Source organism: Pelodiscus sinensis, chromosome 3 (assembly GCF_052426305.1).
Source record: "Pelodiscus sinensis isolate ZL-2025 chromosome 3, ASM5242630v1, whole genome shotgun sequence".
Classification (NCBI taxonomy): Eukaryota; Metazoa; Chordata; order Testudines; family Trionychidae; genus Pelodiscus; species Pelodiscus sinensis.
Window position 1 is genome coordinate 10,044,635 of NC_143054.1, and position 70,712 is coordinate 10,115,346.

General features: G+C 47.1%; 2 protein-coding genes and 2 long non-coding RNA genes across 6 annotated transcripts; 2 read left to right on the top strand and 2 right to left on the bottom strand.

Annotated features, from left to right (window-relative positions):
* Window positions 1-5,841: 5,841 nt before the first annotated feature.
* LOC102445757 (uncharacterized) lies at window positions 5,842-14,493 on the bottom strand. Its single transcript, XR_012902465.2, has 4 exons — window positions 14,342-14,493; window positions 10,412-10,499; window positions 7,754-7,881; window positions 5,842-6,004 (listed from the first exon to the last, which is right to left on the bottom strand). It is a non-coding gene; the product is annotated as an uncharacterized LOC102445757 (long non-coding RNA).
* Window positions 14,494-15,078: 585 nt separating this feature from the next.
* Window positions 15,079-34,526, top strand: LOC102455033 (uncharacterized). Of its 2 annotated transcripts, XR_016349039.1 has the most exons (5): window positions 15,079-15,156; window positions 25,012-25,189; window positions 26,792-26,879; window positions 29,024-29,153; window positions 34,396-34,526. It is a non-coding gene; the product is annotated as an uncharacterized LOC102455033 (long non-coding RNA). The 2 variants fall into 2 exon arrangements; XR_332961.4 differs by lacking the exon at window positions 25,012-25,189 and having other exon boundaries at window positions 15,081-15,156.
* A 5,518-nt stretch (window positions 34,527-40,044) lies between these two features.
* Window positions 40,045-50,508, top strand: LOC149524618 (beta-defensin 1-like). Its single transcript, XM_089777003.1, has 4 exons — window positions 40,045-40,186; window positions 43,161-43,248; window positions 46,902-47,031; window positions 50,289-50,508. Exons 2-4 carry the CDS (start codon window positions 43,191-43,193, stop codon window positions 50,302-50,304), a joined length of 204 nt encoding a protein of 67 aa, XP_089633129.1. The 5' UTR covers window positions 40,045-40,186; window positions 43,161-43,190; the 3' UTR covers window positions 50,305-50,508.
* Window positions 50,509-59,995: 9,487 nt separating this feature from the next.
* Window positions 59,996-68,237, bottom strand: LOC102455367 (lingual antimicrobial peptide-like). Of its 2 annotated transcripts, none has more exons than XM_006137011.4 (5): window positions 68,086-68,237; window positions 65,682-65,769; window positions 61,488-61,611; window positions 60,461-60,509; window positions 59,996-60,194 (listed from the first exon to the last, which is right to left on the bottom strand). In XM_006137011.4, exons 2-5 carry the CDS (start codon window positions 65,737-65,739, stop codon window positions 60,183-60,185), a joined length of 243 nt encoding a protein of 80 aa, XP_006137073.1. In that variant the 5' UTR covers window positions 65,740-65,769; window positions 68,086-68,237; the 3' UTR covers window positions 59,996-60,182. The 2 variants fall into 2 exon arrangements, with proteins under 2 accessions (XP_006137073.1, XP_006137074.1); XM_006137012.5 differs by having other exon boundaries at window positions 65,682-65,819; window positions 68,086-68,176.
* Window positions 68,238-70,712: the final 2,475 nt, after the last annotated feature.

Consider the following 70,712-nt stretch of genomic DNA (forward strand, 5'->3'; position numbering starts at 1 on the left):
TCACTACCCTCTTAGTGAAATAGTTTTTCCTAATATCCAACCTGGACCTCTCCCACCACAACTTGAGACCATTGCTCCTTGTTCTGCCATCTGTCACTACTGAGAACAGCCTCTCTCCATCCTCTTTGGAACCTCCCTTCAGGAAGTTGAAGGCTGCTATCAAATCCCCCCTCACTCTTCGCTTCTGCAGACTAAACAGACCCAAGTCCCTCAGCCTCTCCTCATAAGTCATATGCTCCAGCCCCCTAATCATTTTGGTTGCCCTCTGCTGGACCCTCTCCAATGCGTCCACATCCTTTTTGTAGTGGGGGGCCCAGAACTGGACGCAATACTCCAGATGTGGCCTCACCAAAGCCGAATAAAGGGGAATAATGACATCTCTGGATCTGCTGGCACCATGAGGGTCGTGGAGTAGTGGCAGCAGCACCCGGATGCCAGCGTGTCCCGCTGTATCTGGCGTCTGGACACAAATAGTGACTGGTGGGACCGCATCATCCTGGAGCGCTGGGGAGACCAACAGTGGATCCAGGGTCATCCGCCTCACCGACCTGGACGCCGTCATCCTGGGGTTTGGTGCCCTGGGCTTCCCCAACTGCGGGGGGCGATGGACGGGACACACATCCCCATCTGTGCCCTGGAACACCAGGCCTCCCTGTATTTGAACAGGAAGGGCTACTTCTCAGTGATCCTGCAGGCTGTGTCTGACCACCGGGGCCAGTTCAAGGACATTAATGTGGGCTGGTCCGGCATGGCACATGACGCACGGGTGTTCTGCAACTCCTCCGTGTGCCAGAGGCTGCACACCGGGACCTTCTTCCCCGACCGCCACATCAGGGTCGGGGACGTAGACAAGCCCGTGTGCCTGGTGGGGGATGCAGCGTACCCCCTACAGCCCTGGCTGATGAAGCCATACACGGGGCACCTCAACCCCTCCCAGAAGGCTTTCAATGCCAGACTCATCAGGGTCTGCATTGTGGTGGAGGCGGCCTTCGGACGCCTGAAAGCCCGCTTCAGATAACTCCTCACCCGCCTCAACCTCACTGAGCACAATATCCCTCCTGTGGTGGCAGCATGTTGTGTGCTGCACAATTTATGTGAGAGGTGGGGGAGACTTTTTTGCCAGCCTGGATGGCTGAGGTAGAACACTTGGCTGGCCAGTACGTGCAGCCCCACACCGACGCCGTCCGGGAGTCCCAGTGGGGGGCTGTCCGGATCCAGGAAGCCCTGCGGGAGAGCTTCCAGGTGGAGGAGGACTGAACTCTCTCTGGAACGCCCCACTGGGGCCTTCTTCCACCCTCACCTTCTTCCTCTTTCCCCTCACTAACCACCCTTCCTAATGTAAAATAAAAACACCTGTTTTGCTACCAAAAATCTCTTTTATTTCATAGAACTGAGGTGGGTGGAGGGAGGAATGAGGCTGGGAGATGAGAGGGGGAAACCTGGGAGGAAGGAGCTGGAAGGGGGAGGCAAGGGGAGGAAGGGAAGGGAAAGCTCAGGGTTCAGGGTCTTGCTGGCTCTCCCATCTCACAGCACTGTGGTCGTGGGGGTATCGGGGAGGAGTGGGTGTGGAGGGTAGGGCAGAAGGGACAGGATATTTAAATCCCGCACTTCATTTGCAATCTCGGTCGCCCTCATTAGCCTCCCTTAGGGGCTAGTGTAGACGTACCCTTTGAGATCTGGGTGACCCCCTATCCCACAGTGAAGATACCAAAGTCTCCTAAAGAACTGGCAGTGTCTTCTTTAGTCGGAAGTTCCTTCAGTCCTTGGAAAAATCATAGAAGGAATCTTCAAGAACTCCATTTTGAAGCACTTGGAAAAGAGGAAAAAGGTGAAGAATTGTCAAAATGGATTGACGAAGAGAAAGCCATGCCTTGCCATCCTGATTACCTTCCATGATGAGGTAACTGGTTCTCTGGATATGGAGAAGGCAATGCACATGATATAACTTGAATTTAACAAAATTTTAATATTTCCCCCCTGGTATTCTTCCCAGCAAGTTTAAGTCTGGATTGGACAAATGGACGGTAAGGTAGACAGAAAGCTGGAATGATCATCTTTCTCAACAGATAGTGGTCAATGGCTCGCTGTCTGGTTGGCGGTCGCTATCAAGGAGAGTGCCCCAAGGATCAGTTCTAGAGCCATTTTGTTCAACATCTTTATTAATGACCTGCGTGAGGGGATGGATTGCACCCTCAGCACATTTCAACTACGGCTTCTGGTTGTTGTGAGGAAGGAATTCCGTCCTCCCCCAGATCAGTCCTTGCTCCTCCTCTACTCCACCACCTGCACTGAGCTGTTGTTCTTCTCCTCAGGGTTTGGATGCATACAAGTAGGAATTTGCCCTACATACATATAAGATAATGATACAATTTGTTTGAAACAAATACACCTTCTTTCCTTGCCTCTCCTCGGATAGACCTGCTTCCTGCAATCCCTCTCAGAAACTGGGCAGTTTCCCCAAGCTTCATGAAGTCACTGGGAGTCTCAGCGTTGGTTTGAACTGGCTTTGCTCCAGGAAGTCGATGTTTATGGGGTACAACTGCTCCCAGGTAGGACCCAGTTAATTGTACTTCCCTGAAGTGGCTCAGGGATGTTGCTGGTGCTGTACAAAGACTGACTGGTAATTAACAGATTGCAGCACAGTCTGATAAATATCACTTGCATCAAATCAAACATCTGCACTTCAGCACGTCCCAGTCTCCAAAACCTTAAGAATTCAATGGCAAAAAAACAATTTTAGGAGTGGGGAACCCTGCGTGTGGCTCTTTAAGTTTAGCTGCTTACAGGAGGAATAACAGGTAGTTCGAATTATGGCTTTACTTCGAAATACTGGGTTCCTGCTGTGTGTAGCAATTAGTCTGGACATGTACATTTCAAAAATGGAGAGCAGCCGGGAAGATGCAAATCAAGCATGGGATATTTAAATCCCGGGCTTGATTTGCAACTTTGAATGCCTACATTAGCCTCCCTAGTTCGAACAAGGGGGCTTGTGTAAACATATCCTAACAGAGTTTAAAGAGAAGCTATACAAGTTCATAGAGGTTAGGTCCATAAAAGGCTATTAGCCAGGGGATAGAAATGGTGTCCCTGGCCTCTCTTTGTCAGAAGCTGGAGAAGGACGGTAGGAGACTAATCGCTTGATCGTTGTCTTCGGTCCACCCCCTCTGGGGCACCTGGTGCTGGCCACTGTCGGCAGACAGGCTACTGGGATAGATGGACCTTTGGTCAGACCCAGTACGGCCATTCTTATCTTATGTTCTTATGTACTCACCCCTAAATCCCCTTCCCAGTTTTAGCCTATAGGGCTAACCCACTTGCTTCCCTATACTCTATCGTATAGATTTCTTATTTCCTTAGGGTTTAAATATTTGGTTATTATAACAGGATGCAATAGGTTTATGCTGAAGTAGTTTGGCTGTAACACAAGAGGCCGATGGGCTACATCCTGTATGTTGAGCTAAAGCAAATTTAGCAGATAGTTGGGACCTCCCACATAGATAAAAAGTGGTAAGATGAAGCAACTTTTCATGGCATTCCGAGCTTCCAAGCATACACCCACACTTAACAGGCTCATTATGACTTGGAAGACCCTGAAATACCCAGTTAAGGCCAGACTGAGTAATTGGGGTAAGACAAAAATAACAAATGTGATCTGTAAACCACAAAAGGGACCATGGCAGGAAAGTGATGTATATGAAAAAAACAAAACAAAAAAACATGTCACCATTAGTATGGGGAGGAAATACAAATAAGGCAATAGGAAAAGGTCCCCTACCAAATATGTATCATACCAAACATAACATTGTCAGCATTATATATAAAAATGCCATCCCAACCGAGGTGCGGGAGGACTCGGACATGTATTCCCTGGGTGGTGCAAGAATGATGGCCCTTGGTGACCATAGGGAAGGTAATGGTGATGAGGAAGACGATGGACTACACTTTAGAATGTTCTAGAAGGAACGGTGTATGTGAAAATATAGACCTACATTCCCAGTCTATCTGTCTAAGTTAGGGTGTTTGCGACTGTTCTAAGCATATTAGTATAATATATTTGTAAAAACATGAGAGTTCTCGTAGTGTGAGTGTTGCAACTGTGCACATCAGATTGCCAACCATACAATAATTTAAATACTGGCCCTGATCCAGTGTCAAGATCCTGTCAACTCTCAAGGTAACTGGAATTTTGAGTCACTACTCGACTTCTGTATCACAGGCAGCCAGGGAAGGGGGAAGCAGGAGTCACTTCTGGGGGGAGTTGACGTAAAAGAAGGCATCGAAGGCAATTAGGTTGCTGAGGCGTGACTTGCCTTTGGTGAATCCATGTTGAGAATTCCTGATTATTTTTCTCTCTTCCAAGTGCTTCAAAATGGATTCCTTGGGAATACCCTTTTTTATTTTTCCCATGACTGAGGGGACTTTCTACTAAATAAGATGGGGCCAGTTCTTCAGAAGATTTTGGTGGCTTCATTCCGTGAGAAGTGTCACCCAGACATGTGAGATAATAAGAATGAGGGTTGGGACACCAACCATCTTTGTGCATTGGGTTATCTCCTCATAACGCTGGAGGGGAAGGATAGAAAGCGAAAGGGCCACCATGAGGAACAGAGCACAAAGAATGGAGGAACTACAGGGCTGTTGAATGGGTTACATTATTCAGGAGTTATAAAAGATTTTTGATATTTGAAAGCTGTTTTGGGGGAGAAAACTGAGAATGAACTTGCCTCTCCCCATTTTTTTCTGATTATCATTATAGAGAAATGGGATCTGAGCTCAGCTGACTGTATATAATGCACTGCCACTGTTTTTTAAAAGAAAATAAATTCCCCTTGAAAATGCTTGCAGGGCGAAAGACTTCAATAAGGGGGAATAAGGATGTGGGCCTGCACAGAAGGATGGGGCTATGAGGAGGAGATGGATACATGGGTAGAGGAAGAAGTATGTGTCTGTGTTTGTGTGGGGGGGGGGAGGAGGGTGCTTCGCAGCTACATGGGATAGAAGAGTGCAGGGTGGGTGGAGGGGTTGCAGAGGAAGTTGAGGATTTAGGGTCAATGGTGGGAAGTCAGCATTCAATTCTCTCCTCCTTTTGGCATGCTAAGATCAACAGAAGCTCAGACGCTCTGCAGGACTCCAATCCCTTCTCCCTTCTTGCTGTGTGCCCTTACATCTGTAGAGCCCTTTATATGTGACCTGAGATAAAGAGGGGGGTGGGAGAGAAGAAGGAGGATTGGAGGGCATTTGAAGTTTGATCATGTGACACCCAGAAAGCACACGGTTAAGGTAACTATCACCCCATGGACTCGGCTGTGTGTGGGGCAGGGCTCTGCTTTGGAGCATGGCAGCACTGGGTTAACATGGCTGGGGAAGCCTGGCTGAAGCAGAGGCAGGTGTCCCAGGTGGAGATGGGTTGTGGGAATGAGGGGCTTAGCTCAGTGTCAAACTTGGGCTGATGTCTCGTGCGTGAGGTTCTGCCTGTTATATGTGAGCCCAGCAGGACAGGACAGGAGACCAACTACGGGCTTAACGGGATCGGAGGGAAGGAGACATGGAAAGTCAGAGTCGGTATCTGTCGTGGGGAATGTAGTGGGGAATGATGAGGCAGTTGGTAGAGAAGAGGAGAGATGCGCTGCCCGTCTTCTCTCGCTCGCTTACAATTGCTGTGACAGCCATGTAATAACCACGTCAAAGTCTAGGGACTTAGAACACGGAGGAGATTTCTGTCACTGTCCCTTTTAGCAACTCCACCTTGAAAACATTTCAAAACACGGCCATCATCCCCATTGCTCTGTATGCAAACAAGCTCCGTGTGCTCATGAAAACACTCATACACCTTTGCAATACACCACCACAACCAGTTGCTTTTATTTTAGCAAGACAGAAGTCATACTGCAGAATAGAGAGCCTCTTTCTGCATTTTCTTCAAGATTTTCACTGCAAGGCATTTTCTTCCAGCTTCCCAGAGTTGATGCCTTGAGAATCTTTGTTGTCATCACTCCTGTGGACCCTGAATAATATGACATTACATTAGAAAACTACAGTTCTAATAAAAATGGCCAAATATATGTGAGATCTCATGGTGAACAAGTGAGGTCACAGAGAACTGGGTAAGGCCAAAAGATTGTATCTATCTTTAAAAAGGGACCAAACAGGACTGGGAAAATTATACATCCATCAGACAGACCTCATTTCTTGGAAAGATACTGAAACTAATTCTGAAATCATTCACTTGTAAGCACCTGGAGGATAACAGTCAACATGTCTTTGTCTAGACTAAATCCTGCCGAAACAATCCATTTTCATTCTTTGGCAGGATTACTGTCTAGTGGGCTTGGAGATGCCATAGACATGATCTACCCCAGTAGGAGTTTTAGTAAGAGTTTGCCACAGTTGCACATGACTTTCTCATTTGCAAACTAGGAAAATGTAGTCTAGGTGATATTACTATAAGGTGGAGGCGCAAGTGGTTGAAAGAACACAATCAAACAGCAGTTGTCAATGGTTCACTTTCAGACTGGTAGGATGTGCATATTGGGGCCCCACAGTGGTCAGTCTGGGGTCCAGTTTGATTTCCTGTGTTCCTTTGCTAAGGCTATGTCTAGATTAAGTGGAAGATTCGAAAGAGGATGTGCAAATTCTGCAGGAATTTCCATATCTTCTTCCGATCTCATTTTCGAAAGCGGAGCTTTCCTGCGGAATTTGCATATCCTCTTTCGAATCTTCCGCATAGACTAGCCGAGCCCATTGCTTTCCAGGACAGAGTTCCCCCCTTTTTTTGTTCTTAGGTGACCACTCTTAGTTGTAACTGCATTAAGCTATTTTTCTTTTTGCTTGGGTCCACTTTAGCAAGTGACTGAGATTCTTCTGTTGCCTGCCTTCCCTTCTTCATTATTTCCTACTGCTGCTTTTTTAAAGTTCTTTGCTATCTTTGTCAGTGATGATTTTAGAGTTTCTTCCTGGTCATTAAACAAAAATGTTAAATGGTGTATGGTCAAGAATTAATCACTACAGAACTCCAAGAAATGTTCTGCTATGAGTCCGGGTGTTTCTACACTCTCCCGTTATTAATAATGTGAGCATCTACACAGCAATTTATTATTTTGAAATAATATCAAAATCACGGTCAGCTTATTCAGGCTTTTTTAAACCTCATTCAGAAGGACAAACTGCTCTTCCAAAATAGCCATTTCAAAATTGCTGCAGTGTGGACGCTCCACTTTTATTATTATGTAATAGCTCCTCACCTGGGTCATTCTAAGTAATATCTCTCCCATGCTTCTTGGGGCTCTAAATCTATATAGTGCATCCACATAACGGGAGCCTGCTTCAGACTAGTTTTGAAGCTCCCCTGTAGTGCAGACGCTCTGTTTCAAAATAAGCTATTTCAGAATATATCTCCGGAGTAGCTTATACCCATATAATGATGCTCTGGCACTTATAGGTGCTTTGACAGAATTGACCTATGGACAAACTAATACTCATGTAATTGGCTCTGTGCTGTCCTCTTTCAACCACGGTTCTATGGATTGTGCTGGAGCTGATGTTGATGTAGCCAGGTCTCAGAGGATTTGCTCTTGGCAACTTGGGAAAGGCAGCTCTAAGTAAAAGACGTCAGTAAGTTTGCTCCCAGGCCGGCTGGATCCAGGAAAACACAGAAGCCTAGTCAGTTTATCACACGCCTCCATCATGATTAAACATGATGGAAAAATATCTCTGTTCACATAGTCATGTCTTCCTTGTGGAATCCTGAACTTACCCAACTTTGAGAACAGCATACAAACCGGCCGCAGCGAAACAGGGGAGTCGTATTGAAACGACAACGAAGAAGGCACCTGCCTCTCATCCTACTACATCGTCTTCTACAACCACGAGAACACCCAAATCCTGCACCAAAAACCAAAAAAAGTCTTAAATTTCATAAACACACATGAGGGAAAATGAGCATTGTGTTTGCAGTTTTACGGGTGTTTCCCACTCGCTAAGACACTGCCTAGTCACTCCACTAATCTTTTTGTGCACCATTTTGCTTGATAATTAATAATTCTTACATGGCTGCAATTTTGTGCACATTCAATGGCAACCTTTATCAGTGATGATTTTATGTTCTTTGCCAGGTCATTCCTAAAAATGTTGAATAGGATTGGTCCAAGAGTGGGGATATTTTCACACAGAACAATTCAACCAACTCTGAATAGATTTTCACATGCACATCTCAGGCACCTTCCTGATCCTAAGACTATTTCACAGCTAAATTTTGAGCATCATCTACGAAGCATGTAAACCACCTCTTCACCTTCCTTTTAGTAGCTCCAGCTGTAAATTTGGTTCCCTCTGGCTGCTACAGTGATATGCCAGGCAGCGTCACTAATGGAATTTAGCCAGCTAGGATTCTGCGCTGCATCAGGATGACTATCATTTTTCAAAGAGAAGGAATTCCTGCCTCTCTGTGTGACTCGGAACACATTTTTTTTTCCTGATGAGACATTCACGAATACTTTCTTGCTGAGCAGTGGCCACTCTGAAGAACCTGCAGCTTTGAAAATGCTGCCCCCAGGCACACAACCAAAACTTGTAGAATACTCAGGTTGGAGCATTTTTAACAAGAGTTTGTTGGGCAACTGAAACAGAGACGTGCCAGGGTGGCAAATACTGCCCCAAACAGATGAGATCATTCCAAGGAAGAATGCCAAACACATACCTGTGGTAGATTCTCAAAGAGGTGAGAGTGGGGGCCAAGACACTGGGATTAGGGACTATCATTTTATAGACCTGGGCTCTATTCCCAACCACGTAACTTCTCAGTGGCAAATGAGCCCTGACATTATAATAGAGGCTATGAAAACACCGAATTATTAACACTAGCCAGCAGCAGAAGCAGCATTGTAAATTACAGTCTTCCAGCTGCCGGCTCTGTGCCTGCTCCTAGACCAAAGATATATTGGACGGGGTTGGCATGAATTCATTTGGTCTGTATCTGACCTAGCTGTCCAATTCTGTGATTGCCTGCTTCAGGAATACTCTACATGCCATGCTGATTCTGGGGTGACGTAAGCAGCACGCCTCAGAAAGAGCTGAGGAAAATACTATGGAATATTTTTCCTACTGGTCATAACTCAATCAAATCTCAATCATTTTTACAGGGGGCAGCAAAAACACATCCCTGGAATCAGGGCAATTCCTCTCAAAGTTCATGTATTGTCTTCAGACTGAGTCCACACTACAAAATTAGGTTGATTTAATTTGTCTCGTAGCATCTGATTTAAAAACGGCAATTTTGCATGTCCCCACTAGGTGGCTGCCTTCAATAGTGCACATCCTGATCTCTGCCAAGGATTGAATCCAGACAAGGAGCAATGCGTTGTGGGTAGCTATGTCACAGTCCTAGCAGCAAATTGAAATTTTGGGCTAGGATCCTAGTGCCTCGTGGATGAAAACAGAGTTGGTGGTGCTAGTGGGTGCCTGTGGTCACCCTCCCAAATGTGTGTCTGAGAACCAGAGCAGCTGTTCACTAGCCTTGTCCTGTGATACACTTGTCTAAGCGCCTTTATGTTCACGTGGCATAGCCCTGTGTGATTTGGACATAGATATCAGCATTCGTTTTGCTGGTTTGGAGCTCTGCCTGCAGGGACTCTCTTCCACCTCCCACCCAGCTATCAGATACTCTGGAATGATCCCTGCTGAAATGCATTCGTACCTCTGGGCATGCATGCTCAGCTCTCCACAGCTGCTCCAACAGGGAACAAGCATTCCAAAATTCCTCAAGCGCTTTTCCAACTTGCCTGGCTCAACAGCATTGCAGATCAAAGTCCTCACCAGAGTGTCACACTGGAGCACTCGGGGTCATCACTTGGGGTGTATCTACACTACACCGTAACTCGAATTTGAGCCATGTAAATTGCATATCTTATTTCGATGCTACAGTGCCAAATTTTGAAATAAAGTGCTAGTCCGACACGTCCCTTACTCCTCCTAAAATGAGGAGGTTTACAAAGATGTCAGAATAGGAAGCCTGAAATAACGGGCTTGCAGTGAAGATGCGGGATAGCTATTTAAGGATACTCCGGTATCCTGAAATAGCATTGCAGTGTAGATGTAGCCTTGGAAGCAAATTATAGTGTTTACACTGCCCTTAATTCCAGACGTGAATCTCCATTCTGACTTTATAAAGTATGAGGGTAAATTTTAAAAGCCCTTTAGGTGGAAGGAAAGGGTTCAGCAGTGTAAACAGACTTAGTACAAATGTGACCTTATGCTGACTACATCGACCTAAGCCTGCAGTGTAGACCGGCCCTGAAGAGGCACTAGTGTTCATGTTAAAAAGATTCCGATGTTTATCTAAAAGAAAGGGTGAGACAATGTAAGTGCAGGCTAGAGATCCCTCTGCAGCATCACCCCCTTTTCATCGACATCTTACCTGGGGCAACCTGGAGCCCCAGAAAGAAAAGGGCAAAGAGCAGATAAAGGATCTTCATGGCTGGCGATGAGCAGGGATCTCAGCGTAGCTGCAGAAAAAATACAAAAAGACAGAGAGGAGACATTTATAGGTTGTCACTGAAGAGCGGGGAGTCTCTGGCCCCACAGTCCCATCTGCAGCCAAGTGTGACTCTCCGCCAGCAAGTCGAACAGAAGATGTATTCGTTCTCAAGGGTGCAGCATAGCACAGACTGGTTAGCTCAGGAACCAGGAGCAGCCAGTACAATCCATCTTCGGGAGTGGGGGGCCGAAAGGCAGGGCCCTGGGCCACCTTCCTGCATCCTAAGACAGCAAAGACTCACACACACACTCAGCACCTGTCTCACCCTATAGTCAGTCCTGCCTCCTCCTTTGTTTCGCTTCCTGGGCAAGAGGGGTTATCTGGTTGCAACACACACGTGCGCGCACACACACGCACACACACGCACACACACAGACACACACGCGCGCACTCACACGCGCACACACACACGCGCGCACACACACACACACACCCCACCCAGCCTCAGGTTACATGAGAGCCTGAGTCATTGGTGTGTAATTGCGGAGCTGGGGCAGCCTCAGGCAGCCTCCCCCACAGTGAGAGTCACATCCAAAACTCCCATCCCGCACCGGGCTTCCATGCAGTGCCCAGGGAAACTGGGGCACCCACACACAGAGACTGCATCTATACTGTAACCTTCTTAAGAAAAAGCTTCTGTAAATGAAGCGTGGCATGGACTATTGCCATGCTTCATTTGAATAATTTATTATTTATCTGACCCATTTATCTGACAGTCCTGGGAGACAGCCAAAACATGGGATAACCAGGCATTTGGGCAGACAAATATGCAAGAGAAATTCAAGTTAGAATCAAAAGGGAACTCGGAAGAGGAAGGGGTCATTCTGAACTGCGCTTCAACCCTACATGCTGCAGTGAGGGGAGTTCCCAAGTTGCTGTATGGGCAGAGGCCAAAGGGAGACAGAGAGAAGGCAGAAGGAGGGAAAAGGAGAAGGAAGGGTAAAGAAGCAAAGGGAGACAGGAGACTGTTTGGTGCTGCTTGAGCACTGACAGCTCCAGAGAAGAGAGCTGGCCCTACCCCTCACTATTTATACAGGGGCTTATAGAACCCAGAGTTGTCCATGTCAGGATTCCCTCAAGAAGCAACAAGGAGTTTGTCTGCTTCTTTGGCTATTCCTCTGCTCTTCTTTTCCTTCCCTTTCTCTCTCCTCCACCCTCCTCTGCATTTCCTCATTCCCCATCCCTTCTGCCCTGTTCTTTTTCCGTAACTCCTGCACTGAGTCTCCCTTGTAATCTATCCCTTAAATTGGCTGCCGTACCTAATGACCGGAAGGTACCTAATGTGACAGCAATATTTTAAAAGGGCTCAAGAGGTGATCCTGGCAATTACAGACCTGTAAGTGTAACTTCAGTACCGAGCAAATTAGTCAAAACAATAGTAAAGAATAAAATTGTCAGGAATGTAGAAGAATTTGTTGGACAAAAGTCAACATGGTTTCTGTCAAGGGAAATCATGTCTTACTAATCTATTAGAGTTCTTTGAACATGCAGATAAGGGGGATCCAGAAAATATAGTATACTTGGATTTTCGGAAAGCCTTTGACAAGGTCCCTTACCAAAGGCTCTTGTGTAAATCACATTGTCATGGGATAAGAGGGAAGGTTCTTTTTGGATTGAGAACTGGTTAAAAGACAGGAAACAAAGGGTAGGAATAAATGGTAAATTTTCAAAATGGAGAGGGGTAACTAGTGGTGTCCTCCAAGGGTCAGTCCTGGGACCAATTCTGTTCAGCTTATTCATAAATGATCGGGAGAAAGGAGTAAGCAGCGAGGTGGTAAAGTTTGCGCATGTTACCAAACTGTTTAGGATAGTCAAGACAGAAGCAAACTGTGAAGAACTTCAAAAAGATCTCACCAAACTGAGTGATTGGGCAACAAAATGGCAACTGAAATTTAATGTGGATAAGTGTAAAGTAATGCACGTTGGAAAAAATAACCCCAACTATACGTACGGTATGATGGGGGCTAATTTGGCTACGACAAATCAGGAAAGAGATCTTGGAGTTATCATGGATAGTACTCTGAAAACTTCCACACAGTGTGCAGTGGCAGTCAAAAAGGCAAATTGGATGTTAGGAATTATTAAGATAGGGATAGAAAATAAGACACAGAATATCTTACTGCTCCCATATAAAACTATGCAGGAACACCCTGTACAGAATACCATGTACAGATGTGGTCTCCTCACCTCAAAAAAGATATTTGGCCTTAGAAAGAGTTCAGAAAAGGGCAACTAAAATGATTAGGGCTTTGGAACGGATCCCATATGAAGAAAGGGTAAAGCGACTGGGACTTTTCAGTTTAGAAGAGAGGAGACTGAGGGGGGATATAATAGAGGTATATAAAATCATGAGTGGTGTGGAGAGGGTGAATAAAGAAAAGTTATTTATTAGTTCCCATAATAGAAGAACTAGAGGACTCCAAATGAAGTTAATGGGTAGCAGGTTTAAAACTAATAAAAGAAAGTTCTTCTTCACACAGTGCGTAGTCAACCTGTGGAACTCCTTGCCAGAGGAGGTTGTGAAGGCTCGGACTATAACAGAATTTAAAGAGAAGCTAGATAATTTCATGGAGGTTAGGTCCATAAAAGGCTATTAGCTACGGGATAGAAATGGTGTCCCTAGCCTCTGTTTGTCAGAGGCTGGAGAAGGATGGCAGGAGACAAATCGCTTGATCATTGTCTTCGGTCCACCTTCTCTGGGGCACCTAGTGCTGGCCACTGTCGGCAGACAGGCTACTGGGCTAGATGGACTTTTGGTCTGACCCAGTACGGCGATTCTTATGTTCTTATGGTCTTTCTCTGCTTGAATGCGTTTCCTTTCTGTCTTTGCCTTAACCCCTTCCTCTGTCTCTCTTCCCTGTTTGCTTTTTCTCTACCTCCCCACCTATTCTTCCCCCTACCTTATCCCTACTTCTTCTTCCCTTTTTCCCCTGTCCTCATTGCTAATTCTGGAAATCCTCCCAAATCACAACTCCCACCCCCCTAAAGTTCGCTCATCAGTGGGTGATTCACACAACACATTTGGGTAACTAGGATTCCTTGTATAAAGGGAAGTCAGATAACTGGAATTATCCTGCCCATGCTTTTAACTCAGGTAGCTTTAAAATAGCCATACTTGTATTTGCATAAACGAAATGCATGGAATTTTTCTACTTTTCCATTAAAGCTGGAATGAAGGCCTGTTCTCCAGCACTGCATCACAGTGGGTCCAAGTGGTTTCTCAAGACAGCTAGGCTACGTCAAGACTGGCATGATTTTATGGAAATGCTTTTAACGGAAAAGTTTTCCGTTAAAAGCATTTTCGGAACAGAGCGTCTAGATTGGCAGAATGCTTTTCCGCAAAAGAACTTTTTGTGGAAAAGCGTCCGTGGCCAATCTAGACGCGCTTTTCCTCAAAAACCCCGATCACCATCTTCGTGATCGGAGCTTTTTTGCGGAAAACAAATCTCTGCTATCTGCACTGGCCCTTTTGCACAAAAGTTTTTCGGAAAAAGACTTTTGCCCGAACGGGAGCAGCACAGTATTTCCGCAAAAACACCAACAATCTTACATGAGATCGTCAGTGCTTTTGCGGAAATTGAAGTGGCCAGTGTAGACAGCTGGCAAGTTTTTCTGGAAAAGCGGTTGCTTTTCCGGAAAAAGTGGCCAGTCTAGACACAGCCCTAGAGAGTTCAATCAAATAGTTCAGTCACAGAAACAGTTATGACACCGATAGTCTTATCTTTCTGCATCCCCCAACCATTTCCCGAGACAGACCTGTACAGGAAGAGATAGTAGAGGGATCATAAGGGAAACAACCTTAATAGTTACCTGCTTGGGGATGCTCTCAATCGACAGGTGATGACAGTGCCAGTTACTGTCTCTCGTGCAGATAGATGAGCTTTAGGGAGTGGGTTTTGATGATACAAACTCTCAGTTTTATACAGTTTCTGAAAACTTGGTTTCTTCTTGGCCAACCTGCTTTGGGCCAATCAGAAAGCACCCTGCTTGTGGGGAAATTCTGAACTGTCCTACTACCGTTTGGATGTTGGAATTCTTGCAACTCTGTCTCTCTGGAATATTTAGGGTCTTTGTGCAAAACATCTTGCGCCATCCCAGATTGTGTAAAACATGTTAAGCTACAGTGGTTTGGGTAAAATATCTTGGCACATATAACGAACATCTGCTCATTTGTCTCTGATCAACAACTTACTTCAACGGGCAACTTCCCATAGGCCTTGCTGTCTTTGGCCAATTTAACACAACATTATATCCATCTCTAACTGGCTTTTTCTCTGTCAGCACTTCCAGCTGCCAGCAGAAATGTCCAATATTGTAAAGTCCTCCTTCCATTCGTTACATTTTTGATAAAAACAATGAGGAGTCCTGAGGTACCTTAAAGACTAACAGATTTCTTTGGGTATGTCATGATTATAAGGGTTAGCCAGCAGCCTGGGGATTAAGGGGTTAACTACACCTACCCAGGTGGAGTGACCAATAGGAATGTAGGTGGGACTTTTCAAACTGGGACAAAGGAATTTGGGTTTTTGTCCTTTCTCCCTTTTTGCCTCTCGGGGGTTCTCTGCAGCTACAGAGAGGGACAAGCATGTCTCTCTCTCTCTCCAAGTCACCATTCTTCATTTTCTGTAAGTAGGGTAAAGTTTAGGTAGTTTCGTTAGGTTTTATTGTTTTAAGGATTGGGTATGGGATCTGAGATCTGGCACTGTTTAAAAGATGTTTTGGCTGTTCTTTGTAATTAAGTTCTAGGCCCATGGAATTTCTCCATGAGTAGATTTTGTTACCTTCCTATCTAGTCGTTATGCTTGCAACAGGAATATTGTTGTAATAATAAAAGTTCTTTCTTTTCTTTTTATTAACCTGGCAGTGGTTAATTGTGTGCCCTGATTTTTATTTTAGGGGTGAGATTTCCCAAATAATCTTTTCCCTGGTTTCTTTAGCAACATTTGGGTGGTGGCAGCGGAAATTTTATTCCCAAGATCTAGGTTTTTAAGATTTTGGGGGAAGTTTTATACCAAAGCCTGGTAAATAAGGCTTTGGGGTACACTTGCTGGCCCCCACTTCTGCATTTATCATGCCAGAGTGGGGAAGGAGCCATGACATGGTGGCATAGCAGTGGGATGATTTTGAGAACCCAGGATTTTTAAAAGGGCACAAGTTTTCTTTTGAGTTGCAAGCTTTGCAGTTTTTCCTTTTGTTTCTGGGCTGCCTCAGGGAGGGGCAGACCTTTAGCCAGACACAGACCTACCCAAACAGTTTGGTTTTTTGTTAGCTTTCGGGACAACTGGATAGCTAGGCTAGAATAGGGCAGGGAAGGAGCCCAGTACATGCTCTTGCGATCAGGCAAGGTAACCCTAGAGAACCCAATCCTTCCTAAGCAACACCCTGAGGCAGAGACAGCCTCAAAGCCAGGCATGATGTTAAGTACCGGGAAAGATTCCAACCCCAGAGAGGGGAAACAAGAAAGTAGGAATAAAAGATCCTCCGGAAAAGGGTTTATTTTCCGGAGAATCACGTCTAGATTGCCGCTTTTCTCCGGCTTATCCCCAAGCCGGAAAAAAGCGGCAGCCATGTTAATGCAAATACCGTGGGGGATATTTAAAATCCCCCCGGATTTTGCTATTCCAAAGTGTCTAATCTGCATCCCTTTTCCGGAAAAGGGATGCAGTGTAGACACAGCCTCTATGTTTTCTTTGTGTGATAATCAGGTTGCATGATATGTTTAAAAATACTACTACTACTACTACTACTACTACTACTACTACTAAATAATTTTAAGTTGAATTGGGCCTGGTGCTGGTTTATGTCTTATGACACAGTATCTGAGTTCATCTTTCTGATTTCCATTCAGAATGTCTACATAATTACTAACATATGTGTAGAAGGCATTCATTTATAATAAAAAAGGTGATATACTAAGATGATATGTGGTGAAACAATTAAACAGTAAAAATCTGTAAAGTGAATTGCACTAAAATATTATAAGGCCTATAAGAACATTGGGCATGATCCTCTGTTGGATTTATAGTTGCAAGGATACCTCATGACATATGTAGTCACCCTATCTATCAAATAAGGTGTAGAGATAGTGTTGCCAGGAGTCCAGTTTTGAACTGGACAGTCCAGTATTTGAGCTTTCTGTTTGGGAAATAAATTGAGAAAATATAAATGTCTGGTATTTTCTAAATAAGATGTCATGTAGACTGTGATATAATGTCAAGTGTGTCCGGTATTTTTGTTGAAACCATCTGGCAACCCTATGTAGAGAATAACCATATTTGGGCACAAAGAGTACAGCTTTTTTGTCTTAGTCCTTCAATATAATTAAAGAATACATAAAATGAATACAATAGTTTTTGCTGCAGCAAGATGACCTATGAAACAAGTACAGAACCCATGAAAAAATGTGAAAAGTTTTACGTAAAGAATCTATCTTGACTTTGGACATTTCTGATGATCAGAAAGGAGTATAAAAACATTGCTCTAGCATGGAAGGTTGTAATCAGGAAAGCCAAAGCACAACTGGAGTTGCAGCTAGCAAGGGATGTGAAGGGTAACTAGAAGGGTTTCTAGAGGAATATTAGCAACAAGGACAGGGAATGTGTCCTTACTGAATGGAGGAAGCAACATAGTGACAGATGACACTGAAAAAGCTGAAATACTTGTTGCTCTTTTTGCCTCAGTCTACACAGACAACGTCAGCTCCCAAACAGCTTCACTGGGCAGCACAGTATGGGGATTTGATGAGCAGACTCCATGGTGAAAAAACAGATTAAGGACCATTTAGATAAGATTGACATGCACCAGTCCATGGGGCTGGCTGCAGTGCATCTGAAGGTGCTCAGAGTTAGCCAATGTGATTGCAAAGTCATTGGCCATTATCTCTGGAAACTCATGGCGATCAGGGGGAGGTCCTGGATGACTGGAGAAAGGCAAATGTAGTGCCCATCTTTAAATAAGGGAAGAATGAAAATCTGGGGAATTATAGACCAGTCAGCCTCACCTCAGTCCCTGGCAAAATGATGGAGCAGGCCCTCAAGAAATTCTTTCTGAAGCACTTAGAGGAGAAGATGATGATCAGGGACAATCAACATGGATTCAAAAAAGGCAATAACAAGTGAACCCTGACCAATCTGATTGCCTTCTATAGTGTGATAACTGGCACTAAGGATTTGGGGAGAGCAGTGGACTTGATATACCTTGACATTAGCAAAGCTTTTAATATAGTCTCCCAGACAGCTCTTGCCAGCAAGCTGAAGAAGTATGGCTTGGATGAATGGAATATGTAGTGGAGAGAAAGCTGGCTAGATCATTAGGCTCAACAGGTAGTGATCAACAGCTTAATGTCTAGTTAGCAGCTGGTATCCAGTGGAGTGCCTCAGGGGTTCGTCCTCAGGCATATATAACACTTGGTCTGATCATTTGTCCAATGGCCAGTTTTGTATCAAAATACAAAAGTTTCATATTTGTAACTCTTCTGCCAGGTAGGCCTGGCAGTAACCAGGGCTGGGTTCAATATCTTGGGGTCCATCTCAAACAGAACCGGCTCAAGCCCCCACCCAGTAATCTGGGAAATTCACACACCCCTGGGTGCCTCTGAGATGCTCGCAAGCACTGAGTCTGAGTGTAGGAAAGAAACATTTAATGAAAGAGAGAGAAAAGTCATACGGCATTAACTTGGGGAAAACACCACAAACAGAGATCATAACCCAAACATGAGCTAAGCCCCCCCCAGCCAAGAATCACCTGAAGTCCAAAGAGTCCGACACCCCAAAAGTCTCTGTCCCTGGTCCGTGCCACCCAGAGTCCCAAAGTTCACCCACAGGGTTTCACCTCCCAACCTGGGTAGAAATCGGGGTGGGGAGATAGATAGGGGGCAACTTACAACACTCCGCCACGCTCCACCAGCTGTCTCATCCCACGCCAACGGACACTCCGCTTGTCGCCTGCCGCCGCTCCTCGCCTGCTGCTGCCACTGGTCACCACTCCTCGTCTGCTGCCCCTCTGCGCCATGCCACTGGTCACCGATCCTCACCTACCACTGCTCCACGCCATGCCTCTGGTCGCCGTGCCATGCTACTGGTCGCCACTCCTCGCCTGCCGCCACTCCACGCCACGCCGCTGGTCACTGCTCCACGCCTGCCACTGCTCCACACCACGCCACTGCTCCACGCCATGCTGCTGGTCGCCACTCCTCACCGTGTCTCGCCTGCCACCGCTCCTACCAGCCACGTTACACCACCAGCCAGTGATTCCCACCAGCCACTCTGCTGGTTGCTGCCACTCCACTGACTGCAATGGGTCTGGCTCTCAGCCAAACCAGTGATTTCAGCTCTCAGTAATTTCAACTCTTTAGCCACCAGCTGGACTGGCAAAGGAATTCCACTGGATTAGCAAAATAAAAGACTCCTCAGAGAGTCTGCTTTAGGTCTGTCCTTAAAACAAAGGGGGAAAGGGCCAGGTTGGGCCAGTCTTACAGCTCACACCTGGCAGGTGTGACGCAGGCTGACTCAAGCCCTTTAACCCTCCTCCCCAGGTCAGTTCACTCAACTCTGGAAGGGGGGAGGCTTGTTCCTCCGAGACCTTTTCCCATGATGGTGGTGTCTCTCCTGCAAACACTGGTGGCATGTTTTACAGTTCCCACATTTAGGGGTAGCATGATTAGTGACCCCCACAACAGTCCCAAATTAGTTACAATTCTCCACATTCCATTCCAACACTGACCCTCCATCAGCCCTGGCTGAATGGGATTTACATAGCCACACCTCGGATTCTCTCCTGAGCTGTATTTACATATCAACAGTTAACAGTTAATTACCTTGCAGAGCTGAACAATTGTAGCGGGCACACCCACCCCTCCTTTTAGCTGGCTGATAGCAAGCAGCGGTTCAGCCCCTGCTTACATATTATTGAGAAATTGCTTATGGCCTCCATATTACCATATAATTATAAAATAAATGGACTGGAATATAAGTAATGTATTTACATTTCAGTATTTAGTACATAGACCCATATTAGCAAGTCAGCATTGTCTAACTTCACTACTTCCTTTTATTGGCCTGCTGTAAAACTAGGCAAATATCGAGTTGAGTTGACATAGGAAGACCTTGCATGCTCCCAGGATACACATGTTCCTGGTTGATATCATGTTGGAGCATCAGCACCTGTTGGAGAAGAAGAGGACCACAGTGTCCAGCCAGGCTGCAGTGTTTGTTCCTTGTGTCCCCATTAGGCATGGAAGCACCGAGTTTCCTTGTTCTATCTCTGCGGAGAAAGCAGCAGGAGATGCAACCACCACTGCTGCCACTCTCCATCCACAGCAGACAATTGGGGTGCAGGGACTGGGCGGGGGGGGGGGGGCAGAATTAGATGGACAGGTCACCCCTGCTCCAAGCCTGTCCAAAGAGACATAAGGTAAACCAGGAAATGTAACATTCATTAGGGAGGAAGAGCATCCACAAAGGGGTTTGTTCCAATATCAGTACAGTGGAATAATTATAATAGTATTCTCATGCCATTAGATTGCTCCACGAAGACAAACCCTTACTTGAGTCTGTTCTGGCCTGTAGCTCTGGAAGGAAGCCCGTCTAACATAACCTGCAATGAAACATGAGGTTAGATGAGTCTAAACAAGAATTGTCTGTTTCCTTTAATTTTTTTCGAATGCTTTATTCCATTTCCTAATAAACTCATCTACCATCAGAACCCCCATTGTCACTCTACAGTCCTGGTCCAAAGGCTTCGAAAGGGAAGAGAGGCAGGTGTCTAGACAGACCTGCATGGCAATAAACAGGGGATATAGGTAAGGTGGTGTATCCAGGTGATTTTATAATTCTATCCCATAACAGGTCAGTCCCTGAGGCCTGACAGATGAGGGGGCCATGGAGAGACCAGTGATAGGATGGAGGTGAACAAAGTCCAGTAACTAGGGCATCTACTATTAGAATTTTTTAAATAGCTCTTAAATTTTCCTGGCCCTACTTTAAACCCCGTCACTTCTCGTTCTGACCTCCCTGAATCGTCGGAAGAAGAGGAACCGAGATGGCACAGGTCACTTGCTGGTGGATTCTCTGTAACCTGAAGTCTTTAAATGAAGAGGTGGGGATTTCAGTTACACAGCCAGAGGTAATGGGCCATTTATAGGAGTGGATGGGTGAGATTCCATAGCCTGCAATATACAGGAGGACAGGTTAGATCATCATGATGCTCCCTTCTGGCCTCCTGTGAAGTAATTAGTCCAGCAGCCTCCATTGGCTTTGCCCAGCTTTACCATCACCAGTTTGTATCTAACAATTGGGATTTATCATGGCAAAAATTCATGACAAATGATGACAGTTTGGCCTTCCACCAACATGTCCTTGTAATCATTTGGATGTATAAAAATCAGATAAAAAAACCCTTCATACACAAAAGTATGGATGCCTCCGATATCGACAAAGTGCCCTCTGGGAAATCACAGTCCAAGGATAACTGTTGTGTGCAGTTTCAGTTATCACAGGGGACCACTCTAAAGCCTTCAGTGACAATGGGCTCTTTCCACTGACTATCAAGAATTTGCACCAATCTGTCCATGTTTCCCAAGTGTAAATATTCCTTTTGTTACTTCCTCAGAGAATCAAGCACTTGCAAATTTCATTACTCAAATAAGCTTTGGTGCTGTAGAAATAACATTAATTATGTGTAATTGCAAGAGATGTACTTTCAGTACCCCTTGGATCAAAACAAGATTTCTCCAACTCAAAACCCCCAGTACTCTAAGTATGGGAATTGTGTGTCTCCTCTCTATATTTCACCAGCAACTACACACTGCATCATAATAACTCTAACTAAGGAACCAATCCATGCAACAAACCTCGGTGCCAACTCTGCCTACATATATACACCAGCAACACCATCACAGGACCTAACCAGATCAGCCATACTGTCACTAGTTCATTCTCCTGCACATCTACTAACGTAATATATGCCATCACGTGCCAACAGTGCCCCTCTGCTATATACATCGGTCAACCTGGACAGTCCCTACGTAAAAGAATCAATGGACACAAATCAGATATTTGTAGCCAGACAGAGCCCCCCCTCGTCACATCCATCTTATTTGCCCCTCTGAGGTGCCTGTATACAGGGCAGAGAAGGAGCAATAAAATCAGCATAGTCTATGCTGGCTCATCTGATCCTGAGAAGCTGAAAACATAGATATGAGAAAAGAGCAATTAAGGCAATAAGCTGACCTCGAGGCTCCGAGAACTGCCCTGGCTGGCACCTATGTTGATACGATCACACACAGTCGTCCCTGGGAGAGGAATCTCCCACTGAGAAAAGAATGCCCAGTACTTCCAATTTAGTTCTCTCTCTTACAAGTGTAAATTAAGTTCACAACTCCCTTGTAAGAACTGGTGTCACAAAAGACAGACCAGCACCATTTGGCATCACAGATAAGAAAGAGAAATACGTGACCCCATGGCTACATCTAGACTGGCATGATTTTCCGGAAATGCTTTTAACGGAAAAGTTTTCTGTTAAAAGCATTTTCGGAACAGGGCATCTAGATTGGCACGGACACTTTTCCACAAAAGCACATTTTGCGAAAAATCGTCCGTGCCAATCTAGACGCGCTTTTCCGCAAAAAAGCCCCGATCACCATTTTCGCGATCGGGGCTTTTTTGTGGAAATCAAAGCTGAGCTGTCTACACTGGCCCTTTTGCGCAAAAGTTTTGCACAAAAGGACTTTTGCCCGAATGGGAGCAGCATAGTATTTCCGCAAAAAGAACTGATTTCTTACAGTAGGAAGTCAGTGCTTTTGCGGAAATTCAAGCGGCCAGTGTAGACAGCTGGCAAGTTTTTCCAGAAAAGCGGCTGATTTTCTGGAAAAACTGGCTAGTCTAGACACAGCCCATGGGTATAAAGATGGGTCCAGCAGCACACTCACTTTGAGTGTCAATCTACTATCTACCTGCTGGTCGAGTTAAGTGATTAACGTCCCGAGGTTCCATGGGGATGCCCACCTCGTATTCATCTTTCCTAGGAATTGAGGGACCGGCCCTGGCTTGACCCGCTGCAGTCAAGAGGCACAGAAGGGGGTAAAAATTGTACCTGGATGTGGTCCTTTGTCTTAAGTGTACACATAGACTTAGAGCTCTTTAAAGATTAAGCTGTTACTTGGTACCATTATTTCTATTTTCTATCTTTATTTTCTTTGTAACCATTTTTAAGATCTATATTTGCTAGCAGTTAAGAAATAGAGCAATAGCCATTGTAACCTTATGATTTATAAGCTTCTTTAATAAACCTGTAACTGTTTAAGCTTCAACCTGACTCCTTCAGTTGCTGTAACATAACAAAGCACAATTTAAAAGAACTTCAGCCGGTCAAAAGGGACGGGTATAGGAAGAGCTTGGGCGTTTTGGATCGTGTCACTCCCAGCTGACAGATCCATTGGGGCATCTCTCAGTCTTCCCTAGACTGCCAGCTGCGAAGGGATCTTGTATCCTAGCAGCTGAAATCTGAGATGTAATAAGCTCTTCCTATAAATTCTGGGGCGTCTGTCAGCCTATTGGCTGCCCTCCGCGACGGGACCCTGGTCCTAGCGGTAAAGGCACAGACGTTAAGCCTTTTTTTTGGGGGGGGGCGCCCTTCAGTCTCCTAGGCTGCCCGGTGCAACGGGACCTTGCATCTCAGCAGTTGAACTTGGGTGTAACATACACACACACACACTGCCCTGACCATTGGCTGACAGATATTAGGAATGGCAACATACAAAAACCTGTAGGGGAACACTTCAATCTCCCTGGACACAAAATTGCAGATCTAAAGGTAGCCATCCTGCAGCAAAAAAACTTCAGGACCAGACTTCAAAGAGAAACTGCTGAGCTACAGTTCATCTTCAAGTTTGACACAATCAGCTCAGGATTAAACAAAGACTGTGAATGGCTTGCTAACTACAAAAGCAGCTTCTCCTCTCTTGGAATTCACACCTCCAGATCAGCTACTAGAAGTGGGCCTCATCCTCCCTGATTGGATCCACCTCGTCATCTCCAGCCTGATTCTGACCTGCATATTTATACCTGCCTCTGGAAATTTCCACTACATGCATCTGACGAAGTGGGTCTTTGCCCACGAAAGCTTATGCTCCAACACTTCAGTTAGTCTATAAGGTGCCACAGGTCTCCTCGCTGCTCTCTATATTTGTGTCTCTAATCTCTAGTGATGCTCAGATCCTGAATAAACTTCTTCCATACAGATCCTTTACCATCTTCTTGCTGTTTCTGGAGAACCAGATTGCATCAGGTCAGAAATAAATAAAACTCAGGGGTAGCAGCATGGGATATTGTTACCCTACAGTACAGGTGTCTAATTTTTCCACTGTTAAACTTTTTTTTTTCAATACTTTTGTCTGAAGAGTTCTGAAGCCTCCCTGGCTTACAGCAGAAATGGGATATTTTGTAGGCAGGGATATTCCATTGCTGCCTCCACAGAGATCTCTGTAGATATGGCTAACGTATCAAAAAGCTCTTTTTTTTCCATTTGCTTTCCTCACCAGAGATTGATACAGGCTTATTGTTTTTTAAAAAAATAGACTAAAAAATAGTCTCTCTGCAATATAGATACCCTTCCCTCAGCCTGATACAGGAAGGAATTTATATTTAGCAACATGCTAAGTAACAGAAAACTGAGGGTATAGAAAAAAAGTATTGAGCAACCTCGACTTTATATATTATTCTCTATGCCACCTTTGAGGTCTAACTAATTTTAACAAAGGTAACAAAATAGTTGGTTTCTGTTAAAGAAGGTGAAACATTTGAAGTGAAAAATCTGAGAAGTCAACTGAAATAATGCTATAAGGCACAAACAGCCACAAGGCCCAGTGAATTTAAATATTACTATTAATAATAATTATTATTTATTAGCATTTTAAACATATAATGGAATCCAACTATCTCACATATAAAATATAGAGATTACACCACTGCACTATTCTGCTGGCAGCTCAAAGCACTGATAGAAAAACTGCTTGGGAGTCAAGTTGGCCAAGGGCCACTCTACAGAGGTGTCCATAGGAAGTTCTGATCAGAGCTAAACCAGCAGATGTTCATTATGTATGCCAAGATATTTTACCCAAACCACGGTGACCTAACGTGCTTTACACATCCTGGGATGGCACAAGATGTTTTGCACAAAGACCCTGAATATTCCGGAAAGACAGACTTGGAAGAATTCCAATATCCAAACGGTGGTGGGACAGTGCAGCATTTCCCCACAAGCAGGGTTCTTTCTGATTGGCCCTCAGCAGGTTGGCCACAAAGAAACCAAGCCTTCAGAAACTAAAACGGAGTTTATATAATCAAAACATCGCTCCCTAAAGCTCATATAGCTGCATGAGAGACAGTGACTAGGACTGCCATCACCTGTTGACTAAGAGCACCCCGAAGCTGGTAACTACTACCGTTTCCCTTATAATCCCTCTGCTATCTTTTCCTGTACAGGTCTATCTAGGGAGATAGTTGGGAGATGCAGAAAGAGAAGATTATTGGTGTCAGAACTGCTTCTGTGAATGAATGAACTCTCTAGCTGTCTTGAGAAACCACTTGGAGCCACTGTCTGTGATACAGAGCTAGAGAACAGGCCTTCATTCCAGTTTGAATGGATAAGTAGAAAAATTCTGTGCGTTTTAATTGTGCAAATATATGCTTGGCTATTTTAAAGCGACCTGAATTAAAAAACTCTGCAGGATCATTCCAATTCTCTGACTTCCTCTTATCCAAAAATCCTACCAAATGAGCAATGTTTTCCCCCTGCAGTGCTGTGTTAATCACTCACGGATGAGCTAACCTTAGGGTGTGGGAGCTGTGATTTGGGAGGATTTATAGAGTTAGAGATGAGGAGAAGGAAAAAAGGGAAGAAGAATTCGGGGGAAGGCAGGGGAGGAGATAACTGGTGGGGAGGGAGAGAACAGGCAAAAGAGAGAAGAATGGACCAGATGCAGGGGTTAAGGTGTAGACTGAAAGGAGACATGTTCAAGGAGAGGAAGGATAAAGGGGGACACAGGATGGGAGTTAAAGGACAGAGAACATGATAGGAGGGAAGGGAATGAAGTGAGGCAGAGGAGGTTGGAGGAGAGAAAAGGAGAGAAAGGAGAAGGAGAGAAGGCATCGCCATAGATAGTAGCCTCCTTATTGCTTCTTGAGGACAACCGGGCATGGACATCTCTCAGCTCACTCCCTTGGTGCTGTCAGTGCTGAGAAATTCTTAAGCTTCACTAAGGAGCCTCCTGTCTTTCAGGGCTCCTCTTCCTCTCCTTCCCTCTGTCCTTCTTTCCTCTCTTCTCTTCTTCACACTCTTCTCTGCCTCCCTTTGGGCTCTGTCCATGCAGCCTCTTGAGGAACACCATCAGAGATGATGCACATCCCAAATTGACCTCTTCCTCCTCCTCCTTATTCCCTCTGGATTCTAGCACTCCTTTTGCTGACCCATTTGTTTGAGCGTTGCCCAGTTCTTCAAAATTCCGTATCTCTCCCAGGTTGGTCAGATAAATGGAAATGTACTGTAATAAAATAGAGGACATCTACTTCATTTCACTAATAAAATGGAATCTTAGCTGTCTGAATCTTAGAGGCGCTGAGTGCTGAAGTTGAGAAATATTTGTAAAGGGAAAGGAGGTAGCTGAGAGATATTTAGAGTGTTTCAGAGTTCTGCCTCAAAATCATACAGAATTTGTGTTTTGAGCGAAATTGACACAAATAGAGTAGGCAGCTATGATGGGCTGTACAGAACTAGGATAAAGCTTGCTTGTGTAACAACTGTGAAAAGGCCTGGAATGAATTGATGTGCATTGCTATTTCTTGGTAAAGTATAAAATAATAGCAGGAATGTATTGTTATAAACATGAATACCCAACAAACCTCCTTTTGCTTTCTCTAATTTTTCAATTGCTTTCCATTCTATTTTGGCTAATAAAATAGGGAATGTGCAATAACTCTGCATTCTGTATATTAGCACATTTCCAATTACCATAGGAAATCTAATTTTAAAAAATTGAAAATTAAAATTAATTACAAAAATTAATTTTGCCTCATAATTGTAGTTCTATGAACTCCTCCTGTTTTACTTTCAAGCTGTATTGCTAACAATCATTGTTCTTGAGAGATTGCAGAAAAAATAAATACAATTTGGATTATAATAACATTTCTAAAGCTCACTCTTTTCCCATGAGCAATAAATATAAGGAGTCTGTATCTTCAATGTCTTTGTGTCTCTTCTCTCCAGTAACACTGAGTTTCTGGACAACCTTCAGCCATGAAGATCCTTTATCTGCTCTTTGCAGTCTTCTTTCTGGTGCTCCAGGGTGCGCCAGGTAAGACGTAAATGAAAACAAGGGATGATACAGGGATGATACAGAAGGAAATCTAGGAGCGCTTATGAAGGTTGTCTAACCCTTTCTATTAGAAACATGTTTCTGATGTTTTCTTATGAGCTCTAGCACCTTTTCAGTAATTATACATGAAATATGAGAGGCATTGCCGTGAGGTCAGAGTGGTATCTTTTCTGCCCTCCGTAAAAATCATTTAGATTTGACTGTAGTGTGTATTATTAGTAAGGAGAAAAATATTTTCATAGTGTTCTCCTCAGATGGTTTGGAGACTTGCTGGTTTTACTACTCCACAATTTTCCTGCGCTACATGTATTTTTCCTGAAACAGACGATCATAGAATTTGAACAAAATGAACTCATGCTGACCATGTTTAATATACCTTTGGTCTAGGAGAAGGTGCAGAGGGCTGACAGCTGGAAGACTGTAACATACAAAATAACTTCTGCTGCGGGCTAGTGTTAGTAATTCTGCACCTTTCACAACCTGTATTCTAAAGTCAGGCCTCATGCCCCAGTGAGAGATTACAGAGCAGGGAACTGAGCCCAGGTCTATAAAATGGCAGCACCTCCTCTCAATGTCTTAGCCCCACTCTCTCTCAGAACCTACCACCACTATGGCTGTGTCTACATTGGCAAAATCTTGCTACCTGTCTACATTGGCCACAAGTATTTGCACAAGAACACTGACGTTCTAATGTACAAAATCAGTACTTCTTGTGCAAATACTCTGACGCTCCCACTCAGGGATAAGCCCTCCTGCGCAAGTATTCTTGCGCAAAAGGCCAGTGTAGACAGGCAACGTTAATTTCTTGCGCAAGAAAGCCTGATGGCTAAAATGGCCATCGGAGCTTTCTTGAACAAGAGAGCATCCACACTGGCACAGATGCTTTTGTGCAAAAGCACATGCCAGTGTAGACGCTCTCTTGTGCAAATACTTTTAACGGAAAAACTTTTCCGTTAAAAGTATTTGAGCAAAATCATGCCAGTGTAGATGCAGCCTATGTGTTTATCTTTGTTCCTAGAAGCAATAACATCTGACTGAAACAGTGTTTGCAGCCATGACAATGCATCTCTTTCAGTTCCCTAACACCTTCCAATTAAAAATGTTCTACGCTAATTATTCTACAAGCTTTGGCTGTGGATCTGCATTTTCAAAACATCTGGCCCTGAAGGTATAGCCAAAGTGTGGCAATTAGTCATCCAGGAACGAGTCTTCAGAAAAAAAAAATATCATGGAGAGACTTTAAAACCCAAAGGGGCTTTTTCAAACCCTTTTCTTTCGAAAAATTGGCATCATCCAACCCAGGCTGAGTCTAGATTGCAGGGTTTTTTCGAAAAAAAGTAGCCTTTTTTCAAAAAAAACTTCACCTGCGTCTAGACTACAGCCACGTTCTTTCAAAATTAAATTGAAAGAACACGGCTTTTCTTTCGACGGCGGTACTCCTCATTTCACGAGGAAGAACGCCTTTTTTCGAAAGTGCTCTTTTTAAAAAGGCGTTCTTGAATGCAAACAGGGCTTTTTTGAAAGAGAGCATCCAGACTGCCTGGGTGCTCTCTTTCGAAAAAGCGGCTCACTTTTTCGAAAGAAGAGATTGCAGTCTAGATGCTCTTTTTCGAAAGAAGCTTTTTCAAAAGTATCTTTCGAAAAAGCCTCTTTCGAAAGAGGCTTGCAGTCTAGATGTAGCTCCAGTGCTGATCCGGTTCAACCCAACTTGGCCAGATTACATTGTTGATCCTGCCTGACACATCACTGTCAGAGCCAGAAGGAATTAACCTCACAGCAGCAGCCACTAATGGAAGGTGGAGATATGGGCAGCTACTTGCTTTCCACTCTTTAAAGACGAGGGGGCAGTGAAAGAGGCCATGCTCAGGCTGAACAGTTGAGAATTATATCTCTGAAAACCAGTGGTCCAGTTTAATTAACTCACTTTGTTCCCGTCTTAGAGTCAGTCACTGAATTTGCACACAATTCCAATCATTTGAGTAGCACTAAAGCTGTGATAAACTTCTGCAGTGGGTGATAGTGGAGCTGAGTTAGCCAGGAGTAAGTGAATGGGAAATGCCTGTCATCACAGCCCTTACTAACGCTGCTCTGAAAAATGAGGATGACTCTTTTTCTTTCTGCAGAATTCTCACAGGCTAAGAATCGTGACTTGAGATGCACACTCCAGGGGGGCAAATGTTTCTATATCAGATGTCCCTACAATGATTCAACAATGATTGGAAGATGCAGTAATTGGGGTGTTTGCTGTCTCTGGTAAGTTCAGCATTCCACAAAGCAGACAGAACTGTGGCTAGAACTGCCAGACTGGCAAGGTGAAGGACAAGGAGGCATTTTTAAAAAAATATCAGAAAGAAAAGAAATTCCTACTAGCATATGGGCCCAGTCCTAGAAGGTGATAAAATTATTTATAATAAGGCACTAAATTTTTCTGTTCTGTATTTGGAAAGAAGCAGGATGATGTACTGATATTACATGCGGATGATGACTACTATCTATCCATTAGAAAATAAGGAAGATATTAATAACATCTAGTAGGGATAGACATTGTTAAAAAAACAGAATTGGATAATTCCATTATGGAATCCTCAAAGAACTGGGTGAAGAGATCTTTGTTTCAATGCTCATTGATAACACATTTTGGCATGTTGGAGAGATTCCAGAAGACTACGGGTATGTCTACACTACCCTCCTAGTTCGAACTAGGAGGGTAATGTAGGCATACCGCACTTGCAAATGAAGCCCGGGATTTGAATTTCCCAGGCTTCATTTGCATAAGCGGGGAGCCGCCATTTTTAAAACCCCGCTGGTTCGAACCCCGTGCAGCGCGGCTACACGGGGCACGAACTAGGTAGTTCCAACTAGGATTCCTATTCTGAACTACCGGTGGAACGAGGTGTACCGGTAGTTCGGAATAGGAATCCTAGTTCGAACTACCTAGTTCGAGCCCCGTGTAGCCGTGCTGCACGGGGTTCGAACCAGCGGGGTTTTAAAACTGGCGGCTCCCCGCTTATGCAAATGAAGCCCGGGAAATTCAAATCCCGGGCTTCATTTGCAAGTGTGGTATGCCTACATTACCCCGCTAGTTCGAACTAGCGGGGTAGTGTAGACATACCCTACGAGTTTAATGTTCTGCCTATAGGTAACAAGGGCAGGGGGGATGATCTGGGTAATGATAGGCCTGTTAGCCTGACATAGAATCATAGTGTTGGAAGAGACCTCAGAAGGTCATCAAGTCCAGCCCCCTATCCAAGGCAGGACCAGCCCCAACTAAATCTTCCCAGCCAGGGCGTTGTCAAGCTGGTACTTAAAAACCTCTAAAGATGGATATTCCACCGCCTCCCTAAGGAACCCATTCCAGTGCTTCACCACCCTGCTAGTGAAATAGTTTTCCCTAATATCCAACCTAGACCTCCCTCTACTGAAACATGACATAAATTCCCAATAAAATAATGGGAAAAAATGACTCAGGTAATAAAGAACTAACGAGTAAGAATTTAGGACACGTCTACACAGCAAGGCTAAAGCCAAAATAAGCTACACAACTTGAGCTATGTCAATTGCGTAGATTAATTCGAAATAGTTTAGTTTGGTTTTGGCATTGTCTACACAGCAGGAAGTCTGATGAAGGTGCCAATGGTTCTTTGTCTGTGTAAAATTTGGTGTTAGTACTCTTCCTCTCTAATTGCTAGTTCTTTCCAGGACAAACCAGAGTGAAAAATATTCAAGCAGAGGCTAGTGCACTGGTAAAAAGTTCAGGCAGACTTCAGCATTTCCTGGTCTTCCCTAGAATGTATGTGGGTCCAGATACTGGAAATACTAATGTGCATGAGGAGCTAGATTAAGAGGATCGCTGCTGATAGTGCAAAGCAGAGGAATGGAGGACATTAGAACACATCATTGTGATGGGCATTTCTTGCCCATGAGATTGGGGATTAAAACAGAAACCTCTTGGCTCTGTCTACATTGGTGTGATCTTGCGCCAAAGTGGCCGCTTTTGCGCCAAAACGTGCTGCCTGTCTACACTGGCCACAAGTTCTTGCACAAGAACACTGACGTTCTAATGTATGAAATCAGTGCTTCTTGTGCAAGAACTGTGATGCTCCCGCTCAGGAATAAGCCCCCTTGCGCAACATGGATTTCTTGCGCAAGAAAGCCCTATGGTTAAAATGGTCATCAGAGCTTTCTTGCACAAGAGAGCATCTACACTGGCATGGATGCTCTTGCGCAAAAGCACATCTCTTGCGCAAAGGCACATGCCAGTGTGGATGCTCTCTTCTGGAAGAGTTTTTGCACAATAACTCTTCTGCAAAAGAGTTCTTGAGCAAAATCATGCCAGTGTAGACATAGCCCTCAAGTAAAGCACAAGACTCTACAGCTTGAGTGATAGGGCAAGGCTCTAGCTGGGACTGTAAGAATGCGTCTACACAGCAGCGTTATTTCAGAATAACAGCTGTTATTCCAAAATTACAATGCGAGAGTCTACACATCCATTCCATTATTTTAAAATAATTTCAAAATAATGGACGACATATTCCGACTTCTGTAAATGTCATTCCACAAGGAATAATGCCTATTCTAAATAGCTATTGCAAAATAGTTGTAATGTGGACATGCCACTGCTGCTACAGCCGCTCCCCGAGTGACAAACAAGTTACAGACCAACATTCGGTCCGTAACTCAAAGTGTTCGTAACTCGGATCCCATAGAGTTACATGGCGACTGCGCTGTTCGTAAGCGCAGATCGCCGTTCGTAACTCGGATCTGCATTTACAACCACTTTGGTCATAAGTGTGGATGGTCATAAGTGGAGGTGGTCGTAACTCGGGGACCGGCTGTATTTCAAAATAGCTCCTCCCCTGGCCATTCAAACGAATTACTCCCCAGTGCCTCCTGGGGCTCTAAATCAAGGTAGGGTGTCCACATTAGGGAAGCCTGCCTCAAACTAATTTTGAGGTTTCCCTGTAGTGTAGATGTACTATTTCAAAATAAGCTATTTTGGAGTATTTCATCTGGAATTGCTTATTTTGAAATAAGCATGCAGTGTAGACGTACCCTAACAGACCCTGTACGTCAGGCACAGAGGGAACACATAACACACGCTGAGCAGTGCATGAGTCCTGCATGTTATCAGAAATGCTCAGTCTTCTGTATAATTAAAACAGCACCAGTCTATCAAGGACTGGAAGCCATTTTAGAGCAGAGGAATCTTTCAGTCCTTAAAGAAGCTCAGTACAAACTCTTAGAAATGTAGCCGTGTTAGTCTGGTATAGCTGAAGCAAAATACAGGACTATGTAGCACTTTAAAGACTAATAAGATGATTTATTAGATGATGAGCTTTCGTGGGCCAGACCCACTTGAGGAAGTGGGTCTGGCCCACGAAAGCTCATCATCTAATAAACCATCTTGTTAGTCTTTAAAGTGCTACATAGTCCTGTATTTTGCTTCAGCTACAAACTCTTAGCCTGTGATATTCGCCTTTATGAAGAGCAAGGGAGACTATACATTACAGGCAGTCCCCGGGTTATGTACAAGATAGTGACTGTAGGTTTGTTCTTAAGTTGAATTTGCATGTAAATCGGAATTTGCATGTAAATCGGTACATATTGTAGGGGAAACTCTAGCCAAACATTTCTCCAGAGCTCAGTTTTATTCTCCCACCCATCACTTCCCTCAGTCCTTTATTCTCAAGCTGAGGTGTCTGCTGAGAAAAACTGCTCCGCGTCTCCCTAGTCTGCTGGGGGGGAGGAGGGGGCACTAGCCTCGCGTCTCCCTGGTCTGCTGGGGGGAAGCAGCTAGTGCGGGGTTGCCTCACCCCGTTTGTAAGTAAGGATACGATGTAAGTCGGATCCATGTAACCCGGGGACTGCCTGTATTGTCAACTAGCCAATTAGCCCGTCATAAGACGGGATTTTCAGGTCTCTCCTCCACGTCGGTCTTCTCTTCTGAGCCTCCAGTCTCTCGCTCCGTCTCTCTCTCTTTCTCTCTCTCTCCTCCTCCTACTGCCTCCCCCCCCCAGCTCTCCTCTGTCTCCTGCCTCTCTCTCTGTCTCTCTATTTCTCTTCTCCTCCCCCTCCTGCCTCTCACTCGAGGGACCGCGGAGCCCAAACAGCTGTTTGGGCTCCGCACTCCCCATGCTGCATGGGTGGATGCGGAGCCCAAACAGTTGCTTGCGCCACTTGCTCCCACACAGCGCCCTGGCGTTCCCGGCCAGGGGGCGGGACCTGGAGCTGCTGTCACACCGCATGTCAGCGCCCCACCCCCCCTTTGCCTCCCGCCGTGGTGCTCGGCTGACTTCTGCGCCGCTCCGCCGGGCCACCACGGGGGAGCAAGCGGCCGCTTGGGCTCCCCATGGCGGCCCAGCTGAGCAGCACAGAAGTCAGCCAAGCGCCATGGCGGGAGGCAAAAGGGGGCGGGGCAGTGACGTACATGGCCAGGCCCCGCCCTCTGGCCATGTAGGTCACCGCCCCGCTCCTCTTCCCCTCCCGCCATGGCACTCGGCTGACTTCTGCACCGCTCAACCGGGCCGCCATGGGGGAGCCCAAACGGCCGCTTGCTCCCCCGTGGCGGCCCGGCTGAGCGGTGCAGAAGTCAGCCAAGTTTGTGCAGAAGTCAGCCAAGCACCATAGCGGGAGGCAAAGGGGCCCCACACTCCCCATGCAGCACGGGCCACCCAGAGGGAACAGCCAGCATTTCAGGCAACAGCGCCCCCCAGAGGGAACAGCCAGAATTTCAGCGTTACAGACTCTCAGACATTGGGCTACTATATTTGTCAATGTGAACACTATTCAGGTGTTTTTATTGTTTTAAACATCAAGGTTGCTATAGAAGGTTAATTTGGCTGCATTTCATTCCCTTCTCCTTCCTGTTTTACTTGTTTCGTTCAGGCTGTATCTGTCATAAACTGTACAGGAGGCCCAATTTGATTGCATCATTAACTCAAGTAAGCTCCTCAAGAAGCAGTTAGGAGGGTGTGAGACTTTTCCCATCTACTAAAACACCAGAGACAAGACTTTAGGGTAGGAGAGGTGAAGCTGGGAGTTAGTACACAACTGCCTCCCGAAAAGAGTCAGCCCTCAGGGAGACTTGGCATTTCTCTTCCTCTGAAAGCATAAAGTTATCAGTGAATGAATCAGTTTAGTGTCAGCTGTGTCCAAGGTGTGTGTGATTTGTGCTTTCCTGCAGTATAGTTTTTAAAGGCAGCCATTTCACCTGTTTAGTTAGATACATCCCTCCGGAAACTCCGTAACAGAATGTTGAAGTAGGGAAAATAAATTCTCGGTGTTGGAATTAACTAGGAACCCTTCACATACCACAGAGTGACTGGAGCCTCTTGATTTACAATCAAGCTTCATATTCCTGTTGTATAACAAAACATTTTTAAAAAATCTCTCTCTTTGTTTTAAACAGAGGAGGTGGTTCTGATTGTCAAGTCAGGATCTCTGAGAATCCGGGAGACAACTTTATGCTTCTAAAATAATTATTTCCTGCTTCTAGGAGATCCTGAAGTGCTGTTGTTTAAGTCACAAAGAACCTTGTGAGCTGGAGAAGTTCCAGAAGGGAGTCCTTGTATCCCCCACATGAGAGTGGTTACCTCCGTTTAATAAAAGCAAGTTGGTTTGAGATGATCATGCTGAAGCATCTGTGTATGTCTCTGTGTATGCTGGTGGGAGGCAAAGGGGCTGTTTCTCTCATTTGCCTCCTGTTAGGGAGGCATTTAGTATTTTTCTTTTTTTCAAATTAAATACCCCAAAACATCCCTCTCACAGTTTTCCACACCTGGGTGTGTGTAGACCATGGTCCACACCAGCTCTGTAGTTTCAATGAGTTCCTGTGGGTAGATCTGTATTCCTAGTAAATTATACAGATCCCCACAGTTGATGGTACAGAGGGGACTGACTGTATGTACAGTGTGTAACACCCATCAGGGAGCTCTGTGGCACCTAGACCTTCCCCCATCCACTTCCCCTCCCTGCTCTATATAGAAGAGAAAAGGAAAATCAGGCCAAACTTCATTCAGGTCTTATTCCTGATTTGGATCCTTTTTACACTGAGGCTATGTCAACCGTCCAAAGAAAAGTCAGAAAAAGATATGCAAATTGCGAATCACAATTTGAATATCTTTTTCCACTTTCTTTCCGAAAGAGGCTTTTCTGATATTTGGCCCCTCTACACAGGGCCAAATCTCGGGGAAAAAAACCCTCTTTCAGAGCATCCCTTTTGCCTTGTCAATCTAGATTTACAGAGATGCTGAAAAAATGCATCTGCTTTTCCGAAATTTTTCCCCAGAAATGCTATATAGTCTAGACGTACCCTGACTGCTATAAAATAGGAGTAACTCCAGATGTGACTTCCAAATCCAGGCTGTCTAGCTCTCTCCTATTCTAACTGCACACAATTCCATGAGTGTGACTCCATGGGTGCTCTGGGGCTCAAGCACCCACAGAAAAAAATGTGGGGTGCTTAGCCCCAAGGAGCCAGAGCTTGAATGGGGAATGTGAGAACTCTGTGCTGAGGGAGTGGGGATGTGGGTACTAGAGATTTGAGAGGAACCAGGCCAAGCTGACCCCTTGGCTGGGAAACGTAATATGAAGCTGGGGCTTTGAAGGCGGAGTCATGTGATTTTTATGACCAGGGAATGATGAGCCAGGTTTGAGATTTAGGAGATCAGATATTGGAGAGAGCTGTTGCCATGGCGACTAAGGCTTTCCCAGTTTCCAGGCCAGAGAAAGCAGAGACGGGGATGCAAGGGGAGGATGGGCCTGAGGTGTTTACTGAGAAGAAAGGGGCTTTCCACTAAATATATGGAAACCCCATCCTGCTCTTGGGATGGGCTATACGAGGCCCTGTTGCAGAGTGGCTGGCATTGGATAGGAAATCTGGGGGGCTGTGGACTTCCCAGGTGGGGTTACACAAAGGTGCCTTTGGTGTGGGCGGGAGAGGCAGAGCTAAGAGTAGCCACTCTGTGGAGAATGGCTCCCTCAGAGCTATACAGAGACCAGTGAGGGGCCGTGGGACAGAGATGCTGACGTTAAAACCACGGGCAGCATGGAGAGAGTCAAGCAGAGAGCCCAGCACAGACACCCCAGGGTGGTCTCCTGTAGTTCTTGATGATAATAATCAGCCTGGAAACCTGGCGGCTGCGTGTGATGGATTGTAAATGGTTTTAAAATTACAAGCTAGCCATTTACATTTGGAAGGGGTAACCTCGTCCTGCTTGCAGGTGAGAGAGCCATGCAGGGCAGTGGGCCATCTGGGTCCTGAGCAGTCAGTCTGCAGAGCGCCAGGTCAGAGCCAGGTGGGGTGAACCCAGCCTCCCTGTTTTAGGGAGCAGCCTGCTTGGTCTCTCTGTTTTGCAGTTCTTATTGGTTAACACTCTGATTTTTATGTAATAGGACAAGTGCATTTTAGGGTTGCTTTTTTTAAAATCCAACTTCTCCATTTGTGATCCGTGAACACACTAGTCTGGAGCAATACCATGGGGATTGCAGTCCAAACAGTCAACTTGTGACACAAGCAAGCCCTCTTGAAAACCACAAACTGGAAGGATTAGTAGCAGGCTTAAAAATAAGCAAACATCTATCCATACGCTCTCTTAGAAACAAAAACAAACACAGGCTATCCTGGCCTAAACTCCTATGTGCATATTTAACATTCAATAAGGAGGAGTGTGTTTTACTGGTGTTGTCAGAGCAGGGTCAATCATAGTTTGGCTATCTGTGTGTCACTACCACTTTGATGCTCCATAACCAGGCCCGGCCTTTGGACAAGGTGAGTGAGGCAGTTGGCTTGGGCCCCGTGAATTCAGGGCTCCGCGCTGTCCAGCTCCTGGCCCCACCCACCCGGCTGCTCACTCGCGGCCATATGGCTCAGTCACACTTCATTGGGCCCCGCAACCTCTTGGCCAGGCCTGTCTGTAACACTCTGGCTCTCCCTCTCCTCTGAAATCTCTCCAAACCCAAAACCATCTTCTCTTCTGCCAGAGCCTCTGGATATGGCCACATCCAGCAAGTTCTCCTAAAGAAATTAAAACCAAAGCGCAAACCCCCTAAGCCTTTTGGTTGCAGTTTCAGTCAGCACTAAGGACTTTATTGATGCCTTTTGCTGCCAATGAGGGTCTTTCCATGGACAACGAAGGATTTGGACAGGCCGTAGATGTATCCAAGGTGTAAATATTCATAAAATTACTTCCTCATGGAAGCAAGGACATGTACATTTCATGACTCCCATGCTGCATAGATAATATTCATTATTATTCTTTGCAAGAGATGTACTTTAAATATCCCTTCAATCAAAACAAGGTTTCCGCAACTCTAAATCCTCAGCACGCTAAATACTGTCCAGCTCCTGTCTGTATTTGTGCCTCTTGCCTCTTATGGTGCTGAGATCTTGAATGACTTTCTTCCATAAAGATTTTTCAACTTCTCTTTGCTGTATGTGGTTCCCAAGTGGTTTCAGGTCAGAAGTAAAGAAAATCCAACGGTTGTAGACAGGTATTTGTGAGCCTAGAATTCAATTAGCTAATTGTTTCTATTATTAAATGTTTTCCAAGTATATTTTTTCTGAAGAGTTCTTACACCTCCATAAGTTGCAGCAGAAATATGGGTACATCTACACTACAACGTTAATTCGAACTAACTTAGTTCGAATTAGTTAATTCGAACTAAGCTAATTCGAACTAAGCTAATTTGAACTAATGGATCCAGACTAAAAAACTAGTTCGAATTAGCATTTTGCTAATTCGAACTAGCATATCCACATTAAGTGGACCCTGAACCGGGGTTAAGGATGGCCGGAAGCAGTGCCGGCAGGGCATCAGAGGAGGACTTAGAGCGTGGAGATGCTGTCTCAGGCTAGCCAAGGGCTGTGCTTAAAGGGACCCGACCCCCACCCCAGACAGACAGTTCTCAGGGGTGCCCCGCTTGCAAAGCAGTCCTGGCTTGGAGTGCCCAGAGTACCCACACTCGGCACATCACAGCACTCGGCCATCAGACCAGCTGCACTTGCCGCAGACTGCCATCCGGGGAGAGGAGGCAATTGGGGGGCTGCAGGAGAGCTTCCACCCCGAGGAGTCTGCAGAGCCAGCCCAGTCCTCCCCATCGGGGGCTCATACCCCATTCCTCCCTCACCTCCTTCCACTTACCCTTCCCTAGCCCCCCTTCCTGATGTACAAAATAAAGGACATGTGTGTTCAAAAATAGAAACTCTTTATTTAACAAAACTGGGGGAAACTGGGAAAAGGAGGTGGGAGAGGGGAAGAGAGAGGGTGGGAGAGGGGAGGGAGAAAACTGGGAGGAGGGAGCTGGAAGGGGGAAGCAAGGGAAAGGAGGGGGTGGGGAAACTCAAGGTTCAGGGGTGGGGGTCTCACTGGGCCAACCGCCTCCCAGTACGGCGAGGGAGGGGGCCTCGGCATCCCCGGGGGGATGGGATGGAGGGTGCGGAGGTTGAGGTGGGGGGTGTGGACATTGAGGAAGAGGGTGTGGGGGTTGAGGAGGAAGAGGTGGGAGGGGGGCAGGAGTGGGAGGAGGGACAGCAGTTGAGGGGGCAGCAGGCGCTGGACCGGCCCGGGGCACCATGCTCTGCAGCAGGACCTGCAGGTTTGTGCTCAGCCCTTGGACCTCAGCCAGCAGCTCTTGGCGGAGCTGGAGGTCTGCCCGCATCCAGGCCTGCAGTGTGCGGTGCACGGCTCGCAAGTACCCCAGGTGCTGGTCCCAGTACTCCTGCTCTGTGCTGGTGGTCTGGAGCAGGCCACGGGTGCGGGAGCATGTCCCGGGCGGGGTGGTGCGCCCTGCACGAGCAGCTGGTGCAGCTGTAGAGAAAGAAGAGAAGTGGTCAGTTCTCCCTGGGGATGCAGAGGATGATGCTCAGCCCTCTCCCCCACCCCGCAACGTGAGGGTGACCATGTCCTGCACCGGGTCAGGGCTCTCCGGTCCCGGCTCGCTGTCCCCCGGCCTGGCACGGACCGCCCCGCCCCCCAAGAGTCTGTCGAGGGCGGGGAAGTAGGGGCAGGTGTCAGCCCCTGCAGCGGTGTCACCCCTGGTGGCCCTGGCGTACCCCTGCCGCAGCTGCTTCACTTTAATGCGCACCTGCTCCCGGGAGCGCCTGTGTCCCTTTCGGGCCATGGCAGTCGCTATGCAGCCATAGACGGCCGCATTCCTCCTCCTAGTGCGGAAATCATGGAGATTGGGGGCCTGCCCCCAAACCTCAATGAGGTCCATGACCTCCACACTAGTCCAGTGGGTTGTGCGCCGTCTACGGCCCCTGGCTGGCCCTTGGGTGCTGGGGGACTGGGCAGGAGATGGCTCGCTGCCACTGGCTGCCCGGCTCATGGTGGGGCCACTGGGTCAGGGGCAGAGACCGCTGGCAGGGCTGGCTGTCTCAAGTGCCGTCTGGCCAGAGTCTACCCCTTTAAGGGCCCGGGGCTGGGGGAGAGGAGAAGAGTTTTCCTGGTTGTGCCCAGAGAGGCCACCAGGGGGAACCTGGGAAGGGCTAGCCTCCCACTAGTTCGAATTAAGGGTCTACACAGCCCTTAATTCGAACTAGTAAGTTCTAACTAGGCTTAGTCCTCGTGGAATGAGGTTTACCTAGTTCGAACTAAGTGCTCCGCTAGTTCGAACTAAGTTCGAACTAATGGAGCGCTAGTGTAGAGCCTATCAAAGTTAATTCAAACTAACGTCCGTTAGTTCAAATAACTTTGTAGTGTAGACATACCCAAAGCCCCCCGATTGATTTTTCCGTAGGTCAGCAGCCCCCGACCCAAAAAAGGTTCCCTACCCCTAACTTAAATGGACATTTGTGCCGGTAGCTCAAAATGCAGACAGAGAAACTGCCACTGTGGGAAGGACAGAGTCATGCCTACTTGTCCAAGGACTGTACTGCAGTGAAGCCGTTGAGACATGGCCTGCAGAAAACAGTTGATGGTTAGAACTAAACCAGCAAGTGTTTCTTATTATGTCCCAAGACATTTTACATAAACCTCATGTGGCCTAATCTATTTTACACAATCTTCTGTGGCATGAAGACCATGGAATTTTCCCAATACCAAAAGAAATTTCAAGAATTTCAACCTCCAGTGTGTGGCTGGACATTTCAGATCTTTCCCGGGTGCAGAGGTCACGTTCTGATTGGCACACAGTGGCTTGCCAAGAAGAAAACAATTCCACAGAAACAGTATAAAGCAAGTCCAACTCTCACTCCTTGAATCTCCTCTACCTGGATAAGAGAGATCACGAGCAGGACTGCAATTGCCTGGCTATTGAGAGCACCCCCTGTCTGGTAACTACTAAAGGTATAATCTCCCTTATAATCTCCCTATTAACTCTTGCTTTACAGTCCCATTTAGGGAGATGGTTGTGAGATCCAGAAATAGAGCAAGAACACAGCTGGCATAACCTCTTCGGTGAATGAATTCCCTGAATGAATTTTCTAGCTTTCTTGTGAAACCACCTGGGGTCACAATGTTACAGAGCTGGAGAATATGCATTGGTGCCAGTTTTAATGGTTAAGTAGCAACTTTAAATTCATTTTGATTCCCCCCATAAGAAATCGGTGGTTTTAAAACTGCCTGAGTTAAAAACAACTTCAGGTTAATTCCAGTCATCCAACTTCCCTTTAACCCGAAATCCAAGTTATCCCAATGCACGGTGGTTCCCACCCCACAGTGCTTTTAGGGAATCACTCACTGATGAGTCTTTTGAGCGTGGCTGCAACTGCTGTTGAGGAATTCCAGACTTAGCAATGAGGACAAAGAGAGAAGGGGAGAAGAAGGAGGGTGGCGGTGGGGAGGGAGAGAAAAAGCAAACAAGAAAGAAACAGAGGGCAGAGTCAAGGTGAATATTGAAAAGAGAAGCATGCAAGGAGAGAAAGGACAAAGGGAGACACAGGACAAGAGTAAAGGGAAAATGACCAGGGCAGGAGGGAAAGGAACAAAGAGAGGAAGAGGAGCATAGAGGAGAAAAAAAGGGAAGAAAATAAGGAGAAGTGGGAGTGTAACTACAGTAGATTGGAGCCTCTTTGTTACTTCTTGCAGAACTCCTCACATGGATATTTCTCGGCTCCACAAACACCAATATAATCCATGAAGGAGCAAGGCTGACTTACTCCCCCAGGGTTGGCAATGCAGGTGTGTCTACACTATAGCTTTTTCTGATTGCTTTTCCAACATTTGGCCCCGTGTAGATGGGGCCAAATGGCAGAAAAGCCTCCACTTTTGGAGGAGCCCTTATTCCTCGTAGAACGAGTTATACAGGGCTCCCCGAAAGAGCGTGTCTGCTCTTCCATGAAAAAAAGCAGAAGAGCAAACGCGTTCCTTTGGTATCCCAGAAAACCCCCACAGTATAGACATAGCCTGATCAAGTAGTAAGGCACCTGTCTGCTATGACTTCTTTCCTCCGCCCCACCTTGCCTGTCTCCTCTCTGATTCCCTCTTTACTCTCTTCCATTTCTTCTCTGCCTCTCTTTGAACTCTGTCTGCAGTATTTGGGGAACAGCCACCCTGCCACAGCATGCAGGAGCAAAGTCCAGCTTTGTCTCACTCCAGCCATATCCTCTTTGCTTTTAGCACTCAATTCTCTTGCATATTTGCTTGGCCCAGTGCCCAGCTATCCAAGGTTCTGGATGTTGCCAGGTCAGTCAGATAAATGAGAGTGTGCTGTAACCAAAAATGGGATGTACGTTTGTATTTCGCTAATAAACTGGATCTTAGTTGTCTGGAAATTAGGCTAGATCAGTATGGCACAGCAACATTATTTTGAAATAACTAACATTATTTCAAAATGACATAGTCCGCGTCTACACAGTTGGCAGTTATTTTGACATAATGTTGAAGTACTCTCAAGCTGAAGGACTTCTTACTCCAACTCCTATAGCCCTCATTGTATGAGGAGTAACGGAAGTTGGAGGAAGAGTTTTCTATTTTGAAATAAGTGCTGTATAGACAGCACCTAAACTCGAAATAAGCTATTTTGAAATAAGCTACGCAGTTGACATAACTCAATTTGCGTAGCTTATTTCGAGATAAGTCCTGCTGTGTAGAAGCACCCTATGTGATTATGAATGTTAGAGCTGAGAAATATTTATAAAACAAAATGTCTCCTCTATCAAAGATAAATTAGAAGAACCTTGGGTGTATCTTAGAAATCATACAGAGTTTGGGCAAAATTGACAGCTTCTTTCATAAAAGGAATAGATTTGATTGGCTGGTAAGCTATCTGAATATTAAGTTAACCTTGGATATTTAGTTCAAGTGAACTAAGCATTCTAGAGAAACTGAAATAGTTTAAATTGGAATAGTTTAAATCAGTATCTGCATTATGTGTTTATGCTTTAATGAGAGATAACTAATTGAATTGTTACTCAACCTTCTTAAGTAACTGATTTTATAAGTTGTAATCTTAAAACTGTTTGTTAGAACTCCCACAGATGCTCCCTTAATTTCATTGATGAATACCTTTGGCTAGAAATGCATTAAAGGATTCATAGTTTGATGTTGGTACCAAAGTCGCCTGCCCAGAATAGTACAGAACTAGAGGAAAATTTGCCTGTGTAACACAACTGTGATAAGGCCTTGAATAAATGGACGTAACTTGGTAGATTGTTATAGCATATCATGAATTCATTGTAATAATTTCATACACATGAAAACCCCACCACCTTCCTTTTGTTCTCTGTAATTTCTTAATTGTTTTCAATTCTATTTTGGCAAGTAAAATATTGGAATGTGACATAATTCTCCAGGCTGTATTTTGGTTAAGGAAAAAGAGATTACGCAAGAGAAACCTAATTTAAGACATCGGAAAATTGAATTTCGTTACAATAATATTTCTAGAGCTCAGCATTTTCCCACGGCCTATAATCTGCAGAAACAAAGAGTGAGGGAGGATTTGATAGCAGCCTTCAACTTCCTGAAGGGTGGTTCCAAAGAGGATGGAGAGAGGCTGTTCTCAGTAGTGACAGATGGCAGAACAAGGAGCAATGGGCTCAAGTTGTGGTGGGAGAGGTCCAGGTTGGATATTAGGGAAAACTATTTCCCTAGGAGGGTGGTGAAGCACTGGGATGGGTTCCCTAGGGAGGTAGTGGAATCTCCATCCCTAGAGGTGTTTAAGTCTCAGCTTGACAAAGCCCTGGCTGGGTTGATTTAGTTGGGATTGGTCCTGCCTAGAGCAGGGGGCTGGACTTGACCTTCTGAGGTCTCTTCCAGCTCTAGGGTTCTATGAAATATAGAGTCTCTGTGTCTTCTCTATTTTGGTGTCTCTTTTCTCCAGTGACGCCTAGTTCCCAACTGAGCTTCAGCCATGAAGATTCTTTATCTGCTCTTTGCTGTTATATTTCTGGTGCTCCAGGGTGCTCCAGGTAAGAAGTAAATGGAAACATGGGATGATACAGAGTGATATATAGGACTCTATACTGAAGTTGCTTAATCTTTATATTAGAAACCTGTTTCTCATAGACTTTAAGGTCAGAAGGGACCATTATGATCATCTAGTCTGACCCCCTGCACAGTGCAGGCCACAGAATCTCACCCACCCCACCCAGAATAATCCTCTCACCTATATCTCAGATATTGAAGCCTTCAAATACTTTGAAGACCCCAAGATGCAGAGAATCCTCTGCCTTTTTCCTTCTGACTTCCAGCATGTCTTCAGTTTGCAGACAATAAGTAAAATTTGGGAGGAATTGTCCCAGGATTAGGGATGTGGCTTTGCTATCCTTAGTAAAAGTAATTGAGATTTGACTGAAACTTGATCACTGGGGAGAAAAAAAAATCCCATTATGTTTTCCTTCGATTTTTGGAGGGTTGCAGCTTAAAGCACCCCACAATTTCCTGAAACAGGTACTCACAGAATTAAACAACCAGATGCAATATAGACAAAATAAACTCATGCCAACCATGTTCAATAGACCTTGGGTTTAGGGGGAAGGGCACAGGGCTGGGAGCTGGAAAACTGTAACTTAAAATGTAACTTCTGTGCTGGCTAGTGTTAATATTTCATTATCTTTCACAGCCCGTAGAATAAAGACAGGCCTCATGTAGCACAGAGAGGTTGCACAACTTGGAACAGAACCCAGTCTATAAAAGGGAAGCTGCTTATCCCAGTGTTATAGAATCATAGAAGATTAGGTTTGGACGAGACCTCAGGAGGTCATCTAATCCGACCTCTGCTCCAAGTAGGACCAGTCCCAACTAAACCATTCCAGCCAGGACTTTGTCAATTTGAGCCTTAAAAAAAACTCTAAGGAATGGAAACTCCACCACCTCCCTAGGAAACCCATTCCAGTTCTTCACCACTCTCCTAGGGAAATAGTTTTTTCCCTACTATCCAGACTACAGCTACCCTTGTTTTGTTATCTGCCACTACTCAGAACAGCCTAGCTCCATCCCCCTTGGAAACCTCCCCTTAAGGTAGTTTCCCTTCACTCTTTTCTTCTGCAGACTAAATAAGACCCATTCTCTCAGCCGCTCCTCATTAGTCATGTGCTCCAGCCCCCTAATCATTTCGTCCCACAACCTTTCTTAGCTACAAGTTGGACCTCTATAGTGCAGATGTCTATCATCCGGCAACATCTGTGGTCTGGCATCCCTGTGGCTGCTCCCGGGCTGGAACACTCATGGGATCCCATGCTGAGTAATTGCTCCTGCATGGGTTTACAGCCTGGGTATGTCTACGTTGCACGCTTATTTCAAAATAGCATGTCTACATTGCAGGGAGGCCTCAAAATTAGTCCGAGGCAGGTTCCCCTAATGTAGATGTGCTATCTCGATTTAGAGCCCCACTGGGGAGGAATTACTTAGAATGGCCCTGATGAGGGGCTATTTTGAAATAGCAGCAGTGGAGCATCTACACACGCCTCAGTTCGAAATTGCTACTTCGGAAGAGGCGTTATTCCTCATAGAATGAGGCTTATAGATTTCAGAATAAGCCATCCGTTATTTCAAAATAATTTCAAGATAACGGAATGGCTGTGTAAATGTTCGCATTTATATTTCGAAATAACACTAGTTATCTCGAAATAACGGTGCATTGTAGACACCTCCCCTCCCCCCAGCCTCCCAGCTACAGAGTTCTTGCAGCCACTCGGCCTCTTCTCCCGAGTCCCCAACCTATCAATACTGGCCCCTTTGCTGCCATCAGAGTGGAGCACCACAGCCAGTGGCAGCAGAAAGTGGAAGCATTGACCTTCCCATCTTGAAAATTCCCTGGTTTGCGACCAGCCCCAAGGGTGCTGGACCAGGAACTTACAGCCAGGAAGTTACAACTTCAGCTGTGCATTTTAGGGCTGCATGTTCAAAATAGCAGGTCCTTCCGTTACAATCACAGAGTGACAACTGACCAACAAGAATTTATTCCTCCTAGACAAGCAGAGGTTCATACCAGAAGGGATGTTTTTTCAAGCCCTTCTCTTTCAAAAACTGCAGTCCTCCAACCCGGTGCTGAGCCTGTTCAACCCTGCTTGGCTAAATTGCATTGAGGATCCTGCCTACCACATCACTGTCAGAGCCAGAGAGACGCACCTTCATAGCAGCAGCCACTCACAGAAGGTAGAGATGTGGGCAGCTATCGTGAATTAGCGACTATAACCCACGAGTTATACACGTTTTTACAAACACACACACACACACACCCCCCACGGGGTATACATGTCCGCATCTTATACATGCTGATTTTTACTCAAATTAAAAGAAGACAGGACCAACATGATAAAATCAGCATCTTCGATTTAATACCAATTTAATTTAATAAGAACAGCAGTGTTGTGGGCACCATTCGTCAGGAAGCTGTTGCCCAATAGATGTCCGTGTTCACACTGAAAGGTTGTTTATTTTCATAAATTTGAAAACCCAGTTACCCGAGCCCCCTTTAAAATCATCGACTTTCATCCCTACAGCAATAAGTCAAGCCTTGAGCTTTATGGCTACCGTTGACACCGCACGTTGGCTATCTCTCTTTCTTTCCTCAGCGCGCTCTTTTCCGAGGATTTAATTTCTCAATCTCCGCTTCTTCTTTTCTCCACTCCCGAATAGACTTTTCGTTGATGGAAAATTTTCTCCTCGCTGCTCTATTGCCATTTTCTTTTGCATATGTCAGAACAGATACTTTAAAATTGGATATATATGATTTGTGCTTAGGCATCCTTACAAATATTTTGTTATAAACTGAAGAGGTTTTAAAACTGTGTGGTTCATAGGGCTTATATACCGGTAATAGGGTAGTATTTATTGTTCAGTGCCCTCAGCTGCGGTTCATTACCAGTTCATTACCCGCGGTTCATTACCTGTGGGTTATGTACGTCCGTGAGTAATCTAAGATTTTTTTAATACATGAAAGAAAAACCACGGATAATACACGAGTGCGTGTTATACATGGACATGGGTTATATATGCTAATTTACGGTAATTGCTTTCCATTGCTTAAAGCAGTGGTCCCCAACGCGGTGCCCGTGGGTGCCATGGCACCCACCGGGGCATTTATGTGCACCTGCCGAAACATCTGGGCTGGCCTCACTCCCGGCGCGTGGCACATGAGTGGTGCCAGCCCTGAGAGTGTGGCGCATGGGCGGCCCCTGCCCCGGACACGTGGCACATACACGTTGCTGGCCCCGGGCGTGTGGGTGGCCCTGCCCCCGGGTGTGCAGTGCATGCATGGCCTCACCCCCGGAAGCGCAGCGTGTGAGTGGCCCCGCCCTGGGCACCTGGCAGCCACGAAAGGTTGGGCACCACTAGCTTAAAGGCTTGGGGGTAGCAAAGCGCTTGGACCTACAGTTTTCAACTCAGCAGTATGAGAGCCAACATCCTCACTTTGTCCCCTTCTTAGGGTCAGCCACCCACTGTGCACAAAGCTACAGCCATTGAAGCAGTACTAAAATTGCAATAAACTTTTGCCCTGGCAGATAATGGGGCTGTCTTAGCCAGGTGTTAGTAAATGGGGAAAAGCCTGTCATCCTGAAATCACAGCCTGAAATTTCCCTGCTCTTCAGAATGAAGGTGACTCTTTTTCTTTCTACAGAATGGTCCCAGGCTCAGAATTGGAGTATGAGATGCAGATACCGTGGAGGGTTCTGTCGCACTGGGAGGTGCCCTTCTAATACAATACGCATTGGAAAATGCTCTGGAGACGGAAAATTTTGCTGTCAAAGGTGAGTTCAGCATTCTACAAGGGAGACACGGCAGTGTGAACAGAAATATTCGTTCCTCTTCTTCCGTCCAAGCTGTTGTGTAATGCTTGGAGGGGCTCATCCCACCTGTGCCACCCACGTGTAAGGCCACCTGGGAGAGGGAGTGGCTCCCACAGGTATGAGAACCACTCCTCTGGCTGCTCTCACATAAAACAACCCTAGGCCCGCTGTCTGTGGGCTTCCCCTGAGCTTGGATCTGTCCGGGTTGTCTTCAGTGCTTAGTGCTGCAGGGATCTGGAGTACTGTGTCCAGTTCTGGGCCTCCAGGGGAGGACTGGCCCAGCGGGATACTGGAAATTTCCCGGTGGGCTGTCGTCCGGTGGGCCGTTGTGTCCACACATCATTTTCCCTCACTCCAAGTGGCTCCCGTCCGTGCTTTATGCAGCACGCAGAGCCCAACCCACCACCTGCGCCACGTGCCAGATATGTCGCAGGGGGTGGGGCTTGAGGGACACGCAGGGCTGACGTCATGGGGAGGGCTATTCTCAACCCATTTCCCGGGCCTATTTTGATTGACAGTATGCTCTTGTGGGCCCCCCACTATAGAAAGGATGTGGATGCATTGGAGAGGGTCCAGCAGAGGGCAACCAAAATGATTAGGGGCTGGAGCACATGACCTATGAAGAAAGCCTGAGGGATTTGAGTTTGTTTCATCTGCAGCAGAGACGAGTGAAGGGGCATTTGATAGCAGCCTTCAACTTCCTGAAGGGAGGTTCCAAAGAGGATGGAGAGAGGCTGTTCACAGTAGTGACGGATGGCAGAACAAGGAACAATGGTCTCAAGTTACAGCGGGAGACATCTAGGTTGGATATTAGGAAAAACTGTTTCCCTAGGAGGGTGGGGAAGCACTGCAATGGGTTCCCTAGGGAGATGGTGGAATCTCCATCCCTAGAGGTTTTTAAGTCTTGGCTTAACAAAGCCCTGGCTGGGTTGATTTAGTTGGGATTCGTCCTACCTTGGGTGGGGGGGCTGGACTAGGTGACCTTCTGTAGTCTCTTCCAGCTCTATGATTCTATGATTTCCCCCTTAGACTACGAGCCTACAGCAGCATCTCCAATGACCACCCCAGCTCCAATGATTGCAACAGAGCCAACACAGTCTTAATATGGCATTCTTATGCTGCTCATGCTTTGGGAGAATCCTCCCTCCCAAGTCCTTTCATGGCCCTTGTACAGCTTCCATATGCTCCCAAAGCTTCATAGATATGCAGGCTGGACTTCCCACTATCTACATTGCTTTTATATTTTAAATTAGAATATAGAAGTCTTGTCAGAAAAATCAAGTCTGGAGGAGAAAGCAGAGGCTGGGTCTGTTCTGTATCCGTCTGCAGGGGGGGTGAATGTAATAGTTAGAAATAACAGAATATCTGTAACATGAGAAACAAGGCTGTTTGTCTCAAATTAGAAGGGAGGGTTAGCAAGTTGAGAGAGGAAGCTAAGGCTATCTTGGCTGAAACTATGGCTGGGAGGGATAAGGGGAAAAAGGCCTTTTTAAAGAAATATCAATAAGAAAATAAATCTTAACAATGATACGGGCCTAGTCATAGATGAGGATAAAATTGCTGATAAGAAGGCAGAAATGGCAGAAGTGTTCACTGCATAGTGCTGTTCTGCCCTGGAAAAGAAGCAGGATGATGTACTGGTGTTAAATGGAGATGGTGACTCCCATTCGTGCATTAGTAAATAAGGAGGATGTTAAAGAATAGCCACTAGGATTAGATACTTTGCAATCCACAGACTCCCATTACAGAATCCGCAGAGAACTGGGTGAGGAGATCTCTTCCACCACTCATTGTTAATAAACTGTGGAGTGTTGGGGAGATTCTAGAAAACGAGAGGAATGTTTAATGTAGGCCTGTCAATTGACCTGCGTTAATACCTGCGATTAACACAGGATAGGATTAACGTGTTATTTTTTTTTACACGTCAGTCACAGGCTTTAATGCTGCATTGCCCCTTCGAAGTGTAGCTCTGACACTTCAAAGGGGCAGCTCATTAGGAGCCTGGGATCAGCTGAGCACTCCAGCTGATCCCAGCCCCACATTTCAAAGCTACAAAGGGGCTACAAAAGGGAACTCCAGCTGATCCCAGGCTCCTGATGTGCTGCCCCTCTAAAGCACCACCATGGGGCTTCAAAGAGGTAGGGCAGCATGGAGCCCAGGGTCAGCTGGGGACTCCAGCTGATCCCAGGCTCCATGAAGTGCTGCCCCATTGAAACTCTGCCAGGGCATTTGAAAGGGGAGACACACATGATTAATCATGGGATTAATCACAATTAAATTTTGTGATTGCTTGATAGCCCTAGTTTAATGTTCTACTGATCAGTCCAAGGGCAGGTCAAATTATCTAGATAAGGATAGGACACTAGTGACATAGTTTAACTCATACACATTCTGAGCACGGTGTACTTTGCCATCTAGTGGCCACCCAGGCCACTACAGAGAGAATAATGAGTCTTCTACAGACATAGCATGCCACAAAGTTCTGAGATAAAGGCTGGCACCGCACAACCTCATTAAAGCACACATATAACATAACGTATTCCATATCTCTAGGCTTTTCTATTCCAGCTCTGCCTGTTTCGGACTGTATCCATCATAAACAATACAAGACACCCAGTATGGTCAAATTAGTTTTGCAGCAGGGTCCCAGAGAAGCAGTTTGGAGGGTGAGAGATTTTTCCCAGCTACTAACAATGTGGGTTGGTGGCTGGAGATGTAAAGTTGGTAGTCCCTTGAGGTTATAGAGTGAGAGCCAGGGAATTCATCTGGAGTGGCCAGGCCAGCAGCTGCTTGTATGCAACTGCCACCAGGAAGGAGTCAGCCTTCAGCGAGAATTGCAATTTTCCTTTCATTCTGGAAGAGTAAGTTAAGTGTCACCTAAGTAGGTCTCTGTGATTTTAGCTGCTGCTGTGCATAAGGTGTGCATGATAGAACAGCTGTATCTGAATGTGAGTTGTGGTCTTCTGCAGTACAGGGTTTATAGGCATCTAGGTTCACCTGTTTAAATACACATGACTATTCCTCTTACAACTCTGTAACAGAATGTTGCAGTGGGGAAAATCAATTCTCCGTGCTGGAGTTAACAAGCAAACTCTTTGCCCACCACAGAGCAATTGATCAATTCCTCCTGTGCTTTTTTATTTGAATTCAGACTTCACATTATCCCTGTTATATGGGGGGAAAGCATACATAAATCTGATTCTCTTTTCTTTGTACAGGAAATTATTTGACTGATGGTCTAGGCAGGATCTCTGGGAAGCTGAGAGACAATGATTTGCTTCTAAAATCATCAGGCCCTCCTTCAATGAAATGCTGAAATGCTGTTTATTTGGGCTGTAAAGAACTTTGTGTACTTGAGACATTCCAGAAGAGAGCCCTTGTATCACTATATAAGATTTGCTGCTTTCCTTTTAATAAAAGCAAGCTGGTTCCAACTAATCATGGTGAAGTGTGTGTGTTGGGAGTGGGGGGAGAAGGAAGAATGTTGTTTCTATAATTTGTCTCCTTTAGAAAGCCTTTTTAAAATTCAAAATAAAATTCCCTGAAAACATATGTGTCACATCTTAGTTCAACACCTCTGTGTTTGTAGACTGTGGCCCATACATCTCTGTCAGCTTCAGTGAGCTCCTGTGCGTAGTTCTCCATTTCTCATCATTGTTGCAAACCTTTTCAGTATTTGGTGCCAGAGGGGCTGTATTCAGTCAAAGCTTGACTCTATGAGGGTATGTCTACACTAGAAAGTTAGTTCGAACTAACGGACGTTAGTTCGAACTAACTTTCCTATGCGCTACACTAGCGCTCCGTTAGTTCGAACTTAATTCGAACTAACGGAGCGCTTAGTTCGAACTAAGTAAACCTCATTTTACGAGGACTAACGCCTAGTTCGAACTAGCTAGTTCGAACTAAGGGCTGTGTAGCCCTTTAGTTCGAACTAGTGGGAGGCTAAGGCTTCCCAGGTTTCCCTGGTGGCCACTCTGGCCAACACCAGGGAAACTCTATTGCCCCCCTCCCGGCCCCGGAGCCCTTAAAGGGCCACGGGCTGGCTACTCACTTTGTGCCAGTTGCAAGGCTGCAAGCACCCGTGCCTGCACAGCCTGCACCTGCCACACTATGAGCCAGCCATCCGAGGGCTCCCAGCCCTCCACTGCTCCCCACGACCAGCCTGGCGGCTCCCGGGAGCCTGCCCGGGGGCGCAAAAGGCGGGCGCCCGCCTGGTCAAGTGCGGAGATCGTGGACCTCATCGAGGTTTGGGGGGAAGCCTCAAATGTCCACGATCTCCGCACTAGCCACCGGAACGCGGCCGTCTATGGACGCATGGCTGCCAGCCTGGCCGCCAGGGGCCACCAGCGCAGCCGGGAGCAGGTGCGCTGCAAGATTAAAGACTTGCGGCAGTCCTACTCCCGGGCCTGCCTGCCAGGGGCTGACCCGGAGGCCTGCCCCCACTTCCATGCCCTGGACCGCATCCTGGGGCCTCATGCCGTCCCTGCCCCCCGGGACGTGATTGACCCCGGGGCAGAGGGACCGCTCCTGGACACCGAGGAGGAGGAAGAGGGCTCTGAGAGCCAGGAGCCTGCTGCCAGCCTTCCCAGGACCCGGGACCCCCGAGGCACCCCACAGAGCCGCTCGCCTGCATCATCAGAGGCCGGGGAGGCATCCACCTGTGAGTACCCTCGTGTTCCCCTTATGTGTACGGGGGGCTGGGGCGAGAGGGAGCCCCGGGACCGTGCGCCTGGGCCTTGCCCACTACGGAGCAGCAGCTGGGGATCCTGCAGGGGCCCTGGCCTTGCAGAGGGGAGCTGGGTTTCACACACCTGGGCCCCTGGGGTAATTGACCGCTGGTCTTCTTGCACCACAGCTGCAGCACCGGGGACTGCAGGGCGCACCACCCCGCCTGCAGCAGCCGCCCGCGCCCGGGCAAGCAGGACAGCCAGGAACCAGGAGGACTACCAGAGGCGGCATCTCTGGTTCCTGGACCGACAGCTCCGTCTCCAGGACCACTGGGTCCAGGAGGACCTCAGGCTGCGCCAGAGGAGTCTGGAGGCCCTGGAGGAGCAGGGCCGTGCCCTGCGAGGCCACCTCCAGAGCCTGCTAGACCGCTTTCCATTTCCTCCTCCCCCTGCTCCCCCTCTTGCTCCCCCTCTTGCTCCCCCTGCTCCCCCTCTTGCTCCCCCTCTTGCTCCCCCTGCTCCCCCTCTTGCTCCCCCTCTTGCTCCCCCTGCTCCCCCTCTTGCTCCCCCTCTTGCTCCCCCTGCTCCTCCTGCTCCTCCTGCTTCCGCTCCTGCTTCCTCCACACCCCCTGTCCTCTCTGCCCCCCCCTCCACAACCATTCCCCACCGACGCCCCCGGACCCGCAGTGTGGCGAGACGGGAGAGGCACCCAGACTCCCACCCCTGAGCTTTCCTTTCCCTTCCTCCCTTCCCTCCCCTCCCCTTCCAGCTCCCTCGTCCCAGGTTTCCCCCTCCCTTCTCCCACCTTCATTCCTCCCTCCCCCACCCCAGTTCTCTGAAATAAACAGACGTTTTTGTTGGAAAAACAGGTGTCTTTATTTGACAGTAGGTAGGGAGGGGAAAGGGGAAGGGGGGGGTAGGGTGGAAGAAGGCCCCGGTGGGGCATGCAGGGAGAGGTCAGTCCTCCTCCTCCTCCACCTGGAAGCTCTCCCGCAGGGCTTCCCGGATCCGGATGGCCCCCCGCTGGGCTTCCCGGACGGCGGCGGTGCGGGGCTGACCGTAGTGTCCAGCCATGCGGTCAGCCTCAGTCATCCAGGCTGGCAAGAAAGCCTCCCCCTTCCGCTCACACAAATTGTGGAGCACACAACATGCCGCCACCACGGGAGGGATGTTGTGCTCGGCCAGGTCCAGACGGGTGAGGAGGCATCGAAAGCGGGCTTTCAGTCGCCCGAAGGCCCCCTCCACCACGATGCGGGCCCTGCTCAGCCTGTTATTGAAGGCCTGGCGGGAGGGATTGAGGTGTCCCGTGTAGGGCTTCATGAGCCAGGGCTGCAGTGGGTAGGCGGCATCCCCCACCAGGCAGACGGGCATGTCCACGTCCCCGACCCTGATGTGGCGGTCGGGGAAGAAGGTCCCGTCCTGCAGCCGCTGGCACACGGAGGAGTTCCGGTACACCCGGGCGTCGTGTGCTTTGCCGGACCAGCCCACATTTATGTCCGTCAACTGTCCCCGGTGGTCACATACGGCCTGCAGGATGACGGAGAAGTACCCCTTGCGGTTCACGTACCGGGACGCCTGGTGTTCCGGGGCACGGATGGGGATGTGCGTCCCGTCGATGGCCCCCCCGCAGTTGGGGAAGCCGAGGGCGCCGAATCCCCGGATGACGGCATCCGGGTTGGCGAGGCGGACCACCCTGCGGAGCAGCACCCGGTTGATGGCCTTGACCACCTGCGGAGAGAGACACAGCAAAGCGTCAATCAGTGGGGCGCCCGGGTGGCTGGGAGCGTGCGTGCCCTGGCAGTGCCCCGCGCCCCACTCCCGGAAGCAACCCCCCTGGCGGCGTGTAGTACGGCCGGGACAGCCCGACCCCTCCGGTGCGGGGCGCTTTCGCCTCCTCCCGCCCCCCCCTTTGTCCCTGGGGCGGCCCATCCCCTCCTCGCAGCCCCCCTCCCCCCCGGCTCGGTGGCCGACGAGCGCCGTACCTGCATGAGCACTGCTCCGACAGTGGATCTCCCCACGCCGAACTGGTTCCCGACGGATCGGTAGCTGTCCGGCGTGGAGAGCTTCCAGAGGGCGATGGCCACCCGCTTCTGGAGGGGGATGGCGGGCCTCATGCGAGTGTCCCTTCTTTGCAGGGCAGGGGCGAGCCACTCGCAGAGCTCCAGGAAGGTGTCCCTCCTCATCCTAAAGTTCTGGGTCCACTGTCGGTCGTCCCAGCGCTCCAGGACGATGCGGTCCCACCAGTCGCTGCTGGTGTCCAGACGCCAGATGCGGCGGGGCACGCCGGTGCCGGGGCGCCGCCGCGGCTCCTCCACGGCCCCCAGGGCGGCCAGGCGGAGAGGCAGGGGGCTGACGTTCCCCAGGTGGTGCCAGGCAGCCTCGAGCCATTGCTGGCAGGCTTGCAGCAGCAAGTCCAGAACGTGCACCAGAAGGTGCAGGGCGAGCCGTGGCTCCATGTTGCCACCTGCGGCGGCCCCCCCGAAGGGAAGCACCGACACAGACGGGCACAGAGACCGACGCTTTGCTGTCCCTCGGCGAGGTTGGCAAGCAAGCAGGAAAAGCTGAGAACCGGCTGTCCAGGGGGGGTCCCTTTAAGCACGAGCCTCAGATAGCCTCAGACAGCAGCCACACAAAGCAACTGCTGACCTGATGCCCTGCCAGAACCGGTTTCAGCTGCCCTTAAATGCCCCCCTGCGTCCAATCAGTGTGGACGCGCTAGTTCGAACTAGCAAAACGCTAGTTCGAACTAGTTTTTAGTTCTAGATGCGCTAGTTCGAACTAGCTTAGTTCGAATTAACTAATTCGAACTAAGTTAGTTCGAACTAGCGCTGTAGTGTAGACGTACCCTGATGGAGTTGCATGGTACCTAAACCCCCTCCAGCTCTCCTCTACATTGAGGAGAAAAGGAAAATCAGGCCAAACTGCATTCAAGTCTCATGTGTGATTCTCTTCCCTGTTACATGGACTGCTGGAAAATAGGAGTCACTGCACTGAAGCCATCATAGTTACATTAACATAAAACTGATCGCAGAATTATAGAATACTAGAACTGAAAGGGACCTTGAGAGATCATCAAGTCCAGTCCCCTGCCCTCATGGCAGGACCAAGCCTGGTCTATATAATCCCTGATAGATGTTTGTCTAACCTGCTCTTAAATATCTCCAGTGATGGAGATTCCACAACCTCCCTAGGCAATTTATTCCAGTGTTTCACTACCCTGACAGTTAGAAGTTTTTCCTAATGTCCAACCTAAACCTCCCTTACTGCAGTTTAAGCCCATTATTTCTAGTTCTATCCTCAGAGGTCAAGTAGAACAATTTTTCTCTCTCCTCCTAGTGACACCCTTTAGATACCTGAAAACCGCTATCATATCCCCTCTCAGTCTTCTCCTTTCCAAACTAAACACGCCCAATTCCTTCAGCCTTCCCTCATAGCTCACATTTTCTATAGCTTTAATCATTTTTATTACTCTTCTCCAGACCTTCTCCAATTTCTCCACATCTTTCTTGAAATGTGGTGCCCAGAACTGGACACATTACTCCAACTGAGGCCTAATCAGAGCAGAGAGGAGCACAAGAATGACTTCTCATACCTTGCTCACAACACTCCTGTTAATGCATCCCAGAATCATGTTTGCTTTTTTGGCAAACTTAATTTGTGACCCCACAACAGCCAAATTGGTTACAAGAAGCAGAACACTATTCTAATATCTAGCAGGCCTAAGCAAAGCAGGGGCATACTGTATTTACATAAACATATCCCCGGATTTCTTTCCCGTTTCAGCTGGCTGTAATGAAAGCATTGATTCAGGCCCTACTTACCCCAATTACATACATTAGGTTTCCTGAAATTCTTTGGATCTCATTCCATTGCCAAAATACAGTCTGGAAAATTATTTCAAGATTATGAGTTTTATTAACCACAATAGAACAATGTAATTTGATGCATTTTTGGTTGGGCACAAAAAATATTGATAGCAAGTCTTGGAGTATAACACAAAATAACTCTGACCTGTGTACACTAACCTGATTATTCTTTGAAATTCCTTTGATAGTTATAAAGATGGCTACACACATTATAAGATCTCATTAGAACTGGCCATCCATATGGGCCTTATAATATATAAACTATGGTAGGACCACATCTTGAATAATGTGGTCTCCTCACCTCAAAAAAGATATTTTAGCCTTGGAAAGGGTTCAGAAAAGGGCAACTAAAATGATTAGGGGTTTGGAACAGGTCCCATATGAAGAGAGGTTAAAATGACTGGGACTTTTCAGTTTAGAAAAGAAGAGACTGAGGGGGGGATATGATAGAGGTCTATAAAATCATGAGTGGTGTGGAGAGGGAGAATAAAGAAAAGTTATTTATTAGTTCCCATAATAGAAGAACTAGAGGACACCAAATGAAGTTAATGGGTAGCAGGTTTAAAACTAAGAAAAGAAAGTTCTTCACACAGCGTGTAGTCAACCTGTGGAACTCCTTGCCAGAGGAGGCTGTGAAGGCTAGGACTAAAACAGAATTTAAAGAGAAGCTAGATAATTTCATGGAGGTTAGGTCCATAAATGGCTATTATCCAAGGGATAAAAATGATGTCCCTGGCCTCTGTTTGTCAGCGGCTGGAGAAGGATGGCAGGAGACAAATCGCTTGATCATTGTCTTCGGTCCACCTTCTCTGGGGCACCTGGTGCTGGCCACTGTCGGCAGACAGGCTACAGGGCTAGATGGACATTTGGTCTGACCTTGTACGGCCATTCTTAAGTTCTTATAATAATTCAGTGAGATTCACTTTACAGACTTTCACTTTTTCCCAGCTTTGTAACATATAAATTGAGGGTGTTGCATTCTTTATTGTAAAAGAATGCCTTGTTATAACTTTGTTAATGATCAGTTGTATATACACAATACTGCCCAACATGCTTACAATATTCCTTATAATGAGATCATTTTAGCAATGAAACTTCCTCAGGTGGCAGGGATCTGTTGCTGAATATTCAAGATAGATTATAATTTTCTATTTAGTTTCTAAAATTGAACAATATGTTGCCATAACCAATAAGAGTTCATCTACTGTGTCTCTGTTATGAAATTCTAGGCAAGTAGCAAATAATACAGAAGGAACTGATAAAAGTTGAAGTTACTTCACAACTTACTAAGAATTTGTGGTTACCTCTGTGAGTGATCGTTGTAGTTACTCAATCTAACTCCTCTGTCAAGCACAGACACGATACAATAGGACGTGTGCCTACATTCTGTCAAGGATTATGTTTTTATGCCTGTATGTGTGCAACCCAGAGGCACTAAAACCACTGACATCTGCCTCTGGATTCCCTCAGCTCCTCTTGGTGAACCGCAGCCAATAGGAGCTGTATCAAAGCCGGGATCTCTCCCCTCTATTTTCCCAGGACAAATCCTCCATCCTTAAAAGCAATGAGGAGTGAGTCACTTGAAGTGAGTTTTGCTCATGACCTAATAAATCTGTTAGTTTCTAAGGTGCCACAGGAGCGCTCATTGTTTTTACAGTAATGGACTAACATAGGGTATGTCTACACTACCCCGCTAGCTCGAACTAGCGGGGTAATGTAGACATACCCATAGCTACCTCTTCTGAGACTTTCCTCCAGCCTTAGCAATGCAGATAAAAGGGCGCACAGCACACAGGGCCTGCAGGTGACACGCGGCTCTCAGAGTTAGTTTCATTCACACTGTTCAGCTTTTCTGCTGACAGGGGATTTCCCCTTCACCTCGATAGGGAAACTCGGGCACCACAGTTGACGGAGATACTCTCAGGTCTGCCGAGTTGGTTCCAGCAGAGCTCAGTCTTCATGTAGGGCTGGCTCCCATCTCTCCCCTTGAAGATCTGTCAGTCCTCCCTCTGGACTAGGAGGGTAGCACCTCTCTCCACCCTCTCGAGCAACCCTCTGAAGAGTGGAGATGGAGTAGCTGAGCAGCCTGAAGATAGGATGAGGGTCAGGTCATTGGGGCCTCTCCCAGAAGACTCCAAAGGCACAAGGGGTGAGCCGGGGTGGGGTGAGGATCTGGAGTCTGGGAACTGGCACTTAGAAGTACATGGCGGGGGCTGAAAATCAGCCACGCCATTGCTTGTACAAAGCGTGGCCATTCCGATTTTTGTTGCTCTATTATAAAAGCAGGGAAAACAGGACCTTGCCTTTCAGATAAAAGCCACAGCAGGAATCCCCCCGTCCCTGAAAGATGAATGCAGTCGTTCCCTGTTAGCTCCGAAACAGGGAGTTCTGCAACATTCTGCTACAGGATTTGAATGCGGATAGTCCCATGGGAACTGTCTGCTTGCTGTGGTTACCAGGTAGCTGCCAGACTTTTGAACAGTGCTCTCCTCCTCTTCTGTAACAATCCACTTCCACCCACAGCTGGTGTGTACAGGGGGCCTCTGACCCTGGAGCCTGTGACAGACCCCCGTTGACCCTGAGGGCTGCATCACTAGGGGAAGGGATCCTGGGGAAAGGGGTGGAATGGGGGCAGAGGAGGGGCGGGATCTTAGGGGAAGGTGTGGCATTGGGGTGAGGGTGGAGTCAGAGCTGGGCAGAAAGAAGCAGGACTCTCCCCAGGCTAGGGGTGACACAGGGAAGAATCACATAGGGAGGGGGTAAAGTGATGAGTGCCCACTTTGTGTCCCTCTCCATCTGTTGCCAATAGCAGTGTGCGAGGGTTGGACTGGGGAAAGCTGGCTGTGGCCTTGTCATGCCTTCTCTCCTCCCTGACTCTGCTAGTTGCCTCACATCCACTCCGTCCCCCATCCAGGCTGATCCCCTCTGTCTCTTGCTGAGTGTTTGCCAGCACAATGGTGCCTGATCTCAGCTGTGGATGCCAGTTGTCCCTGGTACACTGTGATGGCGTGTTGGGGGTCTCCCCCCCCCCCGATTCTGCAGCCCCGTAGCAGCAAGAACAGGCTCCGCCAGCCAGTAGATTAGAGAGGGTTTATTGCTTCTCCAGGATACAGCACAGCATAGACGTGATGTGGCTACAGGAGTCATGATCGGGATGCCTCAGACCCCTTGAGATGGGGTGCCTGGGCCCCTAGACTCCCAATCCCCTCCTTAGTCTGTCTCCTTCATGGTTCCAGCCCAAGACTGCCCTTTCCCCCAACACACACTTCCTTTGTTCCATCCCTTCCCTTAACCGGTAAGACCGGTTTGGTCACTGTCATGGGGGCCCTCCAGGTGCCCCCCGCTGGGCCATGCTTACAGACAGAGGCCAGTAGGGGTCATCCACAGCCCATAGCCCAAGCAACCAGCAAGGTACTCACATTACATCACACACACGACCGACACCTCCAGATGTGGAGGATTTCCTATGGCTGCATGGGGCCTGGAGGCATTTCAGCTCCCTGGGCCAGCTCCCTCCATCGTCCAGCTCCCATCCATTTGGAGTTGCACTGGCCATGAAAGGGGCCCGTTGTCTTGGCTTCTTGGGGGCTTTTGGCTGAAACTTCCAGCTGCTCCCACAGGTCCAGACTGATAGAGGTATAAGGCCAGAGGGGAGCTGATTAGTCAGAACTCTTGAGAGCATCTCACCCAGCAATTCCTGCATCAGGCCCCAAGTGTCTGGCTGAGCTAGAGCAGAACTCTTAGAAAGAAATGCCCTGTCCTGATTTAAGAATTCATGTCCCTAGGTGAGCTCCCCGAAAGGTGAATTACCCCCAGAGTTAAATCTGTGCATCCTATTCCTAGCCTGACTCTTACCTAGCGTCAGCTCCTAGCAGCTCTTCCTGGATCTAGATTCAAGAGCCCTGCTCTTTCAAATCTCCTACCCAATTTCAAAGGTCATCTAGTCCAACCCTCTGCTCAAACCAGGACCAGCCCCAGCTAAATCCCTCCAGCAAGGGCTTTATCAAGACAGGCCTTAAAATCTTCCAAGGATGGAGATTCCACCCTCTCAGATCCAACCTAGACATTGTCCTGTAGATACTGGGGGGTTTAGGATCTCTGAATGTCACAGTCACTACAGCCTGCAGCTGGTACTGAAGAACTGCAAAAAACTTGAGGCCAACATGTTCCGAAAGTGAGCTCTCCTAGGATTACATGAATCATGGCGTATAAATACACTTGTGTTCTATTAACATAAGGTTGGGAATTTTTAGGGCATTTCATTGCATTTTATGTTTAATTTTAGAAACCTGAATAAGTTGGGTTTCTAAAGGACAAGAATAATAGAAACAACCCCCTTGCCTCTCATCAGTACACACACACACACACACACACACACAGTTCAGCAGGATGTCCTCACGCCAGCTTGCTTTTATTAAAAGAGGAGTAACAAATCTTATACGGGAACTTCACGGACTTCCTCCCAACTTTCAAGGTTCTGTGCAGGCCAAATGAGCAGCCGCACTTCTGTGTTCCACCGCGGCAGGATCTGATGATTTTGGAAGCAAGTGGCTATCTCCCAGACTCCCTGGACAATCAATCAGAAAATCACCTGTACAAAGAAAAAAGAATCAGCTTTGAATGTTTTTGGTGTTTTCCCAAGGTTAATACCAAGTTTGATTGTGATTCAAATGGCGTGGAAGGAGCGATCCAAGTATAGGGAATCCCTCGCCCCTCTTGCAACATTGGGTTATAGCTGGGGTTCGCAGCCGGAGGCTGGGGCCACAAATAAGTTGAGGGATCCACCAAAATAAACAGGGCTTCAGCCTTAAGTGGTGGGCCTGGAGGAAAGAATGCCACCTCCCCTTCCTGACTCACCTCAGAGGACCACCCAATCTTTTTGTTACCATCGGGAATAATTTCCGACCTGCATCAAGAAAACAAGAATACTATTCAGTTTTTTAAATTTTGTACCTATATATTCCTGTCCTTTGTTGTATTATATGTGTGTGTTTAACTGTATAACTATTCATTTAATCCAGTCTTTTGCTTTCCTGCAGATGCAGAAAACCATTTGTGGTACAGGTAGATGGTGGAGTTTTAAGGACACGTCAGAGGAGGCCTCACGAAAAAGCGTGAGCATCAACTATGTCACAGAGTTTCTCAGTGGATCGTTACAGGCATCCAGTCACTGGCTGCCTATAAGCAGCACACTATAGAAAAGCACAACTCACATCCTTGAAGAGTTGTTCTATCAAACACACATCTTGTCTACAGTGGAAGCTAAAAGGAGACACACTTAGGTCATGGAAAGTTAACTTTGAATGAATTTTAGGGAAATTCTAATTCTGTCCAAAGCCTGACTCTCTTCTAGGGCCAGTTCCATGTTAGCAGACCTGATGAATGAGAGCAGGGTTCTCTGGGAATGCTCAGTGAATTAGCAGGATCATTCCAGCCTATGCCACTTGCTCTTATTCTGTAGCCAAAGTAGCTGCCAGCATGACATCCCTGATCCTCAATCTGGTATTTTAATAGTTGGGAAAGTGTCTCCTACTCCCTCTTGTTTCTCTAGGACTTGGCCCTGCTGCGACATTAATTTGACTGGCTGGCCAGCCTCTACAACGGTTAGCAACAAACAGAACAGGATGAGAAAGGGCTGCAAAGCTGCAAGGTGGACGAATTAACTTTACGGAAGAAACTTCCTGCTTAAAACCTTCACGTTCATTCTGAATGTTCACTCTGTGTTCACCGAGATTTCCATAATTGCCTCCCCTGCTTCGCAAAAGGGGGGAAATAGAGGGCTAGGAGCTAAATTGCCTGAAGGAGAGGAGGATCCATCCCCTCTTCAATGAAAAGAGAGTAGTGAACATTCTGCCGGGTCTCCCTTGTGGAACCTGGAGCCTACCTTCGACAACAATGGCCAATGATGCATCTGTCAATATATATGGATTGGGTGGGACATCGCCAAAAGTGACAGCTACCCTGTTGGCGTCGACATTGCCTTCGGGTCACCACGCCCTGGGAGAATCCTGGCAACAAAATACATACATACATACATACATACATACATAAGCAAGCCTTAATCATCCTTCCGCAGAGTGGGATAAATTACAGTTGTGATGGCATGATGACAGACATTTTCCATTTACTGGGACCTGGCCAAGTCAGCCCAATTATCTTCCAGTGCAAACGTTTATCACAGGTCTAGTACTGTTTATATACTAGTAGTTCTGCCCACATTCCGTAGCAGACTCTAAGAAAACAATGGCATGATTAATTAAAACATTGACACTGACTTTCCAGCTGCAGATTTTAGAACCTCTGCTCTGAGCATGCCTTTAAAGGACCGGAAGAAAGGGGCTGCCTGTATTGCTTACTTCCCCTTGTGAGTGGGGTGTGAACATAAGAAGAACATACTAGGTCAGACCAAAAGTCCATCTAGTTTAATATCTTGTCTTTTGACAGTGGCCAATGCCAGGTGTTCCGGGGGAATGAACAAAGCAGAGAATCATCAAGAGATCCCTCCCTGTCACCCATTCCCAGCTTCTGAGAAACAGATGCTAGGGACACCATTCCTGCCCCTCCTGCCTAATAGCCATTGATGTGCCAGGCAGGATCATCCATGCCATTTGGATAAGTAGGGTAGAACGTCCACAGTGCTAGGTTGGATGACTACAGATCTGAGAGAAATTAGCTTGAGAGAGTTCCTTCCAGGTTTGAACACCTGCCTGTCTCTGAGGGTACGTCTACACTACAGCGCTAGTTCGAACTAACTTAGTTCGAATTAGTTAATTCGAACTAAGCTAGTTCGAACTAACGCATCTAGAACTAAAAACTAGTTCGAACTAGCGTTTTGCTAGTTCGAACTAGTAAGTCCACATTGAGTGGACTCTGAACAGGGCTTAATGATGGCCGGAAGCAGTGCCGGCAGGGCATAAAAGGAGGACTTAGAGCATGGAGATACTGTCTCAGGCTAGCCGAGGGCTGCGCTTAAAGGGTCCCGACCCCCACCCCGGACACACAGTTCTAAGGGGTGCCCCGCTTGCAAAGAAGTTCTGGCTTGGAGTGCCCTGAGTGCCCACACTGGGCACATCACACCACTCGGCCATCAGCCCGGCTGCACTTGCCGCAGGCTGCCATCTGGGGAGAGGGAATAATTGGGGGGCTGCAGGAGAGCTTCCACCCCCAGAAGCCCGCAGAGCCAGCCCAGTCCTCCCCATCGGGGGCTCGTACCCCATTCCTCCCTCACCTCCTTCCACTTGCCCTTCCCTAGCCCCCCTTCTTATTGATGTACAAAATAAAGATAACGTTTCTTCCAACATTGACTCTGTCTTTATTGAAAAAAACTAGGGGAGACTGGGAAAAGGAGGTGGGAGAGGGGAAGAGAAAGGCTGGGAGAGGGGAGGGCAACTAACATGATCAGGGGTTGGGAACAGGTCCCAGATGAAGAGAGGCTACAGAGACTGGGACTGTTCAGCTTAGAAAAGAGGAGACGGAGGGGGGACAGGATAGAGGTCTCTAAAAGCAGGGGTTGGGTGGAGAGGGTGCATTCAGAAAAGTTCTTCCTGAGTTCCCATAAAGAAGGACTAGAGGACACCAAAGGAAAGGAATGGGTAGCAGGCTTGAAACTAGTAAGAGAAAGTTGTTGTTGTTGACAAAGCAAATAGTTAACCTGTGGAACTCCTTGCTGCAGGAGGCTGTGAAGGCTACAACTAGAACAGAGTTTAAAGGGAAGTGAGATCAAGTCATGGAGGTTGGGGCCATGGAGTCCTATTAGCCAGAGGGTAGGAGTGGTGTCCCTGCCCAAAGTTTGTGGAAGGCTGGAGAGGGATGGCACGAGACAAATGGCTTGGTCATTGTCTTCGGTCCATCCCCTCCAGGGTCCCTAGGGTTGGCCGCTGTTGGCAGACAGGCTACTGGGCTAGATGGACCTTTGGTCTGACCCAGCACGGCCATTGTAAGCTCAGGGCTCAGTGTCGGGGGTCTCAGTGGACCCCCTTGATTTTCATGCACACCTGGTCCTGGGTGGCCAGGCTGGCAGCTCTCCTGCCCTAGACGGCCACTTTCCTGTGCCTAGTGCGGAGATCGTGGACGAGGTCCACGATGTCCGCACTAGCCCAGGAAGGTGCCCGCCTCTTGCGGTCCAGGGCAAGCTCCCGGGAGCCGCCAGCCTGGTCCCGGCAAGAGGGGGTGGGCTGGGGGGCATCGGGTGGGTGGCTCTGTGCTGTGCCAGGTGCAGGGTCTGCTAGCTGGGTGCTGGCAGGCTTGCACCTGGCACGGGCACCGTAGCCAGCCCGTGCCCCTTTAAGGGGTCCGGGGCCGGGAGGGGGGCATAGAGTTTCCCTGGTGTTGGCCAGAGTGGCCACCAGGGAAACCTGGGGAGGGCTAGCCTCCCACTAGTTCGAACTAAAGGGCTACACAGCCCTTAGTTCGAACTAGCTAGTTCGAACTAGGCGTTAGTCCTCGTAAAATGAGGTTTACCTAGTTCGAACTAAGCGCTCCGCTAGTTCGATTCAAATTCGAACTAGCGGAGCGCTAGTGTAGCGCATAGGAAAGTTAGTTCGAACTAACGTCCGTTAGTTCGAACTAACTTTCTAGTGTAGACATACCCAGAGGGTGTGTCTAGACTACAAGGTTTTGTCGACAAACATGGACTTTTGTCGACAAAACTATATCTGCATCTACACTACCACCGAGTTTTGTTGACGGTGGTAAACTTCATTCTATGAGGAATAACGCCTTTTATTGACAGAGTTCTGTCGACAGAAGGCATTATTGCACCTACACTGTCCTTTGCGTCTACACTCTCATGTCAACAAAGCAGCTTGCTTTGTCGACAGAACTGGATGTTGTCTAGATGCTCTTTGTCGACAGAAGCTTTGTCAACAAAAGCCTCTGTCGACAAAAGCCTGTAGTCTAGACGCACCCTGAGATTCTGCTCAGATTTTCTCACTAGGGGTGTGTCTAGACTACAGAGTTTTGTCGACAAAAGTGGACTTTTGTCAACAAAACTATACCTGCGTCTACACTACCGCTGAGTTCTGTTGACATAATGTCGACAGAACTCAGCAGTTTTGTCGACGCTGGTAAACCTCATTTTACAAGGCATAATACCTTCTGTCGACAGAGTTCTGTTGACAGAAGGTGTTATTGCATGTAGGGTTGTGTCTAGACTACAGGGTTCTGTCGACAAAGCAGCTTGCTTTGTCGACAGAACTGAATGTGTCTAGACGCTCTTTGTCGACAGAAGTTTTGTCGACAGATACTGTCGACAAAACTTCTGTCGACAAAACCCTGTAGTCTAGACGTACCCTAGGTGCTCTCTGGAACTGCTTCTTCATGACCAATTGCCCTGGTTTGGTAATAGCTGATTTGCCTGCTCTTTTGAAAAAGCCGTTTTCTAAAAAGTTTAGAACATTCATTGTGTTTTCACAAAATTATCTACAACCAACAGATGGAAACGGAACCCCTGCATCGTTCATTTGTCATGTCTGCAAACACTGTCCCTCCCCCCCCCAATGATATCATATTTCATAATAAAGCTAGCCAAGCTGTTTGTGGAAGGTTTTGAGGCACAGAGGGGTGAAGACACGGATCTGGACAGCTGCCATTTTGGAGATCTGGGTTCTGTGCCCTGCACCATAACCTCTGAGTGGGACATGAGACCTGAGAAGTTAGGTGCTGAAAAGTACAGAATTATTAACGAAAGTCATCAACAGAAGATACATTTCTATTCATGGTCTCCTCATCCTGAGCCTTGTGCCAAATATACCCAAAGGTATATTGAAAGGTGCTGGCCAGATTTTGTTTGTCCTTACCCCAGCCAGATTCTGTGATTGCCCATTAAAAGAAAAGTGAATACAGATAGAATAGGCTGTGGCTTAAGCAGCAAGCCTCAGCAAGATCTGAGGACAACATTGCTGGAACATGGATTTTTTTTAACTGGTCATAATTCTGTCCAAAATATTTTTTTTCTTGCGAGTGGGCTTCTAGACCTCCTAAGGTTAGAAATGTTTTTCTAGTTGAAAGTGTTAGACTGCCTTAGTACAAGCTCCCAAATATCCCTTTATATCATTGCTTGTTTTCACTGACATCTTACCTGGGGCATCCATGAGCACCAAAAACACAACAGCAACGAGAAGATAAAGGATCTTCATAGCTGGAGGTTGGCTGGGAACTCAGTATCACTGGAGAGAAGAAACACCAAGCCAGGGAGGAGACAGAGGACACTGGGTTACTGGGGATTGAGAGATGGTGAATTGTACAAATCTTGCTCTAATCAAAATAACATTTTAATATATGTTCTGATAATTACCCTCTCAGCACCAGAGATGCCCTAGGAGGATTTCAGAAAAATACAGTTATGAGAGGCAAGATAGCTTTTAAAAACAGAGCTTTTGTAAATCATTTTAGTTCCCCAATTACTGTATTACATTTCTCATTGAAATCTTTTTATCTGAAGCCAAAGTACAGAGTGGAAAATTATTGCACATGTATGTGCTTTATTATCCCAAATAGAACTGAAAACAACGAAGAAATTACAGAAAGCAAAATAAAGCTGGTTGGGTGCTCATGTGTCTAAATTAATCATGTGACGTTACACATAATAAATCACATTCATACATTTAAGGCTTTATCACAGCCTTATTATTGAGGAAACCTTTATCCTGATTCTGTTCTATACTAAGGAGGTGACTTTGCTACCAACATTGAAGTAGGGATGCTTAAATGCAGGTTCTTATTCATTTCTAGCCAACTGTTTGTCAACTGAATTACAGGAATTCCTGTGTCACTACAACCAAAGAACTCCACCATTAGAATTCAGAAAGTCAAACAAATTATTTAAGTAGTAAGGCTGACAATTCAATTAGTTATCACACTGTAAACCACAGGCATACAATGGAGTAATTTGTTTAAACCAGCTACTATCAATTCAATTCAAATTTGGCCCAGATGCTCCTCCATCATGATGGGGAAAGGTAGCCAGGCCAAATTTGAGTGAGTGGTGTTGTGACACTTTATAATTATTGAATTACTAGAAGGTTCGGTACACCTTCCTAAAAAATGTGACATGTCCTCTCCCAGTCGGAGAATCTCTCATTGCAACCATGCTAATGTCTATGGAATTGTACCTGTATCCTTCAGTCTTGGGGCCACTTTCATCCAATGTTCAAAGTTAACTAAATATTCAAATAGTGCAAAAATGTTTCCCTCACCACCCAAATCAAAGCTTCTCCCTCTTTCTGTCAAAGTTGGGAATTATCCCACATTGACATATTTGATATGCATTAACACAGCACGTCTACAAGTTTAAAGTAAGGCATTGCAGAAGAAGAGGATTAGATTATCAGCTGTATGCTATTTTCCATCATTCATAAGAACATAAGAACGGCCATACTGGGTCAGACCAAAGGTCCATCCAGCCCAGTATCCTGTCTGCCGCCAGTGGCCAGCACCAGGTGCCCCAGAGGGAGTGAACAGACCAGGGGATCATCAAGTGGTCCCTCTCTTGTAATCCATTTCCAGCCTCTGACAGACAAAGGTTAGGGACACCATTCCTACCCATCCTGGCAAATAGCCATTTCATGGACCTAACATCCATGAATTTTTCTAACTCTCTTTTGAACCCTGTTAAAGTCCTGATCATCACAACAACATCATCAACATAAAGTCTTGGTCTTCACTCACAGAGATGGAGGAGGGAACTGGCCCCACCCCTCACTGTCTTAAGGAGCCCAGATTTGACCTTGGTTGGAAACACTGAAGCAGCATCAAATGAGGTGCCTGCCTAATGCAGACGCACCCCACTCTTCCTGCGTCTCTCCTTCTTTCCTTCCCCTTTCTCTCCTCCACCTTCCTCACTGCCTCCCTTCGTTCCCTGCCCTGAGGACCTGCTCTCTTTTGCTGAACCCCTCTTCTGTCTCCTCTGTCCTTTCTCTCGCTCAGTCCTTCTTTCAAACTTCATCTGAAATTCCTTATTTGTTGTTTTCTTGCCTGTTTTCTCTTCCCTCTTTCTCCCCAGCTTTTCTCTCCTCTTCTACCTTCTCTTTCATCCCCCTCCTCTCCCTTTCTCCTCCTTCACTCCCGAAATCCTCTCCTGTTCTAGCTCCCACAGCTGTCAAGTTAGTTCATCTACGGCTGAAGCGGGGGGCACACTGTTCATTTGGATAACTAGGATTTCCTGATAAAAGAAACGTTGATAACTTCAAATATCCTGTCTATGGTTTTAACTCAGGCAGCTTTAAAAGAACCAACTTTTTCATTCTGGTAAACATCACACATGTAGTTTTTTACTTCTAAGTGACGTGAGGCGTGTTCTCCAGCTCAGCCTCTCCGAACCCTAGGTGGACACCTGGAGACTCCATTGAAGGAGGTCACTTGCTCAGTGGAGTTAAAACAGCTGTGCTCTTCTTCTGTTTCTGGATCTCACAGCTATCTCCCTAAACGGGACTTTAAAGAAAGAATTAAAGGGTGATTATGAGAGAAGTGACTATAATAGTTACCACACAGAAGCTGCTTCCAGTAGCTAGGTGATGACAGTCCTGTCTCTTCCAAGTATTTAAGCATCAATGTTGACCAGAACTGCCAGTTTTATACAGTTGGTGAAGGTTTGGTTTCTTCTTGGCAAAACTGCTGTGGACCAATCAGAAGGTGACTCCTGCTTCTGGGGAAGATGTGAACTGTCCAACCACAGCGTGGACGTTGGAATTCTTGCAGCTCTGTCTGTGGAAAACTCCATGGTCTTTCTGCAAAGCATCTTGTGCCATCCCAGATTATGTAAGGCACGTTGAGCCACTGTGCCTTGTGCAAAATGTCTTGGTACATCTAAGCTCTGACCAGCTACTTCTGCAGGCCACTTCCTGGGGGGGGACTGCCCTGCGGGGTAGTGCTTGGCCAACTTGACATGACCCCTCGTCAAACCCTCAGTTGTAACATTAACAGTCAAGTACAGACACAAATGGTGCCTGCTGGTGCTAAGCACCTCTCAGGTTCCTCTCATTCACATCAGTCAGGCAGGAGAGGAGAAATGATTGGGCTGACACTCTGCCTAGGAAAATGCAGGACAAAATTCAAAGGGTTCTCTGATGAATGTGACAATACAGGGCTGCTTGTACCTCTGTCCCCTTGCTGATCTCTGAATTTGCCAGTCAGGCATTACACCTTGGGCACCATCCTGTCCTAAAATGGAATGTCCTATGTCTCCCACTCTCAGGATATATCCACCCTGCAATCTGAGGTGTGCTTGCAGTTCATAGATACGTCCCAGAACCAGCTGAGGTACCCAGAGCAATGATGCCACCAAAGCACAGACTTGTAACGTAAGTAGGTATCCTGGGCCCTGGATAGACTTTTGCAAGTCCATTCTGCTGTCCAAGCTGCCAGGGCCTCACTGCTATTGTTATTCCAGCTATCTAGGGGTACGTCTACACTACAGCGCTAGTTCGAACTAACTTAGTTCGAATTAGTTAATTCGAACTAAGCTAGTTCGAACTAATGCATCTAGAACTAAAAACTAGTTCGAACTAGCGTTTTGCTAGTTCGAACTAGTAAGTCCACATTGAGTGGACTCTGAACAGGGCTTAAGGATGGCCGGAAGCAGTGCCGGCAGGGCATAAAAGGAGGACTTAGAGCATGGAGATGCTGTCTCAGGCTAGCCGAGGGCTGCGCTTAAAGGGTCCCGACCCCCACCCCGGACACACAGTTCTAAGGGGTGCCCCGCTTGCAAAGAAGTTCTGGCTTGGAGTGCCCTGAGTGCCCACACTGGGCACATCACACCACTCGGCCATCAGCCCGGCTGCACTTGCCGCAGGCTGCCATCTGGGGAGAGGGAGTAATTGGGGGGCTGCAGGAGAGCTTCCACCCCCAGAAGCCCGCAGAGCCAGCCCAGTCCTCCCCATCGGGGGCTCGTACCCCATTCCTCCCTCACCTCCTTCCACTTGCCCTTCCCTAGCCCCCCTTCTTATTGATGTACAAAATAAAGATAACGTTTCTTCCAACATTGACTCTGTCTTTATTGAAAAAAACTGGGGGAGACTGGGAAAAGGAGGTGGGAGAGGGGAAGAGAAAGGCTGGGAGAGGGGAGGGCAACTAACATGATCAGGGGTTGGGAACAGGTCCCAGATGAAGAAAGGCTACAGAGACTGGGACTGTTCAGCTTAGAAAAGAGGAGACGGAGGGGGGACAGGATAGAGGTCTCTAAAAGCAGGGGTTGGGTGGAGAGGGTGCATTCAGAAAAGTTCTTCCTGAGTTCCCATAAAGAAGGACTAGAGGACACCAAAGGAAAGGAATGGGTAGCAGGCTTGAAACTAGTAAGAGAAAGTTGTTGTTGTTGACAAAGCAAATAGTTAACCTGTGGAACTCCTTGCTGCAGGAGGCTGTGAAGGCTACAACTAGAACAGAGTTTAAAGGGAAGTGAGATCAAGTCATGGAGGTTGGGGCCATGGAGTCCTATTAGCCAGAGGGTAGGAGTGGTGTCCCTGCCCAAAGTTTGTGGAAGGCTGGAGAGGGATGGCACGAGACAAATGGCTTGGTCATTGTCTTCGGTCCATCCCCTCCAGGGTCCCTAGGGTTGGCCGCTGTTGGCAGACAGGCTACTGGGCTAGATGGACCTTTGGTCTGACCCAGCACGGCCATTGTAAGCTCAGGGCTCAGTGTCGGGGGTCTCAGTGGACCCCCTTGATTTTCATGCACACCTGCTCCTGGGTGGCCAGGCTGGCAGCTCTCCTGCCCTAGACGGCCACTTTCCTGTGCCTAGTGCGGAGATCGTGGACGAGGTCCACGATGTCCACACTAGCCCAGGAAGGTGCCCGCCTCTTGCGGTCCAGGGCAAGCTCCCGGGAGCCGCCAGCCTGGTCCCGGCAAGAGGGGGTGGGCTGGGGGGCATCGGGTGGGTGGCTCTGTGCTGTGCCAGGTGCAGGGTCTGCTAGCTGGGTGCTGGCAGGCTTGCACCTGGCACGGGCACCGTAGCCAGCCCGTGCCTCTTTAAGGGGTCCGGGGCCGGGAGGGGGGCATAGAGTTTCCCTGGTGTTGGCCAGAGTGGCCACCAGGGAAACCTGGGGAGGGCTAGCCTCCCACTAGTTCGAACTAAAGGGCTACACAGCCCTTAGTTCGAACTAGCTAGTTCGAACTA

Excerpts from the sequence above, each read along its gene's own strand:
- LOC149524618 (XM_089777003.1), top strand. The coding sequence starts at position 43,191 with ATGAAGATTCTTTATCTGCTCTTTGCTGTTATATTTCTGGTGCTCCAG. Across the intron at positions 43,249-46,901 it reads GGTGCTCCAGGGTGCTCCAG|AATGGTCCCAGGCTCAGAAT; the intron begins GTAAGAAGTAAA and ends TTCTTTCTACAG.
- LOC102455367 (XM_006137011.4), bottom strand. The coding sequence starts at position 65,739 with ATGAAGATCCTTTATCTTCTCGTTGCTGTTGTGTTTTTGGTGCTCATG. Across the intron at positions 61,612-65,681 it reads GGTGCTCATGGATGCCCCAG|GATTCTCCCAGGGCGTGGTG; the intron begins GTAAGATGTCAG and ends TTTTGTTGCCAG. Across the intron at positions 60,510-61,487 it reads ATTGGCCATTGTTGTCGAAG|GTCGGAAATTATTCCCGATG; the intron begins GTAGGCTCCAGG and ends TTCTTGATGCAG.